General features: G+C 32.5%; 1 protein-coding gene across 1 annotated transcript; it reads right to left on the minus strand.

Annotated features, from left to right (window-relative positions):
• Positions 1–5,772: 5,772 nt before the first annotated feature.
• On the minus strand, positions 5,773–54,526 carry LOC147075542 (lysine-specific histone demethylase 1A-like). Its single transcript, XM_085942344.1, has 6 exons — positions 54,520–54,526; positions 45,786–45,941; positions 20,915–21,148; positions 16,709–16,892; positions 15,311–15,438; positions 5,773–7,552 (listed from the first exon to the last, which is right to left on the minus strand). The coding sequence occupies exons 1-6, from the start codon at positions 54,524–54,526 to the stop codon at positions 7,419–7,421; spliced, it is 843 nt and encodes a 280-aa protein (XP_085798470.1). The 3' UTR covers positions 5,773–7,418.
• Positions 54,527–72,089: the final 17,563 nt, after the last annotated feature.

The raw sequence follows: 72,089 nt of genomic DNA on the forward strand, positions 1-72,089 counted from the left end.
ATGTACATAGATAGGTAATAGAAAAATCTTGAAAAAATCCTCGTGTTATGTACGTACGCAGTGTTTTATTAATTCAATTAATCGTCAGACTCAAGTACGTAGATTCTATTCAATTCAAAAATTTCCAAACAGCCTAGGTATGCAACTGGTGTATTTTAAAATTCCGTAATAGGATTAAAATTTGTATGGATAGTAAGTATCGTAAATGTCAAAGGACACCTACTTGATTCAAAATTTTCAAATAGGTATATTTATGAGGTTTTCACAGCATATCCGATAAAAGCAGTCATTGCTTCAGGTTAGGTATTAATATGTTAAATTATTAAATCTTGTATGTTTCTTAATAAAAAAATAATATTTGATAAAAAAAACCTTAAAACATAAAGACAAGCTCAGCATTTTGATTCTTTTAGTTTCAGAAACTGCAATAATAGTTACAATAAAATATAAATGTATACTTTTGAACCACATTTCTTTTTATAACATTTGAAACTTTCACGGTTGTTTGAAAATGTAATAAATTTTTGGGTTTTTACCGCGTATTCTCCCTCCTTTTTACCTCGACGTTTCGGTCTCGTTGCAGAAGTCATTCTCACGAGATTATTTTGCTTATTTTTTCAGGACCCCCGATGTTGGTGATCGGTGTTTTGAAGGATTCTATATTATTGGAGAACATGTAGCACTATTTATGGAGTATACATAATACTTTATATGTATTGTAAAACGACACCGTCTAGTAATTAGGGCTTGTTTATACGGGCTTAGTACTAATCATTAGTACAAACAGGTCGTATATTAATGCGTATTACCAATTCGACTTGTTTAAACGCGTAGCAAGCACAAATGATTAGTACTAAGCCCGTGTAAATAAGTCCTTATGATGGTCGCTGATATTAACTAAATTTCAATTCGTACCTAAGCATAGATCTTGATTAATTTAGTTGTAATCAGGTATAGTGCGGGTGAATAAATTGGTAAAACATATTGACCGAAATATGATACCAATATCTTTTCAGAATATTTTTAATACCTACTATGTAGTTTTTTGAGGTGTTTCGAATCACGTATGTTAAATAATAATAATAAACCTTAAATGATAAAGGGTAGCTAGTATTAACGTTGGAAATCCCTGAAAGATATGGTAAACTTTACCACAGTAAGGACGTAAAGGGAATTCTTTTACGGCCTCCTGTTGGAATTCATCAAAGCTAATTTCGCAAATAAACTAAAGAATTTCTGCGAGTGACTTCGTATTTATTCCTTCGGGTGTCTTTGCAAATGATATATGTTGCAGTCAGACGAAATGGTATCTACTTACACTCTGCTAATGTTAATTTTCAGCCACGCAACTTTGCTCGTTCCAAAGCTCGCGAGTGTTGGTTTGTCGAAATTAGAGTGATCCACTTCACAATGGATACATGCTCGTGTAATAAATTAATATTATTTTATTAGTGCCAAGGGACAAGTTACTAAATTTATTTCATACGTAAGCTTATACACATGTTAAGTATATTATAAGCGTTGTCAGGTTGATGCGTTTTCCTTGCAACTGGTATTTCAAATAGAGTTTAAATGACGAATGCAAATAATATATAAATGAACGTAAGTATCAGGACAGAATTATAAATTCTGCAATTAAGCAAAAACAAATAATTAAGTGTTTTATATCAACACGATAAAAAATTAGTACAAAAAATCACATTGGAAATCTCAGTTTTATAATTATGCATATTCTCCGATTTTACGAAAATTGGAAAATGAACGGTATTTTTCCGAGAGTTCAATATAAAGGTATTATATTAAATACTAGCAATATCACCCGGCGCTGCCCGGGAGTGGAATGGTTTAATATTTTAAAATAAAAATTCTAAATTTAATACGAAGAGAGCATAGGATTGAATTTAAAAAAAGTAAAAAAATATTAGAGATTTTTAACATAATAATATAGTACGTATATTTTTGTACATTTATTGCATTTAAATATCATAAAAAGTTACATATTTAATTTATTATTTTAAGGCTTTTCTATATAATATAAATATCCAATCCATCATTCCAGGGCTTTTCGATATACAATATTTGTGGTTTTTCCATTTGGTGTCAAAATATATAGATTTTTACTACTCCCCACTCTTGATGCCGCTACATACAATTGTCCGTGAGTGAAGCATTCCGATACTAATAACACAATTATCTGCATCTAACTTTACCATTTGACCTCCGATCGAGCTGAAATAAATGCCAATATGTTTTAAATGTACACATTCTAGCGACATTTTCAATAAAAAATAGGGGTTGCTGCATTAACTTCAGCGTCTCAAGGCCCTGTCCACGGCGGCCTTTTCCGCAAAACCGTAAATCTGAAATTCGAGACCCCGACCACGCACTCCGGCTCGTCGGCCTCCGTCTACTGTCCAAATTTTGTCGAATTATGACTACGCGTGTGGATTTGTATAAAGAAAAACCGAAGGACGGTACAAATATACAAACAGCCAAATATATTCTACAAATTATAGTAGAGAGATTGTATATATTAATTATAAACCAGCCAATTTCTTGATAATACACTTTTTTAATTATTAATTATTTTTAATTATTATTTTATAGAAATCCCGGGATCAGAATTATGGCTCAGGATTGGATTCCCTAGTCGTGAGTAGTCGGTCATTCATCTACATTTGAGATTCATTCGTTTTCATGACGTATTTCTGCCAGATAATCTTCGAAAAAACAAAAATGAAAAATTGAGTGATTCCAAATCCTATTATGTTTAGCTGCAGCTTTATTATATATATAAATTTTACTAACCTGTGTTCTTCTTTTTGCGTCCTTGTCGACAGTAATCCAGACATGTTTATCAAAAAAATAAATAATAAACAATGTTTTGATACATACTTTATTAAAATCACGAACCAAATAAAAAACATACAGCAAAATGTAATTAATACAACACAAATGACACATAATAAATCAAATGAATAAATTCATTTAAAATGAACACATATCTATCATTAAACTGAAAATCTTAAAACTATTATTGAATATTAAAATAATATTAACCAAAACCAAACATACAGTGAAAGTAGAACCTAAAATCGTTACGATGTTATCGAACATTTTCAAAATGTAAATTGAATAATACATTTTGTATATAATACCTAATTAACATACAACAGGTTATAGATCAGTATTTTAGAGTTTTAGGATACGTCAATACACATTGATATTGATTGCATGAAGATACGCTTAAAAGTACATATTAAAAGAAAAAATGTTATACTTAATTATTGAAATAATAAATAGGTGGTGGAAATCTATCAACACCTATTTCAATGATAATTAATAATCTAGTGAGAAACGAGATCGGCTAACAAAATATGGCTAAGACGCTTTTTTATTATTTTACTTTCCCGGTCTCCTTTTTCATTAGTCAAAGAATATTATGTATACAATAATCACAATTCTAAATAGAATTAATCTACCAAGGCAACATCCATATAAGTAGGGATTGCAATACCGAATGAAAATGTCAACACCGGTTTTTCGGTATTTATTATTTAATACCGGTATTAGTTAAACATTAAAAAAACAGAAGAACTTATCAGTAAGTAAATATAGCTATTAAAATCTCTTTAAAACAATATTTTATAGCATAAACCTACCCACATGTTGACATTAAAAAAAATGTATTGTAGAACACCGGTGAATTTTACAGATAATTTCAATACATTGATAATTTAAATTAAAGCTTTTAATTTAAATGCAAATAAGCCCAGCGGGTCTATTGTATACAAAAGGCTGCTTTCGTCCGCTAAAACCGCTAACTAGGGTATGTTTGTATCAAATTATTAACACATATTGTAACAATTATAATTAGCCGGTATTAATTGTTGCAATAAATGATATATTTTAACGGCATGCCCCCTGCCTGTGCTAAAATTTAGAGCATGAGCGATAGAGAGAGAGCGAGAGAGAGACAGTTTCGACTGATTAACTGATTACAATACAATTACAATTATAATATTTCAATATAAAATGTATGTAACAAATACTAACACGTTATCACGTTAGCAGTCGATAGTCGCCTCTTGTATAGAATAGACCCGCAGGTGCACTAAATTGATCATTTGTCACAGATGTTTTCTATTTCGATATAATATGATAATTCATCGCAACAATTATATACATAGGTATATTATGTGATCGATTTTGTTTTATCATTCTTTCACCTCTGTTGGATGCAGTCAATATTTGCATTTTAGCAGCACATAACTTATAATTCATTTTCAAACACGTAAACGAGTGTGCTTTCTCAATAACAAAAATTCCAGTATTTTGGATTTTTAAAACCGGTATTTCGGTATTGATAAATACTGGAATACCGGTTTTTAAATACCGGTATTGCAATCCCTAGATATAAGGAATGGTAGTAGGAATATTCAAGTGCAGTAAGAATTAAAAAAAAATCAAAGTTTTATTTTGTGAACTACAATAAAACTTAACTACAGTCAACGTCACGAAAGCATCAGGAATTAATAACCGGCGACGAATCTAATTTCATTGAATAACTTCCATCATTCCCGTATGGTCGCATATCTTGAACATAATATTTCCTAATTACAGTAAAGTTCAATTGCCAAATCAAATACTACATCAATAAAGGTAGGCACAATTATGGTATAATATACTAGTTATTGCTATGCTGTCATCTCAATATTATATAATAGTGTAGACACACCAATTTTTTGATTCGGTTTGCGAGACCGGATAGAATTATCAATTCCGCGATTAAACAAAAACCATTAAAGATAAGTTGATTGGTTTAGAGAAAAATATATTAAAATAATAAAAATAATATTACTGGTTAGTTAGTGAACTCTCAAGTCAGTAATCCCCTCAACTACAACATTGGCAATATATTCTTAAGTGCTGCCGACGTCTGCATACAGACGCATGATCTACTAAATCAATAATCCTCCGCATAAGACAGTGAGGGAACCACTTAGAGCCGTTTCAGATAGGACACCGGTGTCGCGCTCGCATATAATATAGGAGACATTTGTATTCGAATAAAGGGGCCTTTGTATTATGTTTATGAATGACCCAGAGCTAATGAGTCAACGCATAATTTTACGTTATAAATTAGAACATAAAACTGGCTGCGGTAATAACAACAAGTGTATCGGCGGCTTGAGAATGTAGCGGCCGACGGAAAAGTGTACCGGCCACGCGTTGACTCATTAGCTCTGAGGCGTTCATAAACATAATACAAAAGCCCCTTTATTCGAATACAAATGCCTCCTTATTATATACGAGCGCGACACCGGTGTCCCGTCTGAAACGGCACATACTCCATGTGAATGGCCAACATCAAGCACGCCATGGAACAGAATTGCGAGAACATAATACATGCCGTACTGCTACAGAAATTAGCAGAAAAGCATACTGCAAAGGAACCCACAAAGAAGCAGAAAAAATCGAACGGTGTCGATTATAAAAGAGCTGATTCCAAAGTCAAAAAAGTACTTCTGATAACGATGATGAGGTCTTAGATGAAAGCGATGAAGGCGAAAAAGAAGATTTAAGTGTATAGAAAGAGGGATATAGTGATGTGCTTGATGATGATTGAGTAAATTGATTGTGAAAAAAATTTTAATTAAATTAACCAAAAAAAAAAAATACAACTCACAATTTATAGGACTTAACACAATTGCACTTATTTCTAGGAACATTAATATTATACGAAAATATGATTGATTTTTTTTTAAAGTAGACACCAATTCGTTGTAATATATCTACCGTCCCAATATTGCTATTGCGATAAACGCATGCAAATATAATCACATGTGTAAAATGCAAACGTATTTTCATAGGGATTCCTTCTCAAACTACCATTCGCATACTAATGGACACTGTTACTAGATACAATATCCCAATATTAATTTATAGATACGTTAAAAGAATACGTCAAACACGAAGGTAAATATATAATATGCACCCTAATTGAAAAGTAGTTTCTTATTCTTTTTAACTATGTAGACACAATGATACAAATAAATGAAGGCGTATTTATAATACGCATCCTTATTATAATGTAGATAGGGTTCATTTTACAAAGACAGTTATCTGTTGACGAAAGATTGACATCAGGGTCATTTAAAATGACATTTTAATTCACCAGAAGCTACGTCCAACTATTACGTCAAAGAACAGAACATTTTGAAGGCATGCATTAAATGAAAAACAGTATAATATATTGACGTGTTTTCCTGATATGAAAATTGTCTATACTAATTACAACGACTAGTAAAAAATTACTATATTTTAAACTAAGCATATTGCTTGTTGGCTATCTTATGTACTATAATATGTGTTCAATGTTATTTATTACTATTGATTGTTTTGTTACCAAGTATGTGATGACAATAATAAGAAAAATGAAACAGAATTAAAGCTTTGCACACGTGTGAAAAATAAATCTCAATTTTATACTCCAGCAAATTAGGAAAATAATGACAATAATTACTATTGAATTGTTATGCAAATTAAAAAAAAATAATTTTGTGACATAATCTGTAAAATTAAAACAAAATTTATATTTATATAGTCATCACTTAGATAATATATGGAATTAATATTTTTTTAAATACGTAATTAGGTTTCACATAAGCACATCAAAAACAAATATTGTGAAGCACTTAAAAGTAAGTTTACATAAGTAATTATTAGAAAAAATAAATTTAAGTGTATATTCATTATTAAGTTGCGAGACATCGAAAAATTAACCGTAAATTCTTAAGTGATTTGTTCATTGAAACAGTATACAAATAAAAATGAACTAAACAATACAACATTTTGATACTTAAGTTACGTTAAAAAAAATACACTAATACATAAAGAACTGAGGATTAATAGAGTACAAGCGCATAAATAAGTTAAGTTATTTTAAGAAAATTGGCGATAGAAAAATCTCCATAATTATTTTGAATCTTACTTTGCATAATAATATAATGTATAAAAATGGTGACTTTCGTTAGGCCGTACCTAATATGTTTATTCAGTGTTTCAAGAGATACATTGTAATTAAAATAATAACATTTTCTACAAAAGAATTTATTAAGCAAGTAGGTATTAAAAGTTATGAAAAAAATGCAGTTAGATCCCTTCTTCACGCATAAATATACTGATTTAAAAACTATTCTTAACTTATTCTTAAGTCACGTGTATTCCCAAAATCCTCAGTTCCTCAAATGGCTGTATGGCATTACAAGAATAATACACCAACATAATAACATTAGATCAACTGATATAGGTACTTTTAATTTCTCAAAAAATCAATTGTCAATTGCTCAATATGTCATTTTTTTTCTTGCTAATTATTCGAGATCGGGTTTGTCAGTGCCAGTGGCGTCGCGACGCTAGGGCTTCGGAGGTGATGTAGGCGCCGCGTAAGGGCATCCCAATAGATTGTCTGCGATACGGCCTGCCTCGCGTAGTCCGCTCAGGAAAGCCCCGTGTACTGTCGCTGGGTAATTGCGCATTGTGTGTTCACCTGCATAAGCAACATAAAAAAGAGTTTTAATATACAGTAGAACTTCGATTATCCGGACTAATTGGGGATGAAGATAGTCCGGATAAGGAAAAATCTGGATAAGCGAAAATAAATTATAATTGACAGGGAAAGACAAGTATATTCAGTATGAATAATTTTTATTTGTCTAGATTTATATCTACATATATGTATAATAAATATTTTTTTATTAAAAAAATCAATTATCGATTTTTGTTTAAAGCTTAAAGCAGGTTCAACCGCGTTACTGGAACTTGCTAATGGTTTTTTCAAAATTTTGTTCCATGATTTTTTCAAAGTTGACACATCTAAAGAATTCCAACTATCTGCTGCCATGTAGCAACAATCTTTTAAATTTATTTTCTTGTAGAAGCTGATAACTGTTTCTTCATTATTTTCGTCTGCTAGCAATAATCGTCGAAGCATATTATGTTTTCTATATAAACGTTTGAATGTTTCTATGACACCCTGATCCATCGGTTGTATTAACGACGTGACTCTTTCGTTTTTGTATGAACCACATAAAAATACACTCTTCAACTTCTTTATTTCCTGATTTTTTCATAATTTTCCTCTCTGAGCTTCCATCTTCTGACATTAAACAATTAGTAAACTTGATAATAGTTTCACTGTTTTTTTTTATATCCGAGATAGTGAGGTTCCGACACCATATTTATTAGATAGATAACGTCCCGAATCACCACGTTTCAAAGCATTGATTATATCCAATATGTCTTTTAATGATAATACGACACGTTTTCTTTTTAATGACATATCAGTAATATTAAAAATAATCCGGATAATCGAGGATCTACTGTAGTTATACCTAGCTGAAATACCCGTATTTAGATAGACGTATATCTATTAAAAATAAAAGTGATACAAGTACCTACCTAGAATTTATCTGACAGGAAAAACTGATCGTCTTGGCAACGGAATAACAAATAATTGTATTATGACAACTGAAATTATTTTTTTATGGCCAGTTGTGCGTCTTATTTTTAATTTGGCCTAAATAATTAAAATAACCAATAATTAATTGAATATTGGTGTGATATAGTTATTTAAAAATATATATTAACTTAATAAAGTACACCCAATATTTTAAATGAATGTTAAATACCGACCTACTATATTGTTAATAAATGGATTTACTAACATAATGTTGTTTATTTTTTTGTTAAAATTGCAATGCGATAGAATGAGACAGAAAATTTTCTATCATTTTAACAAGGATAAAAGAGATGCAAAATATTATTTTTTTTTTAAATATATATATATATATATATACCTGGTTACTGTCTCATAATAACTACTTCAAATGAAAACAAAATAATCCTGGTAAACACCTCGCCCCTTAACCTAAATAATGGCATCAAACGATTACACAAAAACGTACAACGAGAATTAACACGGTAGCAAAGTAGGTAAATAATTATAGAAATTTGTCATTTAAGATGGATGTTTTCCTTTAATATACTTCATGATTTAACATTTGTAATACCTATATGTGGTTTGGAAAAAAAAGAGATAATAAAAAAAATTAAATGAGCCCCAATTTTTAATACAATTATGCGGATAAAGTAAACTTATTTGAAATTCTTGATAGTATGTATATAACGTCTAACAACGATTAAAGTTTCTTAATAGTTATTTACTGTGCACTACATCAATTTACAACACATACTAGATATATGTCGAGCACACATAGAGCCCGAAGTTGTCGGAGGACGCTAAAACTGACTCATATGAAATAATACAACACTCTCATAAAAAAGACTTTAAATTCAATTACGAACAATTTATCATCCTTATGCGATATTATTATTGTATTATAGTTATTTTAATATAAGTACCAGTGACGTGAGGTCTATAGATGCTGTAGTTAAGAAGAATCCCCATAAGTAATTGATAAAGTACTATTTATCAACAATATGCATTTATTGTATAGTTTAATATATTTCTTAAATATTTTAGAGCTATCATACCGCAATAACACAACTACATTATTACTTCCACAGCTATAATTGAATTAGTTACAATACACTAAGTAGATATGTATCAGATAATAAGAATAGATTTGAATTGTTATTAATCAGAATCCCTGCAAGTAAACGTCACCGCAAGCCACTGATAGGTACCAATTACCTGTAAAGTTAACACCATTAAAGTAGGCAAGATAACAAAGAGTATTAAGCTTTAAATGCATGATGGCAAAAACTATAACTATTATGCCAGCACACTTTTTCCACTGCAAATAACTGCCAGTATTAAATTAAATTTAATTCATACAGAAACATATAAATAATAATAAAGTTTACTTCTGAAAGGCAACATGATGCAATTAAGGCTTAAGAACTGAATAAAAATATTTTAACATTAGGTACCCCTACTATCTCCATTTAATTACTTAGAGATATTTTCGGTACTGTTCGGTTAAAGCGGATACAGCGGAAAACGCATTTTGAAAATAGCCGATAAACTGGATTATTTGTAAGGTTAACCTAACCAAACCTAACCTAACCTAACCCAACCTAACCTAAACTAACCCAAACTAACAAATAATCCAGTTTATCGGCTATTTTCAAAATGCGTTTTTCGCTGTATCCGCTTTAACCGAACAGTACCATATTTTCTTATAATATTATTATCGCACGTTAAATACAACTCGTAAACGATGTTGGAGGTTTTCATTAAACAAATGTAATTGAAAGATGACTAATCCGAAAATAAATTTCTTTTTGGGACTTAATTATTAATTTGAACATTCCTCTAACTCGAACTCTACAAACATAAAGACAACAATATATTATTATAATATGTACATAGTTCAAATAGATAGTATTTTACGCATTAGATTTCAGTAGGATAAGTTGAACGAATGTAAAGTGCGAGTTTTAATATCACAATAATAATTCTAAAATGTTTATCATAGTACCATTTTAAATAATTTATTTTAATGGGCGATAAAAAAATGAATGCTATTCAAACTACTTAAGGAAACAATAAAACGGTGGGTGAGAACGTGTTAATTTCATAGCTCATTTAATTACATTCTATAATGTGAACATTAATTCGTATAATTTAATATGCCTTTTTTTAATATCAGAAGCCTATTGCAAGACAACTTTGATTTTAATATCTAATGCATTTTTAGACTTCCGCACTTCATATTGCGAAGTCATAAAGATAAAATCTTTGACATTTAAGATATAATATTATATAAAATATGTATAGACTTTTACTTACTGCCCGAAGTGTATTACTGGGTAAATAGATAACAGATGTATTTTGTTCATTCGATATTTTTAACATTCAAAGCAAACAATGTATTGTAAATTAACTATAACATTAATAAATAATGGACTATACAAAACTCAAAAGGTCATAGATATCACAATGAAACAATATTACAAAACATCGCACAAAAATCAAGTACAAGTTAGAGCTCACGCCCATTATGACAGTCAGTTACTGCAACGCGTCATAACGGCCGGTGGGTGGACATAACCGTAAGTAGAGTTGGGTATTTCCCGAGAAAATCTCAATCTCGAGATTCGGGATTTCCAGAAAAGGATTTTCGAGATATCGGTTAATTTAAAAAAAAACCTGTAAAAATCCTAAAATTAGTGTAAAAACAGACAAATTTAAATATGTTTTTTTTTTAAATTATGTAAGAAGACAAACAAAATAGAAGAACGCAAACAAAAATAATTGAAAATATTACTTATTAAAATAGAATTAAAAAAAACACAGACTGTCAATCGCTGCGTCTGACAAACGCGTACACTTTTGAGAAACAAAATTCCCTGATGCTGCAAAAATTGCACTAATTTTGAGTCGACGTTGGCTTAATAATTAACACAATTATTTTGTTAAATGCCCCGATCAGTCTTTCGACGTTTTGTGTTTCTATCCACTTTTTTCATATAGAAAATCGTTTTTTCAATTAATATTTGATAATAAAGAAATCCCGAATCCCGAGAAAAAATTCTCGAGATCCGGGATTTCCCGAAATGTTAAAAATTTCAGTTCTCGAGATTCGGGATGGAAAATCTCGAAAATTTCTCAAGAATTCCCGAAACCCAACTCTAACCGTAAGCAATCTGCGTAGAGAGAATACTGTCTGGGTATGAAGAGGTGATAATCGGGTTAACGCGGCGAAGGGGGGGGTACCGCTGTGTAAATAACAATGTGAGGTAAGTATACACTATGTTGAATCTTTTCCAGATGGAACCTTCATTGATTCCCTAATAAATCACTAGAACAAGCTTTAGATTGACTGAAATACAATTTTTGTATGGATAGAAGAAATAATGGTAGAAAACATGAAAAGTTTTTTTATGAGGATTAGAGGATCTAGAGGCCTCTTGTAGGGTCCTCTTTAAACAAGGATATTTTTTCAAGTAATTTGGATATACAGCACTGCACAGGGGTAAGACGGTACCACTATACGCCAAAAACTTCGGATGATGACCCCAAAAACCAGCCATTGCGAGGTGTTCCAGTGGCTGTCATAATGAACGCGAGCTTTTAGACACGGCAAAGACAAAATATAAATAACGGATATTTTTTATAAAGAATACCAATTTATTATTTCACACAACGGAGTAAATGCACATTTTTCATTAGAACAAAATGTTAAAAATTGTGCGCGGATGTATTTTATTAAAACATCAATTATTGGAACCTGTCTCCGTGGCAATTTGTTAAAAATTGGATTTTTTAGAATCTGTAAAAAAACCATGAACCGTTGCTTGTATTCTCGATAAAATATAACGTCAAATATGCCTTCCACTTTATATCTACAATATTGATTTTACATTCAATAAAGAAATACCTACTCGTAATAGAATTAGTTAATATACTTTAGTACTAACGTACCTACCTGTCTTTGATATCGTAAGTAGGTACTGGTTCGTATCCCAAGTCTTACAAAAATCAAATTCTGTTTTTTCAATACGTGTCATTAGGCTAATACATAACTGCCATCCATCGTAAATATGTTTTAAATATAAAATTCACTGTGAATGTTATATTATTAAGAGTCATCTTATTATATAAATTTCAATTTATTTATTTTTTCAATTTATTTATTTTTTTATTTATTTTTACATATTGTGGACATTACAAATTATAAGTTTAAGACGTTCACAACATGACATAAAAAAGAGATAGATAATATGTTATTAAACAAATATGTACATACAAAAATATTAATTATATAGGTACATGGAAATACACCGGATGAGTTAAGCAGACCCTATTTTAAAAATTTATAAAATAACGTCCACCTATACTCATCCTCACGTAGGCGGAATATATCAACACCCGAAGCAATTTCGTTGAACATAGTTATCGCCCTCCCAATTGGCATTACCAGTGGCAGGTTGGTTCTGCACCTTGGGAGAATAAACAACTGATGTTCTCTATTTCTAAGATAGTTAGAACGGATCCTATCGAATACTTAGGAACGAATGGCCGTATCGAAATTACATTTTTTTGATTATTTTGCAGGCTGTTGTGAAAGAGTAAAAATATTCAGTTTTAAGTACATAAATAATACCTACATATTATTTATAGGTAAAAATAATGCTCTAAAAATATTCTATAAAATTTAATTTAATTTTAATTTTATTAAAGTAGGTAATAAAAAAATGACGTACTTATACAAATTTACGTAGTTGACTCTTATAACAATGCAGGTAGAGTTCATTTTACAACGTTTTTATTAGCTCGTATTCTTGTTTGTCCAGTACAAATCTTGCAATCGATTTTTAACTAACTTCCCGACAAGCTAGACATTTGAAATTTTTAGAAAATATCACAACACGATGCCAATGCATTCTTTTAGCCATCTTTAAGTAGAATTGAATTCATTTTCAGTTAATTCTGTTTTGTATGGAAAGTTATTTCAGAAAAATCCGTAAAAAGTAAAAGACTATTATTGGTTGCTAAGGGGGTGGTCCTAGCAACTAAATTATTAATATATACGTGCGTTACTATAGAAATCAAAATGACATTTCAGTATTCTATATTTGTTTGTTTTTTTGTTTTTTTGTTTTTTATTTACTTCATATCAAGTACAAGTTTGAGCATATTGAGCAATAATTAAACAGAATTAAAAACGTTGTAAGTATATGAAAAGTTCTTTTTATCTTGTAATTATTTTCATTACTATTATATATTTATTACGAATGAATAAGTACCAAAAATATATATATTAACCATACCTACTGGTGGATCAAACTTCAGGAGAGACTTTCGGTCATTTTATTTTTCACACACTTCATACATAATATAATAACAGAATATGATAGTGACATAAGTAACAGCATTGAATATTGGGATTAAAAAAACATAGCTAATGTAGCGACGTAAATTACGGTCTAAAAATAGAATCATCGATTCACTTCGATAAAAAAAAACACACTGCGCCAGATGAAAAACTCAAAAAAGTAGTGCAAGGCTCACACCGAACGCTCTGGTAATTAATTTGCTCGACATTGCAGATTAGCGATGGCGCGATATGCAAATCAACTGATGATGCAACACTGCAACTGAAAATGCAGCCCGTGTCAAAGCGCACTACATTTTTTATTATCACAAAAAACATTTTTCACAAACGTTACATAGACGCCGCGCTTTGACGTCAGTGAAAAAATACATATTTTGTAGTAGATAAATTAAAATCCAGTTTCAATCTTTTACAAGTATATAGATAAGTTATACCTAAATTAAGAGCTCATAATAATAATTTCAATGTGTACATACTCATTTTTTAAATGTGGGTGGTGAATTCAGATAATTTTGTATGCTTATAAAAAGTGCATTGATATAATATATTGTCTTATTGCATTAGAATTTATATGACTACTTTTAATTTAATGAATCTTATATAATTCACTATTTTTTATTCAACGAATAATTCACAAGATAAAATTCAGCATACATAATTTTAAAAACACTTCTGAGAAAATATATTATAACCAATAGAAAAATTCTATTTTGTAAGTTCAAGTAAGTTACAACAAAAAATCTTGTAGTGACCCGTGACGTCGGTAAGTAATTAAAGTAATATCTACTTTGATTTAAAATATAAAAGCCGATCGCCAATAGTAACTCAATTTGGAAAGCGCTTCAGAGAATATTGAGAGCCATTAGTTAAAATTTGTCGCAATTAAGTGACCCTTATAGCATAGTTGTCTATACTCTATGAATGTGCATGGGCACGAAATCTGAGAGATGCAGGTTCAATTCCTGCTGGTTGTCTTACCCTTTTCAAAAAAGATTTCTTCTATTAGTTATAATATATTTTCTCACAAGTGTTTTCAAAATTATTTATGTAAATTTTTTATACTGTCATATTACTTACATCTTTTATATTTCTACAGTGTTAACTGCATCATAACGACCGAATGTCTAAATGTATCGAGAAGATTGTCGCAGTTTTTATTTGGGACACACCATTGCGATGGGACATGCTTCTTCTGCATAGAACTTCGATATTTTCACTGAAAATACGTCCATCTAAGTGGTCATAAAATCTTGTGGAAATTTAGCCAAGGATCTGTAGAACTATATGAAGGTATGTTTTAGAAGACCATTCCCATTAGCATGCTCAAACCGTGCTGTGCTCTTTTTCCATTAACACCACATCCCATCACTTACAATAGTTGCTATTCAAAAGATAATTTTCTTACGTAAAATTAGTTAAGTCACTGTTTAAAAAATACTAACCAGCAAAGAACAGTGTCGGATGTCCAGGCGTAACTTCTACGGGGGCCGCTAGAAGATCATAGTCCGTGCCAGATGAACCAACAGCTACGAACGAGTAAGACCCTCTGGCATATGGATCAGCCCTCCAACTATGAAAAAAGTATAAAGATGACAATAAGTTAACAATTAGTCCTCGTAAAAAATGTTACAAGTAAACAATATCTAATGATCATCTTTGGCGACAAGTGACTGTTGGAGGAAGGTACAAGTTCGACAACAGAAAAGAATAGTGCACATATTGAGAAAATCATCTTATGTAGATATTAGATAATAATAGTAACTACCGAATATTTATATAACTTTTTATGAAGAGAATTACATATTATAAATAATGATACAAGAAATTTCAAAACTTCACTAACACCACAAAATTTGAATGAAGAATAATTAATTGTGTATTTTTAATAAATAATTCCTCAGTAATTACATTAATTAAGAACAAATAAAATATCGGACAGGGATGTTTTTTGACAAGGTAGTGATTAAAAAGTGTCAATTTTAAAAATTAATAATTTGTTTTCGATTACTATAAATGTACTAGGTATTCACATTATACAGTTTTGAATATCCATTATAGTTTAAATCAGAGCTTTTAAAACAGTTTAAAGATATAGGATCGGTTCTGCAATCGATTTCAGCAAAAAAAACTATATTGGGGGTCGGGCCCGGTTGCTAAAATCAATATAAGTAGGTACTTACTTACATACATATAGGTATATATATTTTTTTTACCATGTCCGATCCTAATAAGATTGTATTAATAGATTTCTGTTTTATACGAGAAATGGATGATAGCCACTTGCTCAAATTAGGTCCATACTCTGACTCAAACATACATTGAAAAACAATATGTGTATTTGCCAGACCCAGGATTCGAACCTGGAACTCACGACGTCATAGGCCGACGCTTAAGCCGCGCGGCCATCGTGGGGAATACATAGATACATATTATACCTAGTTGAATTAAAAAGTAAAAGTCTATAGTCTAACTATACCATTATTTTGAGAAAAATAAACGTTAGCAAAACATGTCGTAATGTATAATATATTTCTTTGGAATAACTGAGGCTGGAAGAATAACAATATTACAAAATTAAAAATCAATTTCACCTCTGGAATACCGAAATTATTAAGCGATTCCAGTTTTAAGTCGGAGTTCTCAAGATTCGATACCAAGAATTCTGTTATCGGTTTCCGTTCCAAAATAATTAAGGGCTTCTCTGAGTTTTAGGGTTCAGTTTCGGTTAAATTTCCAGCTCTGGTTAGAATAAATAGATTTTCTTTCAGTTTCAGCAGTGATCACAGTGGTCTGCTTAGGTACTTATTAAAATACAGATCTACTATAGCATAGATACTCACCGAGTAACCACGCATTCCTTGGGCTGTGGCACAGCGCTCTGTCCGAATATCCCCTTCAACACAGCGACGCAGCGTCCGACGATGACGTCATCGGTGACATTTTCCATAATCGCTGCAGCTTCGCCAGCCACCAATGCCAAGAGGACTGGCGCAGAGTATAGATTCCAGAAGAGGAAAAGCTCACCTATAAGAAATTGAATAGTACATATGGCTTGTGACAAATATAATAGATGTATTATTGCTTACTTTAAAGTTAAGTCAATAGATTGGAACGAGTGCAAAAAAGGTTTATTTAAATCATCTATCTTTCAGCAATCACCTTAATATCCACTTATTAATTATTTTTCCCGAATGGAATATTTCAAAATCCAATCTTTAGAAACACGGCGTACTATTTCTGACCTCATTTTTATCTTCAAATTAATTAATAACAATTCAGATTCTTCACAACAACTATCTTACATTAAATTTAAAGTACCAAGAGTCAATATTCACCAATATATAAAAAGGAAGTTTGAAACAAAATGGGGTGCTAAACACTTGACGCAGAGTTATGAAGTAAAAATTAAGAAAACAATACGAAATACACTTCACATGATATTTTTAATTAATTATTTTTCATTGCTCTTGTGCAAGATATTAAAATAGGTAGTAAAATGATAATTTACATAAAGGCGGTGCAAAAACAAAGGCCTCTAATAACTTGAACGGGCTAATTAAAATAATATGTTTGGTTCCGAGTTTTACAAGACCCGGCGATAAGTGTTGGTTTTTTTTTTAATCATGTTTATTGTAAACCTAACATAAAACGTGGGAAAATCTTCAAAGTCGATTTAAATAACTTTATGACGCATTAAAACAACCATCAAAGCTCCAAAGACAACGGAGGAACATAATGAAATCACATGAACAGCTGTTATCGTGTATACATTTTAAGATGTTTAAAAGGGCTTGATCTCCTAATATTTAATTTTTTAAAACTAACATAAAAACACGACAATAACATTCTATATTAGGAACTAAATAAACTATCATCGGAGGTTAGGCCTGAATCGACTTCCAGTAGTTTTATACCAGAAATAAACAAAATTTTAATAATAATAGTGTTAGATATGAGTTAAATGTATTTTATGTTGATTGATTGGCTTTAAGAATTGTAAAATAAAACCAAAAGTCTGCCGAATGTAAGCGTGTGAAAATCTGAGAAGATCACACAGAACCTCAATCAGCGACGGCTTCGGATAAACGAGAAATCCAACGATAAACGGGGGAGATGATGGCATAAAAATTGAGAAGTTTTCCGGATACAGGAAATAAGAAACCTACCTTCAAGTTAATTCAAATCGCCAAACTATCTCTCATCAAGTGGATAATCATTGGGCAAGTACCTAGTTGCAGTAGTATCAGGAAGCACTATACATCCAAGAGCAGATTTAATAACGTTGAAAAATACGTGTCAGTGAATACCTAAGAATTGTGAGGAGTAGTTATAGATAGCTACGAGAGACTTCTATTCAGCAGTGGATCTTGGTTTCCGTTGGTGATGATTATAAAATTAATATCTACTATCGACCGAAGGTACTTGATGGAGTTTGAATTTAAATTCTAATGCATTCAAGTTTTGTACTATTCCATTTGAGTCGTCGTGTACACTCACCAAAGGCAGTCAGTGTATGTTTGCCTTTGGTAAGTGTACACAGCGCCTGAAGATGCCGAAAGGCGAAACCCGGGTGGCAAAAATCAACTTAAATGGAATAGTACAACACGTAAATCCATAACCTAGATGATTCTAAAGACGCGTCGTGCGCTGGTATTCAAAAAAATTGAAACCGAATATACCAATACAACATTTTACAATGTGAATCGGTTTTTTTAAATTAAAATACATAATATGAGAGCATAGATATATAGATCGTATGGGATCCGAATGCTAAAACTGAGAATGTTCGAGTTAACTGAATGTAGAATGAAATATGTAAAGGTTTTATCCAACTCTACAAATGACATATTATTGTCTATGCTAATTTGTAGAGCATAGACAATAATGAGACGGAAAGGTCAGAACACAGAGCGCTTCCAAAGTGTAGTCGTTACGATACACTCGTCTTTTTCTTAAATTATCAAATGTAAAAGTATTATTATAAATCTGTACTAATTGTCAATTCATTGATTAATATACTTTCCTGTTATTCTGCCGTGTAATATCACCAATGTACTTGTGCTTCATATAAAATATAAAACTATATAAATACCCGCATGTGTTTCCTTAATGGAGACTCATATAAAAATATCACATCACACATCCAAACACAACAATCTGGATAGAATATAAGAACGACGGTAGATGACCAAACACATAACAACTACACCCCTTATAAATGGTGACCCCGACGTGAGTCAAGTATAAAAGGTATTTAAATCACAGACTACTACGTGAATTAACCACCACACAAAATCTACCAGTGTATGGCTAATACAGGTATCATTTTTCACGGGCAGTTAAAAAAGTTATTGTGTTTAATGGCTATTTGGAGAATACATCGAACGTAAACTCTAATTTGTACGTCGAAGAAAAAAAATGTAACAATTACGTAACCGCAAATAATAGTTTTCGCGTGCGTAAAAATGCCGTTAAACCATGAATCAACTTGCAAAATCTCCTATCTCGATATTGTGAAAAGCTTGTATGGTTTATTATATGAATGTTTGGAGAGCTTTAATTAAATGATTAGCGTTCATATTTTAACTACACATAGGTACGATTATTAATCAATTATAGAATCTATGTTGTAAAAATTCAAAATATAAATGTATAAAAATGTTTGTAACATAATACATTATATTTTGATACCCGTATTATAAACATAATACGTTGGACAGTCAGTTAGGATGTATTGCAAAATTTCCGTTCAACTTACATGACTAAAAATGTTGCTCATATTTTATAATACACTATGATTTTGCGGTCATGGACAGGTAGCGGAATTCTATTAAAACCAAAACGATTAAAAAACATGTGTTTATAATAAATTTATATATTGTTGTGGGGAGTTGCTTTTTAGTGTAAGTACATACACCATGTCGGCACTACAGCGAGTCACGTACAAAAGACGTATAATTATTTAGATACCATATTAATATAAAAAACGAATGTATGGATATACAAGAAAGAGTTTTGTGTGACTATTACAATATGATGTTCTATTGAGGGTTAACTTGCCAAAGTGTTGATGAAATCCTTCTATAAAGATTATGAATAAATATATTAAACCGGAATGGAACAACTGGGCGCCGCACTGTCGAATGAAATAAATAGACGTTCGTTACGATTTTATACAGAAAGTAGACGAGGAATTGTAATCAGTTTCTATCAACTACTTATTTTTTTCAATTCATTTTGCTCTGGACATACTTAATGCTTGTTAATGCGGATTGAGAACTATCATGCCTAAGGCTTTATATGAAAATAAAAGTACCCTCTTAAATCACTATTTACATGTGCATATTTAAATTATCACAAATTATTAAATAATAATATAATACTTTAAATATAAATATTAAATATATATTTTAAAAGAACCTATAATTCACGAACGTCTATTTATTTTCGAATTCCATTTGATTGCGTGGCGCCCAGTTGTCCCGGCGCCAAATCGTCCTAGACTGAACAAATGTTGCTTATTTGAATGATTTAATCATATGCAAGCCATTTCCCATTGCATGTTCATGCGTAACAAAATTCACACTTATATAAGTATTAATATTTGTCATACAAATCACTATTCAGAAAAAAACAACCAAATAGCACGTAAAATAAATGCGTAACTAAGAAACCTAAGTAAAATGACAAAACAGGAAGATAATCGTTTTATTTGCTGCCAATCTGAAAAATATGAATTGTTGTATAGTTGCCAATTCAACCGTACTAAAATCGTTATGAAATCCTTACTAAATATTGTATAAGAAAAATCCGTATATATGACTTACTAAGTCAGTATTAAAAGCAATTTCCATTTAAAAAAAAATCTAAATATCGTTGACGTCCAAATCGGAATGTCTAGCGATACAAGTTTCACCTTTGCATTTGTATTACAGCGTAGATTTTCATATATTCTTCGAAGATGTAACTAATTCAACTCAAGATAATATAAGCAATACCACGTAGGAAAGTATTAACGTAATATTTAATAACAAGTGATAATTTACCTCGACTAGCTGTTGTAGTACCAACATGCCCGAAGAGATTTGCATTCGGATCCCAGAAGATCTTCTCAAAGCATAACACCACCTTGTTGAGGTTTCCATAGCCGAGCCTGTGAGCTGCTCTCACCTTCCAATCAGGAAGAGGGGGGTTGAACTGCACGCAGTTCTGCTGGACCGATTTAGGAGTTGTCGAGATCTTCAGTACTCCGAGGGGCAGAGTGCAGAGGGCGACGTCAGCTGTAATAAAATTTAAATTCGTGATCATATTTAATTATTCTATCGATTTCCTATAAAATATATCAAAATCGTTGGGTTCAAAAATTGGCGTTACAATTATTTAATCCAAATGGTAAATTTTGATAATCGATTGAATTACACATAAAATACAGCATCCATGATAGACAACTTAATATAATATCTATATAATAACAATATCTACCCCCCCCCCTCATTATTCGTGAATCGTGCGTATAAGAACGTTGTCACTAATAAAACGCCTGCCGCCAGCAGTAATTCATGTTAGTAAAACGATTAGGTAATTACATTGTTTTAAATAATAAATAGTGCAGGATCCCATAGATTTTTCGTATACATAATATGCGGAACGCATTCTGACAATTGAAATAGGTTTTAGGGGTCACAAAGATATATAATGTCGATGTTTATTCATGGAAAATCTCATCTGATCCATTATTGAGCCTATTGATTTCCTACAACTTGGCTATGAGTTACGAGAAAATAATTGTATATATCCAAGACAAATGACGAATGAACCTCTTCCAAATTATTTAGTTAAGCCATGCAAATGTAATTCTAACTGCCGTACATTATCATGTAGTTACATAAATCGGCTTTGGTATGTATATCATTGTGCAAATGTGTAAGTAGTGTTTGTAAAAAATGTGATCATGATACTTAAAGAAGTTTGAACACTTGACTTGTTGTTTCTTTTTTTTTATAAACGTGTAGGTACTTAGTGTGGTTAGTGGTTTTCGTTATTTCATTTATTCATCTACCTATATGTGCAACCTACACTGTTTTTGGATTAACCATAATACTAAAACTAATGACATGCATATATATGGTAAAGAAACCAGTCTGGGTGATTCTATACAAAAATGCTACTAAATAAAATAATTTAAGCCAAGGAGGATCCAAAGAATCGATAATTTTGAACACATTGCACTACCCGCTATTTTTATTTTTTCAAATGGGACGAACCGGTCTACGACCATGCCGATGGCATAGTACAAAATTATTGCATTTTCAATCAATCCCTGATTCGGTCATGGTTTTATTGAAGAACTCAGAACAATTTGTGGTGGGTTATAAGAAAAAAATTAAAACCTCAAAAAAAAAATGACCACTAATATCGCCTGGCAACATCGACATTATATATATTTGTGACCCCTAAATCCTATTCCAATCGTCAGAATACGTTCCGCATATTATGTATACAAAAAGTCTATGGGATCCTGGACTAAAAGTTGACTGCATTTGCTTGGCGGAATTTAAAACATCTCAGATAGCGTAATGATTGAAAATAACTAATGATTCACATTAGTCATAAACGGATCGATAACTTAAACTTAAAAAGGATAATAGATTACTGAATAATGTGAATTTGAGTCCCACTCAATCCGATAAATTTATAAATATCAAATAATGAAACCATAATCATAAATTGAATCATTAATGTTTAAAGGCTCTCGTGATGCAGTGCGTAAGGCGCTTGCCTTCCACCCGAGAGTTCCTGGGTTCGATTCCCGGTCAGGACACAATATATGTATGTGTTTTTCTCAAAGCCTGGGTGTTAGTGATTGTTCAAAATTACTAACAACCACCTTGTACGAAAAAGCAAAGACATGGTTACTAATAATTCTAAAAAAAAAATGTTTAATCTCCAACAAAATGTATCAATAAATTAAAGATAATGTTAAAACCGCGTTTAATTCACGCATAACATTAAAAAAACAGTAAAACTAAATGCATCAAATTTTGTATTTATAAATAAATTATTGACCAGTGAAACATATTCATTCCACATTCATGTGGGTACTAGTAAATTGCCCATAGAAACTATATTTAAAAATATCAGAGATTTTAAAATCGTAAAATAACCAATTGACAGTTTGACAAGAATATCATTAGTAGGTAAGTATGTAAATATTTAAATGATTATCTATGAATTCCAGATAACCGAAGCTATGATTGAAACTTTTTAATAGTTGACACATGCTTCTTGAACAATTAACGTTTAAAATACGTTATTCGGAAAGCTGAAAGCACTCCAACCTACCCTTAGTTTGCGAAAAACATTATTAAATATAATATATCCATCTGAAGACATTTTGTTGTACAAGACAAGGTAGGTGAACCTACAGTGAAATATTAAACATTTATATTACCAAAAATAAGCATGAGATAGTGTATAAAATAACATTGTGTATATACAGATAAAAACGTAATATTAAAATATTTAACAATAGTAATATTTTATAATGATCTGATTGTAAGGTTGGAGTTGTTATGCAACGCTTTGAGAATTCTTATAAATAAACCTATCAATAAAACATTAAAAAAACAAAACATGCAACCACAATGAAAAGGTGTTTTCTACGACCCGTGCACCTCCGCGGGGGTTATCATCCTAAAATAAAAGTAAAGGAATTTTGAAACAAAACACATCCTGTTTGAATAATAAAATACTCTCATCGACTGTATTGTCTTAATTTTTTATATAAAAAAAACGATGAAATGAAAACTTACACTTTCTCAAATAATGGAACTGTTATAGTATAATATTTCTCTTCTCCATATAAAGTCTTTGTAATATCTGTATATTACTCATTCAGACGAGTAGAAAAATGAGGGATGCCAATGCCAATGCCGGAATCCAAAAATACAACGAATTCATATCATATTAATAAAACTTTAATATTAGTTAAACCAAATATTAAGTAGAAACATTAAAAACGAACCCAGCAAAGTCCAAAATTATCGAAAGTCGGTCATTTGTTGGTTTAATCTTCTTGTGTGTGATAAATTAACATTTTGGAAGAAAAAATAAGATTTGATCTAGAAAACTAGAAAATACTTTAATTGGTTATAAATATCACAAAGTCTACTGATAAAAAATAATAATTTACTGTAGTTAGCAAGCATATTACAGTTTTTGAAGAGAGCTTTTTTATCGTTTGCCTAAGAATATAAAGTTGAATTGCTTTTAATAGCTTCAAATGTACTGGCACTGGTACTGGCGACGGCTCGTGAGGATATCGTAATATACGAACATAGAATCTGTGTCTCGAATCTGCAAGGAATGAAATAAATTCAAGACTGTCTTCTGTATGCCAGCATCATATTCTGCGATTCTTCAGAAAAACTGCTCGCCGATGCCCAGAGAGCGTTTTTTTGGGGTGGTGTACCTACTAGGTAAAGGTGCCAAAAGCCGTAAACCGACGAGATGGATTTAGACGCAGGATTTCACGAGAAAACTCATTACATCCGCCACAAGGCTAGATGAAGATAAGAAAAGACGGATAAACCTGGATAGATCGATCGTTCAATACACTACCAAATTATCTATAACAAATAGTACCTACTTAATAATATAAATAAAGAGATAAATTTGTATTATATAAGTACCCAATATCTGATATTGATTTTAAATTTTAAAAATATTTAACAGAAAATCAGCGAAAAAAATATTTTTTTTTACATTGTTGATCGACAAATTTAATCTTCTCTTAATGGCGGTAACGGCTGAATCAGAGATCAGGCCTTGACCTCCTCAATTACTATCCTCTTTAAATCGTGTTTATAACATATTATACCATCAACTTAACATAGTATTTAATTCAAAACTATTTCCAATCCGCAAATTTTAAAAGCAATAAAGTTAATTTTATTTGTTTAAAATTTGACGGAAAAAAGTCTACAATATCTAAATTATGAGATTATTACACGTCATAAAGTATTATATTTAGGATATGTATAATGTATTAAAATTTAAAAAATACATATAAATGTAATATACGTTTATTGAACATCTCGTTGGCGACTATCATTCAATGAACGCTATAGCTTTATAGTGCAAGAAATTTAAATGTCATTGCAACATAATATTTAAAAAAAGAAGGGCAATGATGTAGATAACTGCCAATTTATATTACTTTATGTTATACACTGAATCTAGCCGAGGCTATCATCACCATCGGTACCACAAACCAATGCGGATATTGACCGCTTCCAGGATGTGTCTCCAATCCTTTCATTCTGTAACTTCTTACACTAATTTAGCTCCAGGGATACTGCCTTTTTCTACACATTCTAACTATCGCCGTGTACGTCGTGTCTCCAATCCTTTCATTCTGTAACTTCTTACACTAATTTAGCTCCAGGGATACTGCCTTTTTCTACACATTCTAACTATCGCCGTGTACGTCATCCGGGCCTCCTTTTCCTTTTTGGTCTGATGAAGAGGAGTCTCTGTGATGGTTGGGTGTCTTTCAGACGTGGCCTGCCCAATACAGTCACCCGATTTTCACATGTGGGACGACACGACTCTCTAACTTGTCTAGGACGATTCGGTACCGGGACAACTAGGCGCCACGCAATCGAATGAAATTAGAAAATAAATAGACGGTCGTGAATTATAGGTAGGTTTTAAAATATATATTTAATATTATTATTTTTATTTAAATTATTATTATATTATTATTAAATTTAATACATGCTGATCATTTAAATATGCACACATCAATGCACATTACGTTTATTTCCAGCGAGAAGAGGGTTCTTTTATTTTTATATAAAGCCTAAAGCATGATAATTCTCAATCCGCAATAAAAAACAATATATTAGGAGTAAAATCAATTTAAACTAATAAGTAGTAGATAGAAACTGATTAAAATTCCTCGTCTACTTTCTGTATTAAATCGTAACGAACGTCTATTTATTTCATTAGACAGTGTGGCGCCCTATTGTCCTGGTGCCCAATTGTCACAGTCCCCTCTATAACGATGGACTAAACTCTCTCATATCAATAAAAAGTTATAGGAAAACGGAAGGTTCACTGTGTATTTACTCTAGTTACGAAATGAGAAAAGACATATCAATAATCAGCACTCACACGCTAAAATCTGCTCAAAAATAATAACGAATATTATTTGCAAAGATGTGGAGATAAGATGTTATGTATTTTTAATTCGTCCGCAGTCCGGATTGGCGTCGCATAGTAATTTTATTTCGAGAGTAATTTAAATCAATGAATATTAAACAGACATGGGATTCAAGAATAATAAAGTGGGAATAAAATTTATACCACGAGAATAATAGGTATACATCAGCTTGATCGTAAATCAATTGATTTATATCATGATCGAACGACATCTACCCGATGAACCAAGAAACGATAATATTCCGTAGATGGAAGGATGTGATGATAACCATCAGCCGTGTTGCCATTATAACAAGGATTTTTAAAAATCTCCTGTTTGAGATATAGATTAATTAAAATACAATATTCCAAAAATAGGAATAGATGGAATTTCATTAGTTTTTGAATACCCATTTATTTTTTCATTGAAAATCAAAATAAACATTGTGATAAAAATAGCCCTCGATGAAGTTCTTCCAAATTAAAATTTAATACAATAAAAAATATTTAGAATAATGTACCTACTTGGCCAAATATTACGGTTAACATGAAAATACCAAGAATGGAACAATTCAGCGTCAATGACTGTAGGTACGCTGGACAACTGGATGAGGAGACAACCCAGGGAACTCAGAAATAATGGGAACTGAAATACATAACGGGTAAGGCGATAGCAGGTAACCGACTCGAGTAAGGAAGAATCCGTATTAAACTTACACGCGTGTCAAGAATACGTTTTACGTCGGATACTGAAAACTGCTCTCGGTTTGTACATTTACGCTCAGTTAATGTTGGTGTATTACACACACTATTGCACGGGCACTCACACATTCAAAAGCCTGCATCAACATGCGGCGTATTGAATATAGCCTATCGGTATTCTATTTATTATCTGTTCTGTGAGACAACCGTACTGTTATGTCCCTCAGGGAGAAAGGCAAAGGAAACCTGTAGCTTGGGTTGACTGGAACCTGGTCGATGGTAGAAGATGGTCGGGAAACAATAAGCTTTCACGAAAGTTAAAACATTAAAGTTTATCCAACGGAAATGAGAGTACACATACAGCGGACAAGATATACGCGTTACAAAGAATTAAAAATAATAGACGAAGGGCGCGACGTGCGTGCCCTTTTATATACATTTTTGGTGATATCATTTTAATTAGTTTATTGACGTCTTGTGTGTGACATCCGACATAGCTCCAGAGTGCAATGACCATCTGATACCCTGCATTTGTGTTTATCAAGTTAGAATATTCTGTAGGTACTGCAACACAATTACATGGCTATTGTTTATTAACATAAGCAATAGTTATGTATTATGTATATATTAACATATGCAAAGTTTGGTAGGTATAACGTACTCTGAAACTTGGGAGGTTGTATAACAGTACGACGGACAACTGCGAACTGCTTCGATTATCTACCATCAAAATTGTGGACCCTCGGCCACTACGCAATATAATAATTAATCATTCGGTCTATATACATATTAAAGGTATATACTAATATAGTATAGGTAAATTACGAAATTTGGGGGATATTGATACTTACGTGTCTAACGATTATTATGTCAATGCAATTTAGTGCGCGATTGGTTTGTGAAGACACACTATCTATCACTATGCTTTATTATAAGTACATATTTTAAGATAGATTTATTTATTCACTTTCAGGTCACAACGAAGGTATGGATTTCGTACATTTCAACAATTGAAACTACACCAGATATTAATTAAACCACATACATTAAATTTCATTATAAAAATAATTAAGTACAAGATAAAAAGAACTTTTTATATACCACGTTTTTAAATTTTCTGTTGAATCATATAAACTTGACAATTCTATGTATTAATAATTTAGGACAAATAAGACAATTGTCAACAAATCATTTTTTTGCTATTTTGCAACAAACAAACACATATAGAATACTGAAATGTCATTTTGATTTCCATAGTAACGCACGTATATATTAATAATTTAGTTGCTAGGACCACCCCCTTAGCAACTAACAATAGTGGATTGGATTACGGATTTCTTCCAAAATAAATTTTCATACAAAACAGAATTTACTGAAAATGAATTCAATTCTACTTAAAGATGGCTAAAAGATAAATATTAAAAGAATGCATTGGCATCGTGTTCTGATATATTCTAAAAGTTTCAAATGTCTAGCTAGTCGGGAAGTTAGTTAAAAATCGATTGCAAGATTTGTACTGAATAAACAACCACCGGACAAACAAGAATACGAGCTAAGAAAAACGTGGTAATAACCACCGAAGCTTAGAGTCTACTGGAAACCATATCCCTAATATTGCATCTTGCATCCATTCACGTAGGGTCCGAGTAGATCTATTTTATAGCCATTTAGAGATAAAATGAGACAGTCGAAGAAAAATCACAGTTTGATAACTAATCTTTGTACGTCTTTAATTATTTGTACTCATTTCAAATGGCCGAATTTGCAAGATGTTATTGCTAACCATAATTATTTATTATATTACGCACATGATATTTATCCCACATTCCTAGAAACCGAGTCATTGAAAAGTCTGAACCCCCCCCCCCCTTCGAAGCTCTGACAGGTTTTAATGCACCCTTTTTTTTTTCATATATCATACGATAAACTGTCATTGAGTGTTATATAGCAACAAGTATGTTTCCAGAATTATATATGATTAATTGATTGTGGTGGCGCAGGTATGTTTGGACACCCATTAAAGCATTTATAGATGTCGCCTTACAAAAATTTAACTTATTTAATAATCCCCCATAAGTTATGTGACAAAGATTTTTTTATACTGTAAATATTTTTTTTACATTCGGTTGACACTAATTTCTGAAAAATACGTTCTAAATTAAAAAAAAAAAAAAAGATTGTGAAACTCCTTGTTCGAGTTAATAGTCTTATCTGCTTCATAGAAAACACAACTGTGGGTCTATTCTATGCTTATCGACCGCTAAAGTGATAAAGTGAAAAATATTATCAAACTTAGGGTAGGTTTGTATCAAAATATTAGCACTTATTGTAACAATTACACGAAGCCGGTTTTTATTGTTGCAATAAGTGCTATATTTTAACAGCACCTGTCTTGCTGCTGTTAAAATATCGCACTTATTGCAACAATAAAAACCGGCTTCGTGTAATTGTTACAATAAGTGCTAATATTTTGATACAAACCTACCCTAAGTTTGATACTATTTATCAATTTAGTGTTCGATAAGTATAGAATAGACCCACTGGTGCGTATTTTACTCAATTGTGTTGTGCGGTAGTCTTTGCTTTTTATCAAACACCTTCCAATAAACAAAATGAGTGTATTTTTGAAAGTGTTGATAAATCTATTTAAAGGATTTTGTGGTTAGTTATTAAATGTATTTAAATTATTTTCCCTGTATTTATTACCACTTGTTTGCATAAAATTATATCGGTACATTAATAGATTTCTGTGCGCGTCGCAGCTTCTTTTCAATTTTATTTCATATGTAGATTAACGTTGACTTCTTGATCTCGGATTTTAAATTCACGAACACCATTGTACAAAAACAAATGATTGAAAAGAAACGAGATAAAATTGAAATTTGATCTATTCACCAATAGCTGGAATAGACTCGTAATTAAATATTAAATCATCACGTTCAGTAGCGAAAAGACACATAAGACATCGTGAAATGTTTTTTTTATACAAATTTATATAAAAATATGACTAAGATTTCAAGCATTTCTTTTAAATTAATCATGGCTTATCAGATCGTATATTATTAAGTATGCAAATTTATAATCAAGTAATAGATATTGTGAAACATAAACGAGGTATTTGGTAATAAATACAAACAACACATTTTTAATCTTAACCAACCTTACAACTTACAAGATAATTTAAAAAAAAAAGTGAAAAATAAATTTTAATTTGAGTTTACAAAAAAACTTTTATTTTTATTGATATTGACAAATATTTTTACATCCACCTAATAATACAAAGAATTTTTCAATATTTAATTGTTAGGAGACGAAAATATATAAACATGCAATAAAATTAGTCTTTCACGTAAGTAATAATATAATGATTGATACCTATTTACTGTCGATAGCCAAGCCTTTGTGATATATCCATGCAAGCATATTCATAAATTTAATGAGAAATATTACATACTTAACTAATTAGACAGCAACATTTACTGGCTTTATGTGTAACGTAATGAAATTTTTTAAAACCTAAGTTGTATCGGTAAATATCTAAATATTCTAAATGAAACATCTCAGAATAGAGGAAGATATAATACGCTTTTTAAGATGTCATTTATGACGATAGGTATTCATGATATATACATACAAACGCATTTTGTGGATTGTCTTAGTGTTTCATGACCAATAAACTGGATAGCACACACGCATTCAGGCTATTTTTCTATGTAAGGAGCATGCCTCTCTCGATACAATGAAATGTATAGGAGAAAAAAATTATCATATTTATCAAATGAACTCATCTAAATAGTCCTCAAGCGACTAATTATCGGAAGCTATAAAGCGCCCAATTTCATTGTGAGAACATATTACACTGGGCGACTGAACTTCATAAAAATCTAACTCGATGACTAAAAAATCAACGTATGAATATATATAAGTACCTACATAGTTGTGTGATATAGGTAAATGGATGTAAATTAAAAGTGAAATCTGACGCAGAGCATATATTTTTGTATTTTTTCATAGTACAGTAAAGTTGTACTAACTAAAGATTAATACAGGTAAGGCAATTAAATATGCATAAGTAAGTATAGAGTTGAAACAAAGATATTATACTTCTACAATGTACTCTTGTGGTCTAACTAACACCATCAAGATGAAGTTAAATATGAGAATTTATGGCAGAGTTGTGATTGAAATTTCTCGTCTCGAGTATTCTCGAAAAATAACAAAAAGGTTGATTTTCATTTCACAAGTTATCGTTTCTCAAAAAATACATATAATAGCTACCTAGGTTGGTGTGACATTAAATCTAGTATTTTTCGACAACGCAAACATTAATTCTTCATGCTGGAGTACCTTTATCAAGGTATTGATAGTCCGATTACATACAGTTTGAAGCCTGAATACCCGAAAAAGCTCTAAACTTTGATTTTGGACGGAATTTCTGTTCTCTTTCGAAGAGAAGAGAGTGGAAAATAGATGTGAACTTCGTAGCTTTTTAAAAAGGAAGTTCATAAATAGATAAGAAAATATATATATAAAAAAAATAGATAACATAAAAATACAGTGCGCCGGTTAGACGGAAGCGACTTGCCTGCGCGGTATAAAAATACGAAACACTTTTACAGCGCCTTTCGGTTTACGCGTACAGTTTTCCCGTCCATACACACGGGCTTACCGATACAAACCGATTTGCGCAGGTAAGCCTGTAGTAAAGCATGAGCGTCTAGCCGGTAATTACTAAATAAGATATCAGTATGGTTTATATATTGATTTTTAGATACGCAGTGCTTAACAATTGGCCGGTAATACTATATTGTACTTAACTACGATTAATTTAGAAAAAGAAAGATTCGATCACATAATTAGTGGTGTGCAAAAGGTGTATGTTGGACATAACTCGCAAGGATAACAAACGAAATGATTGGATAAGGGAAATACAAGGCCATAAGATGAAATAGAGAGTATACAGGTTTTATTGTTTTTTTTTAAATTATTATTTTTATAAATTATGATTATAAATAAATTTAAAAAAAATAATAAATTGTATTCTGTTATCGTTGTATACGAATACCTTAATTGTCATCGCCTGTGATATTTTATTAATATTATGCTGTGTGCTCAGTTTTAGTCTTGTATTTTATATATTAATATTTTCTTCATAGGTGTAAGCGTCGTTTATAAATAAATTAATAAAGTGGCCGACATCCACTTCTCTTAAAAACAAAAATCTGTGAATTTTCATGGAGGCCCATATGCTCCGCCTAGGATCGAACAAAGTATGAACTGCAGGAGTGCATACAGAAGACATTTATAATAAAAATAAGAAGCATATCTGTATTCAGTGTATTCTTAGTATACTCGTACTATCTGTCGTGTTTGTTCATCACCTGCAAATGTTGTAAGTACCGGATTTCCTGTATCGCCGCCCACAAACTATAACAGAGTCGTCCAGTGTAATACGGGCATATTGGGTCGATCTACTTTATAACGGCTATCGTTTACGCGCGAACAAAAAAACACTCGCGTAGACAACGGACCCGATTGAAAAAAAAGGTCCAAAAGGTCCAAAGGGTTGGACACGAAGAAGAGGAGAGAAAGACCTTTGTAGCCCTCGGGGGGGTACTTTGATTAACGAGGCCGAACAGGGCGTCAATTTAAAATAAAGCTACCACGCTCTTGAGACAGAGAGACTCATTGCCGAGTTGAGATAATATCTCTATATTGTAAAGATCTGGATCATTATAGGACTTGATTTATATATATTTTGATAAAACATGGTCTATTTTAACATGAAAAAAATATGAATTGAAACAATTTATTAGTAAAAAGGTTTGATAGTCTCAATATTTTTTATTTGAAAACAGTCAGTATTTTTGATTAGATAGTAGGTAACAACTAAGATTGCCATTAGATTGCAATTCCCGACCATGTCCGATACTGATAGGATCATATAGGCCTCCACAGAGTGGAGGTTTGTATTGACAGATTTTGTTTTTTACGAGAAATGGATGTCAGCCACTTGCTCAACCTGTTAGTTCCATACCCTGACACACACAAATTGAAAAACAATATGTGTACTTGCCAGACCCAGGGTTCGAACCTGGGACCCACGGCTTTATAGTCCAACGCTTAAGCCGCGCGGCCACCGTGGGTGTCAAGAGTTGATTTTGCAAGATTGCAATTAGATGGCCATAATTGGCATGTTATTTAAATGTGGTAATTAATTAGTCTATACTATAAGCCTAGTCTATACAAAATAGATATATCCGTAAACGAATAATAATCATTGTAAAATAACTATTCAACTAATAAAAACATTTCAATATGTTGTACCTATCCATGTTTGAACAAAAACATGTGCCGATGTTTTCTTCTTCGTGACCAGGGATCTCATGACTGAGAATCGTGACCTGGATGATTAAACCATCTTACAGTCTTCTCCACAGCTCGGTTCCATTCCTATCGGTATTCATTGGGCTTGTGTCAGGGAAACAGATGTGGCACTCGTAATTTGGTAGTCTATCTAGACTCTATAGGAAACTCTTTTTTGGCCACTCTGACCAATTTCCGTGAGCTTCTCCAGATTATCATCCTTCCTACGAGTTACATTAGCAAATAATTGGAGAGTCTAACTCGAATCTGGAATTCGTTGATTATGGAATCATGTGTTCGTTTGACCATCCATGAGACTCTCAGTACCGCATTTAAAATGCGCCTTGTCTTTCTCGGATTCATATAAAGGAATGTTATTTCGGTTAAAGCGCGCAATTTTGTACGATGAGAACTGACCATACTACATAATATAATTTCATAGCTATTTCGCAGGCGTGAATTTGTATTGGGTTTCAAACAAATATTTGTACACGTACATTTCAGTAAATGCAAAAGTTTACAAACAATTGTATAATCTGTTTAGGTACGGACAATTTATATAACCCAGCAGCTGGCTAACTTGGCATAATGGATGATTTATGTAATATCGCACGTACGTAGATCAGTGATTCCCAACTTTTTTGGTTGGATTATTTTAAATCTCAAGATAACGTTCTACGGATAAAACATTATTGTTTTAGAAATTTAGTGTAAAAAATGATATTTTTTTATTCGTAATACCAATCAACAGGCGATCAATTTGGATATAAGAGGAAGGAAGAATTACGAACACGGCTTGCACTATTCGACAATTCTCGAGAAATAATCAGAAAATGTAATCTCCAATATCGAACAATTAATTTTTCGAGAATTCAAGAAATTGTTACAAGGCAAAAATAAGTTAAAACGGAAAAAGAAATTTGCCGACCGGAAATGGATGTTTTTTAAATTCGCCGAAGAAAACTGTTTTTGGCAAGAAAAGCTAAAAAGGATTCGAATATAATCTCAAACGGATTCGGCCGGCAGAAAATTTAGGTCGGATGATTAAAAAAAGAAATATATTATTTTTCAATAATTCTCGAATTTTCCAGAAATAAAGAAACAATTCTCAGATCGCAAAAGACAAAAATCCAGAATTTCGAGAAACGAAAAAGTTGAGAAATCACCAACTCTACATAAAATATGATAAAAAATGCCTCGTGAATAAATTATGCAAAGTGTATAATAATATAGGTATAAAGATAGTTATGTAAACAAAAAATACTAGTTATATATAAATATCGATAGATGGCAGATATCAAAAGAAAGAAATGCCATATATTAATCAGTATCTTTACATTAATTTTATTTTGAGATAAAACACACAAAAACTTCTTTGATGGGAAGATCTATAATATTGCTATCATATTATTATGATTTTAAAGATCATGACTGGTTACATGAAAGTAATCGTTCCTAGCCAATATTGGTCCAGATTAAATTTCATATTTGTTTTTATGGAATAAATAGCGCATATTAAAAAGATTGGGTCACGAGAGAAAGAAAAAAATATAATTGCAGACCGAAATATACCTACGGGAAAAAATCATACTCCAGTGAAAACGGTAAATTTTACGCAAGTCGAAAAATTCCGACGGGCAGCATTGCCTCGTTATCGTAATGCGTTTAGCACGAATCTCAAAAAAATAAAATTGCACACCGCACCACTACACTTCGCAGGCCGTTTGGCCGTGCCCCAAACTGGCGAACGTGGTCTGAAAAAATTGCACCAAGATTTATTGTTTTTCGTCAATCTCAGATACATACATTGTACATACGGGTGCGACGTAACGGACATTGATTGAAAGTTTTCGTCAATGATCACCATCATCTTCTCAGCCACAGTCGATTCACTACTGGGTGAAGGATTCTTCTACTAATGGCGATGACTACTTACCTTTTGGACGAAGGTAAACGATTTTAACAATCAATTCAGCGTAAATCGAAAAAGTCATAATTTACCTATACCTAATATAGGTAGTTTATTTTAGTATAAAAAAGGATCATTCTTAAATTCTTAAAGGGCATAATTCGTCAATCCAATGTTCATACAAATATTAGTTACGATTGCAGAACCAATAATTTCATAGTATTTAAAGATGTCGCTAGTTCTAATCTAATTCTAATTCTAGAAATATTTTTCACAAGTCAAGGAAAACGTGAAATAATTGTTTGATATCGAGTTTTGGCCACTGGGTTTCACTTATGCCGGTACTAAGTCTTTTGTTGCCATGTACCTACTTCCAATATTTATTTCGATGTATAGGGCTCTATCGGATGTCATTGAATGATGTAATTTGTCGAGCGACGATGACCTATTTTTTGAGGGATATAGTCGGTCCAACGTCACTTCGATGTCTTGACGTATTGCATTATGTCTGAGACTTGTTGCTTCCTTACATATTTTCTTCGGTCATATCCGCCTCTTAGATGGAAGAACACATTGTAAAAATATTTTAGGCCGAAGTGATAGTAGGAAATTACTCTCGAATATTGTATTTAGACGTGCAAAATGCACTCCACCCAATCTTTGACTTCTGGACATTTTTGTCAGAAATCCTTTATCTACATACCTTTGTTGTTCAAAATATACACAGCTTTTGACATGTGTGAGCAATGTTTTAAATATAATGATTTTCAGTCCACAAAGCAGTAGGTATATGAAATAGAGACATTTATCTTCAAACCTATTAAGTAAGTTGTGGTTCGAAAATAATATTTACTTAAAAAGGGGGGTAATAATTTTCTTCAACACACAGTATTTCTTTCATAAAGATTTTTTCTAGTAAGTACCTAGTTGAATATTTTTTTGAGTTGTTATCTAATTATCTAAGTTCAAAAAATAATGTTACATTCGCAAATCTTGTGATTTATTCGTTGAATAAAAAAAATTCAAATGCCGATTGTCAAAATTAACGTAAAAATGTAGAGCGCTACAAAAATATAAAAACTACTAGTTAATTTATCCGTAATTAGATAGGATGCACATGTCGTAATTAGTAGATCACGTTGGCGCGAATACAGTAAACACGGGTTCAAGTTTCGCTAGGGGTCGTAATTTAAAAAAATGTTCTATTAATTGTATATGTATCTGAGGTTTGCAGTGATTATTAACAATTAGATAATGGGTCCCAGGTTAGAATCCTGGCTCTGGCAAATACAAATATTGTTTTTCAATCTGTGTTTGGAGTTAGAGTATGGACCTAATAGGTTGAGCAGGTGGCTAACATCATTTTCTCGTAAAAACAAAAACCCGCTAGTACGAACTTTCACTTTGTGGAGACCCATATAATCATATTAGGATTGGAAACGATCAAAAGAAAAAAGAAGAATATTATTCAATATAATTTAAAAATTATTAGGATTGGTTCCATCCGCATCGAGAAGAAATTATTAAATTAAGCTCATAATTATTGATTGTTGTGAATGTCTAATTGAAGCGGACGAAATGGGTCCTGCTCGTTATTCACTTATATAGAATATTATTGTAATACTTACGTTAGTGTTATTTTAATTAACATAATGTATTTACATCATGAAGTGATGTGCAATAATAATGTAATGTATAAAAATTGGTATTTAAAAAACGTGAAAGAGTGCCTTTATATTACTATTAATATTCAATATTAGTGAAACTATAGAAAACAAACAACAAAAAAATAACCGCAAGTCTATTTTGATAATAATGCGAGTTACTGCTAATTCGCTTTATGAGGGTAGAACAACGGTTATAACAACAATTATTTCATATTGGACGCGTGCGGCTTGACATTGTCAAAACCAAAAGATGACAGTGAAAAATCATTTTTACTAGAGGTCTATGGAAGCCTTTACTCATGAAAACTCGACTGACATTAATCTAGTATAAAATATTTATAGCGCTTTTTCAAAAACATTGCATTAATTACATCTTCAAAAACAGCAAGTAGGTAAGTATAGAATATTGTTGTTTTAAATTATTACAAATTAGTAATGGATAATTAGATAAATACTGAAACGCCTACATCAATCTCTACTTACTTGCTTTATTCAGAAATAAATTAAATATTTAAGTAAATATTATTATTAGTGATGAGCTTTATTTACATCGTGAGTCAATACTTAACCATCATCCCAATATTATACCTGCAGCAACTTTTTAAAGGATGAATTCAACCAATAAAAAAACTTGTGCCAATTATAAAGCTATTCGCTAACATCCAAAATTTTATAAGCGGCGATGTCAGACGATCAATTAAATTTGGTTTACCTCGATAAAACAATAAAATTAAGAATGCAGTATAGGACTTTGTTTGCTTTGTGGCTTACTTAGAGGCAAAAAGAATTATGCCTTAAGACAAAGAAATAGTAGGTATACCTCCATTTTAAATATATTACTTTTTATGACAGTGGTGGAGAGTTGGATGAAGGTAAACATTGTGTAACCGTAAAAAGTAGTCTGCAATTAGACGGTCATACTTACTATAATAACAATGACATATGAAATTGATAACATTTCAAAAGCTCACTGACGAATTTTACTTTTAATATTTTAATGGACGATATTTTTTTCTAATAATAAAATCGTAAGTGAATTTTTCGATTTTCGCCATAAAACGTCATATTGCACATAATTACAATAGTAGAATTAGTAAGTAGGCCAGTCGACTTGAAAATAATATTTATAATAGCAAAGATGAGCCTAGTGGTGTGCTTCCAAGGTCAACTATTTGTAGTTGGTTCCTGTTGTAAGTCAAATAACTTAAATTAAATCTACGATTAACTAAATAGGATGACAGAAATGCATCCTATTAAATTTAATTTAGTCAAAGTACTTAGTTATCACAGCGTATAATCCTGGATAACATGTGAGTACCTATCTGCTTTTGCAACCGAAACTTTTGGTAACAATTCGTATTTTTAATTTATTATTTATGTTTGTCGATAATTCAATTAATTCTTCTTGAAACTTCAGTTCTAATTATTAACCTATCACCACAGTACTTCACCCCGAGCTAACAAAGTACGAATGACCAGAGATCGTAAGTAAATAAATACGCATCATATGATGTAGGTATACACAAATCACATTAACTCGAAAGGACATAATATATGAAAATATATTTTCATTTTAGCAAGACGTCACCACCTGGTTTCCTACATATTACTTTTAAATTACCCTAGTATATTTTACCCACATGAAAAATAATCAAAATAATCCATAGATTCCATTGAAATTACATTGTTTAATGGCGATAAATTGAACATAATATTATTATGGTGCCTATATTAACTGACTTTTCGGAAGGATTGCCCTTTCACTAGTACTCGTCAAATCAATATTCTGAGGTAGGTAAGTGAGAAAGTAGATATTTTACCACGTTTTTCTTAGCTCGTATTCTTGTTTGTCAGGTGGTTGTTTAACCAGTACAAATCTTGCAATCGATTTTTAACTAACGTCCCGACTAGCTAGACATTTTAAACTTTAATAATATATCAGGACACGATGCCAATGCATTCTTTTAATACTTTTAGCCATCTTTAAGTGGAATTGAATTAATTTTCAGTTAATTCTGTTTTGTATGAAAAGTTATTTCGGAAGAAATCCGTAACCCAATCACACTATAATTGGTTGCCAAGGGGGTGGTCCTAGCAACTAAATTATTAATATATACGTGGGATACTATGGCAATCAAAATGACATATCAGTATTCTATATTTGTTTGTTGCAAAATAGCAAAAAAATGATTTGTTGACAATGGCCTTATTTGGCCTAAATTATTAATACATAGAATTGTCAAGTTTATATGATTCAATAGAAAATTTAAAAGTGGTATATAAAAAGTTCTTTTTATCTTGTAATTATTTATCTTTATAATGAAATTTAATGTATGTGGTCTAATTAATATCTGGTGTACTTTCAATTGTTGAAATGTACGAAATCCATACCTTCGTTGTGACCTGAAAGTGAATAAATAAATCAACCCATCCTTGCTCGTCTCATACCCTTGAACATGCACATGAAGAATAGATAACAATTATTCTTCCGAAAAATGTTACTTACAATATGCATCTTAACATAGTGTAGGTATAATGTTTACCTACTGTCTATGAACGGATATGGAAAAGATAAGAAACCAAAACCATGTAAGTAGGTGCCTACCTGCCATAGAAAATTTTGTTGATAAAATACAGGCATATTTTGAAATTGATTATAATTACAGCTTTGAACAAATACAAAATTCAGCCTGACCAGTAGAGACTATTTAACTAAAGTTTTCCGATATTAAAGTTATATGCATAATATATTATTTATATTATACCAGTGATTAGCTTCGATCAAATATTGATTATTAAAATTTGAACTTTGTAATTAAATTAAATCAGCATAAATACGTCCATAAAAGGCACTAAGGGAATAGCCGCACAGAATAGAGTATGTTTCGCTTCTATCGACTTTAAGGTCCATGTATATTAGTAGGTACATATAAAAATTTAATATAGTGACGTCAAAAACAATCCTTTTTGAACATACATAATTTTCAAAACACTTCTGAGAAAACCGCAGGAATCGAACCTGTATCTTTCGGGGATTGCGCACACGCACATTGAAGACAATGCTAAATGAGTAAGTAATACTTAATTGCGACAAATTTTAACTAATGGTTTTTAACATTCTCCGAAGCGTTTTCTAAATTGAGCTACTATTGGCGATCGGCTTTTGTATTTTAAATTAAAGTAGGTATTACTTTCTTTACTAACCGACTTCACGGATCACTCCCACAGCTATTTCCAAAAAATAAAAAGAAGAAGGAGGTTTAACCCAAAACACGATCTCTTTCTGCCATGACTCGAGAGATGTAAACGTTCATTTTTTTTTAAATATGGTTATCTTACGATCGTTCTAAAAATGGGTTTATATTAATTATTGTTTTCAAAACATTTATAAAAAAATAATTAATAGTTAATATTTTTACTTGAAATCATGATATAAGAATCTTATTTATATTTTGTATTGTTATGTAATTGAGGTACTATTTTCTAATCTCCAATCGAATCGCTGTACAAATCAGACTGTACATAGCTCACTTCTGAATGGCGTGTCATTAAAGGAGGCGGGCATGCCGTAATTTCGGCTGTTGAGAGGAACTCAGCGTCCGGTTTTCATAGACTATAAATTGCCAAATTAATTGGGGGTTTCGCGATACGATTTTGTTTCAAACAGAAATAAAGCAATATGTTAAGACGCGTCATCTTTAAATTTAGAACGCCGCTGTTTTATAAATAAACTGCGCAAATAAATCGGGTGTTGCCAGTATAGAGTATTCACCACAATGTAATGTTACTATAAATAAATATAGTTTATATTTAATGAATTTGGATAAGCATCACAAAAAAATATAATATATATTATGTCTTATAACCTTTATAATAAAACAAGCTTATAAGAAAAAAAACCTTTCTACCTACACGTAGGGGCTGAGAATTAAAAGAGCACAAGTAACATATGGGTAACTAAGAAATAATTTTTCGCATTAGTGCATTTTTCATATTATCACATAAATACCTACTTATTTATGCGTGAAAGAGGTTTTTAATTCCAACATATCTATACCTAACAGCATTGTATGAAACGTTTTAAGCATTTTATGCCTAACATAGGAATACTATTGGATAGGTATGGTGTATAAAATGATGTTGATATTTTCATAACAACGTATCTAATTTTAATATTTTCGCCTGACGTGTTCATATATTATAGTGTAATGAGTAATATAAGTAAAGCAATAAAAAATGCCCAAATTTTGAGAAAATCACATAAATATTTTGTGACCTTGCTGGGAATTGAACCCGGAGACCCGGATGAAAGGCCTTATGCACTGGGCTGGGTTTCTCTTATATTACTAATTAAACCACTGTTTCACTATTCACTACACTACTGTCATTGGGCCTCGTGACCTATTGTAGTGTTAAAAGAATAAATATGTAAATATAATATAATACTTATATACTGATACATATTATATATTAAGCTTTCATAACTTCCAAAAAATATGAATATGATAGACAATAAAATACACCAATGGTCAAGGAGACAGACAAGAAGGGTACGCGATGTGATAGAGGTGGCCAAGCTGATGAAATGTTAATGGGTCCGATACGGCACCCAACGAGAGGAATGAAGGGTAGTAAACGTCTACAGAGTTGCACTTTAATCTGCTGGATTGACGAACGCATCAAGTACTCCGGAAGTAGGTACTTCGCAGCAAATGACTAGGAACCAAGAAAAGTGAAAGCTAGGAAAAAAGCTTCATTTAAAATCGGATCAATCCCGGGTGATGATGATGGTTATCGTCATATATTAATAATTTTCTTCACCCACTATGTCAGTATCGACATGGCAATAATGTTATGACGTTGAAGCACTTTGGTTTATTTCCGAATTTAGCAACATCAAATTCATAAGCGATAAAACACCAGCTAATTAATGCTAATTGTGATCGTAATCCATACGTCTAGGTAAATTTGGTCTAGCTAAATTTGAACTAAATATATACCCGTCATCATCATCATCATCATCAGCCTGAATCTATCCACTGCTGGATGAAGGCCTCTTCAAGTTGCTTCCACTTCTCTCGGTCCTGTGCATTGCGTTGCCACGTACTTCCGCAGAACTTTATCATTTCATCGATCCAGCGGCCTCTAGGTCTACCTTGTGGACGTTTTGTACTTCTTGGATACCACTGGATGACTAGATTTGTTCAACGATTGTCTCTTCTTCGAGCTATGTGTCCAGCCCATCTCCATTTAAGGCTTTTAATAAACTCTATTACATCGCAAACCCTTGTCTGCTTCCTTATCCACTCATTCCTCTTTTTGTCCTTTCGCGTTATGCCCAGCATGCACCTCTCCATACCACGTTGTGCTACTCTAAGTTTCTGGATCTCTCTTTTACTTAGGGTCCATGTTTCACACGCATATGTCATCACGGGAAGCACACACTGGTTGAACACTTTGCGCTTTAGGCACAGTGGAAGGTCACTTTTGAAGACATTATTCAGGCGGCCAAAAGCACTCCAGCCTAGCTTTACTCTGCGAACAATTTCATCAAATATACATCCATCTATAGATACTTGTTGTCCCAGATAGATGTAGCTTTTCACCTGTTCGAGCTGAGTGCCATTGATGAGGATCTCTTTTTGGCCTGCAAAGCAGTTGAACATGACTTTCGTCTTTGTTACATTTATTTTCAAACCTACTTTGTTGCTTACTTCAGCGAGTTCCTGCATTCTGCTTTGGAGGTCTTCTGAGTCTTGCGAGAAAATTACTATGTCATCGGCAAAGCGCAGATGACTCAGGTATTCTCCATTTATGGGGATCCCTTTGTCATTCCAGTCAAGTTGCCTGAATAAGTCTTCAAGGGTAGCTGTAAATAGTTTAGGTGAGATTGTATCACCTTGTCGGACTCCTTTGCTGATAGGAAATCTGCGCGATGGTTTATGGAGATTTACAGATGCTGTTGCGCTACTGTATATATTATTGAAAATATTTATATAGCGTCCAGGGATTCCTTGTTTTCTGAGTGCGTCGAGTATTGAACATTTCTTTATCGAATCAAACGCCTTCTCATAGTCTATAAAACCCATGCATAGTGGCAGTTTGTATTCCTGGTACCGCTCTATGATTTCTCTGACGACTTGGATATGGTCCATAGTGCTGTATCCTCCTCTAAATCCGGCTTGTTCTCTCGGTTGGTTCTCGTCTAGTACATTTTGCAGACGGTTTGAGAGAATTTTTGTGAACGTCTTGTAGAGAATAGGGAGTAGACTTATTGGACGATAATTTGCTAGGTCTTCTCTGTCACCTTTTTTGTGAAGAATGACAATGCTGGCATTTTTCCATACCTCTGGGACATCCTCTTTGCATATGCAGGCTGTGAACAATTGTGCAAGTACTTCATTTGCATCCTTTCCTGCTTTTTTGAGGATATCTATCGTTAAACCGTCTTCCCCGGGGGCTTTCCCACTTTTCATGTAATTTAAAGCATGGGTTACTTCCCAGGATGTAATTTCGGGAGTATGGTCTTCCGAATTTCCATTTCTCTGAAGATCTAAGTCTATAGTCGTATTGTCAGTGTCATCACTGTAGAGATCGCTGTAGAACTCTTCAACTCGGCTTAACAAGTGTTCCCAATTTCTGACGATAGAACCATCTTTTGCTTTTAGTGCTGTGATTTGACGTTTTCCTATCGACAAGCATTGCTTGTTTTTGTTTAAACTTCTGCCTGCTTTCACAATTGCTTGTATGAGGTTTACATTGAATTTACGAAGGTCTTCTCTAATCTTCCTTCGGAGGGTTTTGCAAAGTGATGAAAACTCCATATCGTTTTGCGCCTGTCTATCGCTCTTGGTTTTCCTTCTCTGCTCCATAAGATTCAATGTTGCCTTCGAAAGCTTGGTGGAAGGTGTAACTTCTGAGCTTTTTACGCCTGTTTTTTCTGCACATTGTAGAATAATATTCGTTATATCCTCCGCGTTGGATAGGGAAACGGTTTCGTTCTCATCTAAGAAAGCCGATAGTGCATTTTTGAGTTCATTTTGGAATTCAGTATTGTTCTGCATGTATACGCGAGCATTTGACTTCTTCTGCAGTTTGGATCTTTCTGATTTGACGTTCAATCTTATCTTACATCTCACCATCCGGTGATCACTGCCGGTGTTAAACTGATTGATCACCTTACAGTTTAAAAATGTATATTTTCTGTCAGCGAGGATGTAATCGATTTCGCTGGTCCTTCCTGTCGGGCTTCTCCACGTCCATTTACGTGTAGGTTTATGTTGAAAAAAGGAATTCATGATGTGAAGATTGTTGGTTTCAGCAAACTCCACAAGCATGTCTCCTCTACCAACCCTTGAGCCATGTCCGAAATGTCCGACCGCTACGTCATCTCTTTGGTATGATCCAATACGTGCATTGAAATCTCCCATTATGATGTTGAAGTGGCATTTACTTTTATTTTTCAAGGATGTTATTTCCTCGTAAAACTCTTCCACTTTTTCATCAGGATAGCTCTGTGTCGGAGCATATACTTGCAAAATCTGAATGCGGTACCTAGCATTGATTTTAAGTATCACGCTTGCGACCCTGTCAGAAATGCAGTTGAACTCGACTATGCGGTCCCTCCAGGCTTTCAAAATTACTACGCAAAGCCACCCATGTCAAAATATATTGGAAGTAGCTAACTACCTACTGAAAATTATCTACCTACGTCTTACGAATTATTTCAATAAGGAAAATACCGCGGTCAGACAGTCTTCGACTATTACTGCTCTCGGTCGGTTTCTAAGAATTTGACTAGCACCGAGGAATTTGTTTTGAGTAGGACAATGGCTAATTTCAATAATAACAAAGTTTTGATTATAACAAAACATAAATGTATTCTCAATAATATTAGGCGATCGCGAAACAAGAAGACGAGTTATTGCTAGAGATTCAATTATTTTTGTGGAGGAAGTAATTTCTAAAAATTTTAATCCATATACATCTAAATCTAATTCATGACGTAAGATCAATGAAATAATATTATAGAAATATACTACCTATAGGTACGAGTACTAACCGTGAATCATATTTGGATCGAATTGCGTGTTTGGTCTGTTCATCGGGAGGCAGCTGTTCCTCACCGACCTTCGACTTGATTCAATATTACGAGTTTTTCTGGATTTTTATCGTCTCTGCGGGCTATATAACTAAAAATGAAAAGCCTGGGGATGACAAACTGATGAGAGTTTGTCTCGCATCTAGAGTTCGGTGATTTTGAAGTCGTTGCTACTTTGCATCATACACGCTCTAAAGTCTGTTTTCGCGGGAATTGGACAACTGGGCGCCGTACTGCTGAATGGAATAATGTAGACGTTCGTTACAATTTTATATAGAAAGTAGACGAGGAATTTTAATCAGTTTCTATCTAATACTTAGTAGTTGTACTTCATTAAAAATAAAAGAACTCTCTTCTCGTTGGAACTTAAACATATGCACAAATAAATCATTATTTACGTCTGCATATTTAAATTCTCACCAAATATTAAATATTAATATAATAATTTAAATATAAATAATAATATTGAATATATATTTTTTTTAAATACGTACCTATAATTCACGAACGTCTATTTATTTTTTGAATTTAATTCGATTGCGTGGCGCCCAGTTGTTCCGGCGCCGAATCGTCCTAGACCCGTATTCGCGTAGAATTTCTACAAATTTATTTACTATTATTGAATTCATTAATACTTTTATTTATATATTAGATTTTTTGAGTTTGAGGTGACATAGGCCATCAGTCACAGTGGCATATTTCATCGAGAAACTGTCTCTGTAACCGTGGATACAGTTTCGATCCCACGTCTTGAAAAAATACATGTATGATCCGAAGCACAGTGGTTTGTGCGAATGGTCAACAACTATTATCCGTAAAAAAAAAACTATCCCCCTACACTCTGTAGCGGGTTATATGCCCTTCCTAGGAAGGAAGATTGTAATAATACAATGAAATACATACAAATACTAATCTCCGAATATAGGTAGGTACTATTATAGACATATACCTAAATAATGCCAATTTACCTTTGAAAGTAACTGGAGACGCTGCCGGATTTCTCGAGCTGGAGGTGACCACTTCGACTCCATCCGAGGAGTAGTGAACCTGCGTCGCTGCTGTACTCAGGCGGATGTCCAGACCTTCAGAGAGAGCGACTGGCACACATGAATAGCCATTACGCACTGTAACAAAGAAACACAAATCATTAGTCGAATATCAATGATAGTGACATATACAACCAATGGATAATTAATTGACAACCGGACTGTGCATAATATTATGTCCCTATGTGCAGCGAAACTCCGGCCCAGTGTGGACACAACTTTTATTGGTTTTCGCGGACTATTCATGGAAAATACGAATAGACTGCAGATGATACATATTAGTACTGGGATACATTTTTTTTACCATTTTTATGGTTATTTATTTACTGGAGTAGCTTATTGAAGGATATGAGTATGGAACTAAAATTTTACACCAACAGAACAGATTAATAAGATAGACAATTGAAAGCCAGTTGCCATGAATACGGGTTATTACTTTCAAAACTCAAAAAACGTGTGTTCTTAAATACCAATATTAAATGCGCGTTTTGTTAACGCGACAACGTGTACATTATGATACAAATACATAACTGCAAATTACATATATTATGTTATTAATAGATACCTGCTATAGACCGAAGGTACTTGATGGAATTTGAATTTAAATTTTAATTGATTTGAGTTTTATATTACACCATTTGAGTCGTTTTTAGCGACACGGGATTTCGCCTTTCGGCATCTTCAGGCACTATGCACACCAAAAGGCAAATATACGCTGACAACGTTCGTTGCCAAAAGGCGAAACCCGGGTCGCAAAAAATGACTCAAATAGAATAGTACAAATCTTAAATCCATTCAAATACTAATATGGATTCTTTAATTCTTTAACACGTGTTTAAATGTACTCCCATATTTATCCCATATTTATCCATTGATATACTACTAGATGAGCAGTTCCCATACAAGTGTCATTTTAAAAGTGTACCACAAAAGATATTATGAATATCGTCTTATAATATTTCCTTGTAGGTATAATGCGTTAAGACCGATAACATGGATTCCCGAATTTCACCCGTATTGCCCTGGCTGTAAAACTAAATTTGCGTTCTTGGAATAGTGAACGTAAGGGTGGCTGCAACGCAAAGCAGACAGAGCAAGTCGTCATGCGCTGACTATTAGTTAGAGTAAGATGCAAGCTAGATCGGGCTTACCCAGTAAGTTTTAACAAAGGCCGACTCGCTGAAAATCGGGCGTCATTTTAAGAAGCATATGATTCATCCAGTAGTATATCAATGTATTTATCCCATATTTAAGTTTTACAACTGATTATAGACGCAATATCATGAATTATAAGTACCTATTCAATTTTAAAATAAGGTAGTGTAATCTGTATTATACGTTATTTATGTTTAAAAAAAAACACACACAACTAATATTTTGATAAATCTATCCATACTATAAATCATAACCCATGTACGATATTTACACCAAGATAACTTTATTTATACTTACTTACCAATATGTTGATGGATTTTTACCGATTTTGGAATTAGTTTGTTCAAACCCTTAGAAAGACTGCGAAACTTACTTTGAAAGCAAACATCATAATATGTACGAGGGTGGGTCAATAAGTCCTTAGAAAAGCCGACAGGTGGCGCGACTAGTACTGTAAGCGGTTTGTTTTCATGCAGCGGCACTACCGATTCAGTATGCTGCGAAGTTTCAATCAGATTGGTCGGGTTGTTGTGTGTTTCTCGTACATTCAAAAAAAAAATTTGCTTGTGGAAAATGGAAAAATGGAAAATGGAGAAAATTGAGTTTAGAGCTGTTATTAAACATTTTAATATAAAAGGGTTAACAGCAAAGGAAATAAAAAATGAGTTGGATTTAGTTCACGGCATATCTGCTCCTTCACTTGCAACTATTTATAACTGGTTAAATGAATTTAAACGTGGTCGTACATCAACAAAGGATGAACCACGCTCAGGACGTCCTGTAGAGGTGACTACACCAGAAATGATCAATAAAATCCACGATATGGTGTTAAGTGACCGAAGATTAAAGTTGAGTGAGATAATTGAGGTTACAGGGATCTCAAAAGGTAGCGTCATTTCTATTTTACATGACAAATTGGGCATGAAAAAAATTTCTGCAAGATGGGTGCCGCGTTTGCTCACATTCGACAATAAACGCAATAGGGTGGTGGCCTCTAAAGCCCTATTGTCGCTCATGCAACGCAATCCGGATGAATTTTTTCGTCGCTTTGTGAAAAAGGGAAAACAATAACAGGGGATTATTATGCATCTTTATTGGACCAGCTAAAAAACGAAATTGAAGAAAAACGGCCTCATTTAAACAGGAAAAAAATCCTCTTTCATCAGGACAATGCCCGTGTTCACACATGTTTACGATCAATGGCTAAAATTGAAGAATTGAAGTTCGAATTGGTCGACCACCCACCGTATTCGCCAGATTTAGCCTCCAGTGACTTTTTCCTTTTCCCAAACTTAAAAAAATGGCTAAGTGGACAACGTTTTTTTTCAAATGAAGAAGTCATCGATCGGACAAATGCTTATTTTGAGGACCTTCCGAAAACTTTTTTTTCTGACGGTTTAAAAAAAATTGAGAAACGTCTAACCAAGTGTATTGAGCTCCAAGGAGATTATGTTGAGAAATAAAAAAAAAATACAAAAATAAAAACTGTTTTAATGCTTTTTTCTAAGGAATTATTGACCCACCCTCGTATTTTACCACGAGCATGAAACAAACTGAAAAATGTGTCATTTACATTACATAATATTATGTAAGTTCTTCCATCGTTTGGCTTAATAATTTTTACAATGCATGTATCGCTCATGAAAATTGAAAAACACATAATAATATATTTACCTCTAGCACACAGAAGAAGCACAACAGTATTTAACTAAATTTTATATTTATATTGGAATCCTAATATAAACTAATATAACTTATATTAGATAAGGCAGGTGTGGTATTGAAAAATATTTAAACATCTCACACAACGATATAGGTACCGTAGTGTCCAAATACATATACAAACAACGCACTAAAATATTATCATCTTCAATTTATTATTATGATTTCCAGCTGCGATCGGGATTCATAATGTTATTAATATTATTGAATCTCGTATCTACATCACATTACATATATTGAATAAATAAATTGCTATATTATGGATGATATTAAAACCTATACAAAATATAACGCCCATATCAGAACATAATATGAGAAAAAACTACCAATGTCTATTGTATCAGTTTTTAGTATATTACCGGTCACTGACTCAATAAAACAATCGCAAAGGTACACCATCATACGAGTTCCCATTAAAACTCCCATATTGATTTTTTTTTTAAATTATACTTAATCATTGAAAAGTATACATCAGTTTTGAAAAAAAAAGATGTCATTGAGCTTTTTTTTGACTATGTCCGATTCTAATAAGGGGTTCCACAGGGTGGAGGTTTGTATTCATAGATCTGTCTCTACGAGAAATGTATGTGAGTCACTAACTGCTTAATCTATTAGGTCCACACTCGTCCACACTCTGACTCCAAACACACATTGAAAAACAATCCATTCCTGCCCATTTCTGTCCTCTACTCCTACTATCTTATCTCCAATCTTGCACTGTTGTCAATCATAATGATAATCACATAATAATACATTGGCATCACATTGGCTTATTCATTACGCCCATCTTGTTTTGCTGATGTTCTACAATCTAGGGAAAAATTTGGAGTGTCGAATTTTGAACAAAAGGTTGGCCAAACGATTATTCGATTATTAGTATTTATTTATTTAAGAATACAAAACATTGTGGACATAACAAATCTAAATGCAAGGCGTACACAACATGAGATTTACATTATAACAAATATTACCCTCGCAAGAGAGAAGAAGAGAATATAGAATATAACAATAATAATAACAGAAAAACAAATTAAATCAAAATATACATAAGTACAATTTAATACAGAAAAATAAAATTTTGAAAACAAGAAAACATACAATTTTACACAGAAAAATTAAGTTACAAAAACAAAATGCAAAGTACATCACTGAAAATGTCTATGTCTTTAGGGAGCGCATTTACTAATCTTGCACCCCTCGCTAATGGTGCCTGATAGGCTTGACACGGTACCGTAGGAAACGGTTCCGATCCAGAATAAATCATGGCTGCGACCACGTAGGTAATTGGCAGGCCGATGTAAATTCAAATTTATTAGGACACCAGGATTGGAAACCATCCCTCGCGCTAACAATCAAAAGTGTTTCAGGAGCGAAAGAGACCGACGAGATTCAGAGAGTGAAAAGTAAGCATGCCTTATAGAACGGCAGTCGGAAAATAATCATTTGACGAATTATTGAAATGTCTTAAAATAAAGACATCGAAGAAATTTCTTCTGGACGCGTTTTAAAAGTAATTGAGTTAGTTTAGTAAGTAAGTTCTAAAGTATTATTACATTGACTCTACAATCACATGTGAATCTTGGCCGACTAACGAAAATATTTCTCAACGGTTTTTCTTTCTTTCGAGAATTGGTTATTAGCCATTTTCTCAACGTATTAAGTCCATACTCTGACTCCAAGGGCACATTGAAAAACTACACGTGAATTTGTCAGAACGAGGATTCATACCCGAGATCCACGACTTTGTAAGCGGGCACGGTGACACTGAACTGTTTTATTCACACACAAACACACGTAACAAATGACGATGCATGAGTGTGTACAGGACTCTCAGATGAAACGGAGTCTACATCACAAATAACGTAATAAAACAAAATGAACAGATATTGAAGCTTGGAAAATAATTTAGTTTTGATGCGCTCTACAGGTGTTGCGCCTTAGATCATAACATGGAATAATTTACGCGCCTATAAAAGACATCAGTGTACAATTTTTCTCATTTTGAGAATTAAATTATCTCGCATACTTTATCGTTTTTATTACAACTGGTACAATAAAACGAACCAATAACCGTCAAAGGCTCTGTTATGAATGTTATGATTTCTAAGCTACACATTTTTCCGAGGAGATAATAATAAATAATCGAGATATTTAAATTTAAAAATTAGCATTTTCGAACGAAGTATACTTACGTAGCAATAAAAAATGGACTACTTAATTCATAATTGCAATATTTTTTTAATATTATAAGTTAAAGATAGCGGAAAATTAATAAAATAACATATTTTATAAAAAAAAATAATCCGCGATAAAAAAGCCATTTAAATTAAGACAACTCTTTAAAAATATAATGATAAGACATAAATACAATAAAAGAGACATAATTTGCCAGGTAAACTTGTGATTTAATTCATTTTATTTATGTAATACCTCATTAACAGAGGTCGGCAATATTGCCGATCAAAGGAGGCCGTGTCCTTAGTTTCTTTATACATGATGTTTGCATTTCATTTGCATTGGCAACGGAATGCAGTGCTATTTTTCTAGAAAATAAATATCAAGTCTCCAAAATTCTCCAACTTCCTACGTTTCATAATACTAATAAACTACTGTATCCATTTTCTCACTCCTTACCCGCACTATAATATGAGCGAACGCTTATATGTTTCTGAAATCGGTTAAATGTACCTAAATTGTACGTAAAATGTTTCACCGTGGCACAGTTCGCCGTGATCTTTTTTATCGGAAATAGATGACTGTATACTATACGGTCTCCAATTTAATTAGATTAAATATGAACATTAATTTAATTTCCATAGCTGATTTTGGCAAAATTCATAAATTCAAGAATGAAAACCTAACCTAACCAAATAAATAATCCAGTTTATTGGATATTTTCAAAATTTGATTGCTGCTGGCTTCCTGTAAAGTGTAAGCCGACAAGAGCCGTGTTTTATTTAAACATGAATTTTATGTCAGTACTATACGGCCCAAAGAGGTTGGACGGTCTTTAATATACGGCAATATATTTCAGATACAACATTTCACGGTGAAGTGTGATACGACGAACTACATACGTACAAATTTCCGGACACGTCTGAAATCACCCGAACACCACATTCAATTATTGTGCGACCACTAATTTTTGCGTTTAGCAAGAGATCGTCAAGGTGTACAATTTGTGAGTGTTACTTCTTTGGCTTTCATCTGTGAAAACTAAAGATGATGTTGACGAAATGTATTTATTTATGATAAAACAACGTCCACAATTTTCATGGGAAAGTATGTAATTCCTTAATATAAAGCCGTTATACCGTTTTTACCGATATTATTAAAAAAAAAATATTTGTTTTATACCACAGACTATTTAATGCGTCCCTTTTTGTACATAATAAGGTCATATAAAAAATCTGAATAACATAAACCATAAAAAATGTTCAAAATTGAATGCGTTTTATTTAAAAGATGTCCACATCTGTAAACAGTCATTTGTCACCAGATTCAAAATGTCCGCGATCTAATCTGATGCTAAGCCAAACCATTCATTAAAATGGGCATCGGGCACCAGAAAAAACACAAATTCCGATACCCGGGCGTCAACACTGCGAGGCCTTCGAAATTTATATTATTGCGTGATATTTTAATAGCGATAAAGGGATACTTTAATTTCATTACGTTTTGAAAATTGATCATTAAAAGGTCTTTCGTGTCTTTCACACGTGAAACATGGCAGATACCGTGATAGAAACACGGGCATACACACATACACATTAGAATCTATATATACGAATATCGATTGGGTACCTACGTAAGCGGTAAAAAATACTATTTTGGGTCGGAGTGCAGTTTTATTATGGTTTCTAGCGACAAAATACGAATGATGCAATTTAATAGATTTATTACTTACTACAATTTATAATATGCATTTCAATTTACATTTCATAGTGTTTTAAATAATCTATATATACATAGATCATGGCCCACACATCGGAAAACGGGCCCCCTACCTATCTCTAAGTTTAATCGTTTAATGGCGTGTGACGCACAACATAAGCGTTTTCAAAATTGTGTTAGAGGTATAAGCAAGGGCCTTCGGTTTATTTTTAGTGATTTTATGTAGGTTTAATACATCTAGGTACTTGAATTATGGAGTTGTAGAGTATCAACACAAAACAATCAAATTGCATCTAACAACCTCACCCCCTGAGCCCGGGCCCCTAGGCTAGAACCCTATCAGCTCCATTGTGGGGGCCATGATATAATACGAGGGTGGGTCAATAAGTCCTTAGAAAAGCCGACAGGTGGCGCGACTAGTACTGTAAGCGGTTTGTTTTCATGCAGCGGCACTACCGATTCAGTATGCTGCGAAGTTTCAATCAGATTGGTCGGGTTGTTGTGTGTTTCTCGTACATTTAAAAAAAAAATTTGCTTGTGGAAAATGGAAAAATGGAAAATGGAGAAAATTGAGGTTAGAGCTGTTATTAAACATTTTAATATAAAAGGGTTAACAGCAAAGGAAATAAAAAATGAGTTGGATTTAGTTCACGGCATATCTGCTCCTTCACTTGCAACTATTTATAACTGGTTAAATGAATTTAAACGTGGTCGTACATCAACAAAGGATGAACCACGCTCAGGACGTCCTGTAGAGGTGACTACACCAGAAATGATCAATAAAATTCACGATATGGTGTTAAGTGACCGAAGATTAAAGTTGAGTGAGATAATTGAGGTTACAGGGATTTCAAAAGGTAGCGTCATTTCTATTTTACATGACAAATTGGGCATGAAAAATATTTCTGCAAGATGGGTGCCGCGTTTGCTCACAGTCGACAATAAACGCAATAGGGTGGTGGCCTCTAAATCCCTGTTGTCGCTCATGCAACGCAATCCGGATGAATTTTTTCGTCGCTTTGTGACTGTAGATGAAACATGGATACACCACTATACTCCCGAGACGAAAGAACAGTCAAAGCAGTGGATTGCGAAGGCAAACCATGTCCAAAGAAGGCGAAAACCGTAAAATCAGCTGGTAAGGTTATGGCTACTGTATTTTGGGATGCACGTGAAATTATTTTCATTGACTATTTGGAAAAAGGAAAAAAAATAACAGGGGATTATTATGCATCTTTATTGGACCAGCTAAAAAACAAAATTGAAGAAAAACGGCCTCATTTAAACAGGAAAAAAATCCTCTTTCATCAGGACAATGCCCGTGTTCACACATGTTTACGATCAATGGCTAAAATTGAAGAATTGAAGTTCGAATTGGTCGACCACCCACCGTATTCGCCAGATTTAGCCCCCAGTGACTTTTTCCTTTTCCCAAACTTAAAAAAATGGCTAAGTGGACAACGTTTTTTTTCAAATGAAGAAGTCATCGATCGGACAAATGCTTATTTTGAGGACCTTCCGAAAACTTATTTTTCTGACGGTTTAAAAAATATTGAGAAACGTCTAACCAAGTGTATTGAGCTCCAAGGAGACTATGTTGAGAAATAAAAAAAAAATACAAAAATAAAAACTGTTTTAATGCTTTTTTCTAAGGAATTATTGACCCACCCTCGTATCTAAAAATATTAAAAATAAAAAAGAATAAGAAACTAACAATTTATTTTTCTGTAAATTCTGAAACTATAATAGAACAACTTAACCTTAAAATTGCGCAGATTTCGATTTGGTCTACTGTGCACGAATTACAGAAGGTAAATTTAAACATTATTACCATTTTTATTAGCGACTGCTCTTACATGAATCCTATTGCATCATATTCTCTCACCCGGCATCGTTCTAACTACGTCATATTTTCTGACATTATGGATAATTACATGCTAACATTATTTGATGACATATACAACATAGTATTTGACCTAATTTTAAATAAAAAGTTATGTGAAATATGGAAACATAATAAAAGCAAAGATTTTAGGATAATTTTACAAAATTATAAATCTATTTGAGATATACTAATTTGAATGAAATATGTATAAGTTAGTGGCATTCGACGTGTTAACGTCGAATTATAAAGAAACGTGAAAATATAACACGTCGATACTAAGTAAAAAAAAATGTATTCAATTATTCAAAGTGTGAATTAATGTGATAAATTTGTTTATCGAAATTATTCGATATCCATTTGAGATATGAATCCGGCTGCCGATAGATATTTGAGGAATTCCGTTTAGACCGTAGGTAACAAAAATAATATATTTTATAACTGTGTGATATAATGGCAACGGTAGGTGGCCATAATAAAAAGAGCCTGTGCCACATTTACCTACTATGCAAAGTAGGCTGTATTTTTTTAATCCTCAAAGCCTTGTTTTATTATTGTTTATGGACCTGGGTGTATCCCCCGACTTAAACGTCTCTATTAAAAAATGTGGTCACTACTAAAATAATATTAAGTCTAAAAACTTAAAATAATCACTCATAAAAATATTCGCGATGCTTATTCGGCGAGAGGTCAGTGACGTAGATATAAATATTAGACCCCAATGCAAAAGTTACGCAAAATCCTCCCCCCTCCCAGTGTTTCTAAATAATATGAGATGTCATTATTAGGTGGAAACTATACGGCATCAGAAAGCATCCATTCATAATGAATAAATACACAAGCTTATAGATGTTTATTTGTAGATATGATATGACTAAAACAAGCGAATGAGACGAATTTTGTACGATATAATAGGTATATTAGCGAATTTCAAAATACCGTACTTTTATTGAATACTCGATCACAGGACATTAAAAATAAATGAATGTAGTGATACTGTCATTACTATAATGTATAGTAATTAAATTATATGTTAACGACAATGTCCTAAAATAATGTAGAACAATAGAAAAGACCTACCAAATAGCAGTCTCACACCACACCACATTTGCTCAGTCATGGTCAGTACCGCAAAATTACTATGACAATAAATGTATCAATTGATTTTATGGATATTTATTTGGAATAATTACAGCATGCGCCGCATCCACATCAACTACATATATGCACCGTACACGCCAATGGTGTTTATGTACTTTTGTAAAATATCAATGTGTTTCGCTCACTTGGTTGGCTTTTTCAAGTATGGGAACCGAAAATTATAAATCAAAAAATCAATCCCGAAATCCCGGGATTATGTTTATCAATCCCGGAGTACAATTTGGAGATGATGCTGGTTAGTTTTTAAAATTCCATTAAACCCTGACTAAAAAACCAAACCATAATAGTTTAGGTATGCTACGGGCAATCTGACAAAAATAGTGCACACTTTTTCAGTTATACTTATTTCTTTTCGTATAATTAAGATCACATACTTATATTACAGATGGTGTTTTTTAATTCATTAAGGCCTGTCTAAATTAAACCATAATCGATAAAAAATATTCTTCTATCTATCAAATATCTAAAAATGTGCATAATTTCAGATATTTTATAAATAAATGAACATTTTTTTACTATTATCTACTATGGCTTGGCTTATGCAGGGTTTAATTGAATTAAAAAAAAATAACAATCCCTATTTACACATTGTGGTCTTAGTTCAATTAATTAGAATTTAAAACAAATACGTTTGAACGACAAAGTTTAGTGTGCACTATTTATGTCAGCCTACCTCTACCCTTCACTACTGTGTTATAATAATGCTATTACATCGCTTATACTTCCAATTGAACCAATATTTATTATTTTTAAAACAACTGCTGACACAGTTTCATGAGAAAACATATGAATTACAAGTTTGATTTTCATATCTCCCATTATTTATATATATATATATATATATATATATATATATATATATATATATATATATTATAATGTATTAAATAATCTACAGATATAACAGTATGGAAAAGAAATACTTCACTTAAAAAAAATTACATAGTAAGCAGTAGTAAGTATTCTAAAATTAAATAATAGATAATAAAAAATAATAAAAAATGGTAATAAATTAGAAAGAATTAACTATTGCCGACAAACCCACCTATTTTACGTAGAAAAAAATATTTGCAAAAGTTTACGAGTTTATATTACCAACTATAACTGTGTTTTAACAGTTAACATAGAAATCAAATTTACGATTAAGTAAAAAAAAATATGATATAATCAACCATCAGTCTTCTCTCCACGAGAAATTCACAAGCAGTTAATAAGATTAATATTTATTGTTTTTACCTTCTTTAACGATAGCTTGATGAATTTTCCGGTGATAAATTGAAACCCGAAACCCTCCAAAGCCATGTGTAAACAAAACTCGCCGAGTATTATGTAGGTAGTAGTGATGCTCAACTAGCGGGCCGAGGTTCATAGGTGTGCTGTAAATAGTGTGCTTGTGTGCCGTTAATTTAATAACTGTGTGCTATATAATATCATGGAGCTTGGTTCCATTATACATCCTTTATACATTTCCTTGATACATCGGCGTGCAATAAAAATGTGAGTGAAAAACTAAAGCTAACGAAAACTATAAGAGGGGGGTCATTCACGCCTGGCGAAACACCATGAGATTTTTTTAGATCGTCATCTTTTCTGTCGGCCATATGACTGCACAATTGGATAGTACGGTGTAGGACAGAGAGTCGGTCATCCAGGAGACATCGACCACAAACGCGACATTTCAAATTCGTCTAGTTCCTAGATTTCTTTTGCGTTCTTGTATCGGATGCATATACCTAAATTGAGCAGACAAGAAAGACATTTTTGTCGCTTTGGTTAATGTTTTTCCAACTTTGTGACAGTCACGCAACATGTTAATAAGAGAGAAATGCGAAAGCCAGTCGCCATGAACCAAAACTTTGTAACCAATTTCGGTGTATTATTTAAAATCGGTCAGGGCATGAAAAAAGTAATAAAACGCCCGCCAAGTATCTTTAACTATTACCAATATTGAATGCGCGTTTCGTTTACGTGATAAATTTTAGTGCATATGACACAGATGTGACCGTTGGAATTAACATTAGATATTTAACACGTATTTAAATCTAACCCATGTTTCATCACACTCGTGAATTATTATACCTTCTATCTAGAAAGCAACTCAGTTACCTTACTTTTGTATTCCCTGGTGACAGTTTAGATTTAGATTTAGAGCTAAATTTTTTTGATAATTAAATTTAAAAACAAAATAAAAGTGTCTTTCTGAAGTTTAATCCGGAAAAAATTCATGGTTAACGAAGTAACTTAAACGTTATAAAAATTGAAATATATTAGAACTGACCATTTAGCGACAGTAATGAATATTACTTTTATTAATTACATATTAACTTACTCGACGATTACTTATAGGTTTTTTTCTAGATGCATCCAGTAGGTAGTAAACATATTCTCTCGCGGTGTGCAAAAAAAGCGGTAGGTAGTCACACGGATACCGTGAAGTGCAAAGGTTTGGAATCGCTGTTATAGAGGAGCGCTGCGAGCGGTGTGTCAGAACATATTGGCCCCGTTCGTAAATCTCGTCGTTTTTTAATTGCGGTATGCACTGGACGTGTAAGTCCGCGGTACAAAAGCGGCCATAATAAATAACCGAATCAAAATGCGTGCGATCACTCTCCACAGTTTCTACTAACTTCACAAAGGTGTTGTGCTCACACGCTCAACGGAATCCTCATTTTCAGGAATGTTACGGAATAGCTCTAAAATGGAATTGCAGTTTACCGAATTTTTTCACACAACACATAATGACACTGAGCTAACTATATAAAATAGTTTTAGGTACTCGTAGATAAGTAAGATAAGTATTGTAAATTTCTCCACCAAACAATGCTTGCGACTTTCCAAACGGCTATATTATAAGTTTCAAAAGACTGTTCGGTATGCTGTTTAATTAATTGTGTTTGGCAGTCGTCGTAGCTATTTTTAATAAATGTGATAAAAAAATTATAATTTTTAAAAAGGATTTTATGTAATATTATAAATCCATGTGCAAGCATGTTTCATCCATCGATTTCTGAATTTAAATGTGGATAGACGAACTGCAAAGGTTGACATCTGAGTTAATGCCCAAATGCAGTAAAAAAAAATGAAAAAATGGTCGAAAAATTCACATTTTTTTAGTCCATTTCTGAATGTACGATTTATTTATACAGTCAGTTTGATAGCAAACAAGTGTATAAATATTTGGCACGAAGTAGCGATAGATGTCTGCTCATTTTTTGACGATACCGTAGTGGAATGGATATCTCCGTAGAGAGTTTGTCACATTTTAACTAAACTAATGACAAATTTCCTCGCCAGTTTATAAATGAGTCTTCTATTTCCAAAAGCTGTTTATCACATACAGTACCCACAAATAGAATGCCGACATGTCCAGTATCTTTATTATTGAATTAGCGTTTACGTTTATGAAATATGTAGTAACAATACCACTAAATGAGTAACACACTTTAATATGCATGTTTTGTTGTCAAAAACAAAACAATATAACGATAATATTCGTCAGCATTTCCTCAATCATAACTAGATCAGTAGGGTTTCCTATGATTGGTAATTGCGACAATATGTCTTGTAATATATGTACCTACTGCATTTGTATAAATTGGAAGGACAATGCAGGAATCCTCACTCAACTCATCGAGTCCGTCAAGAGCCTTCCACTCGACTTATTCAACCATCATTCCACTCGAATCAAGTCTTTCAGTCCATAACTTTGCGGCATTTGAGAAATTTGCAGCGTCGTATGGGGAGCGGGATAGTCCCGACTCTTCTGTAGACTCATCCATTTCAATTCGTGACACTCAGTATGCGGGTACACAAAGCGCTTAACGTCAGCGGACAGCAGAGCCAGTCCAAAAACAAACATTTTCTTTCTTAACTTTCTTCTTTAAGCACTACGGTGCATGGTTGCAGCATCGGTCCCGTGCGGCTCCGTCTCGGGACGGAATGAGCACTTAAAATAACTTCTTTCAGACACGCTTAAAGCATCATAGAAAGCGCCCGTGCATATCTACAGTTGTGCATATATGACGGGTGGTGGTGGGCACTTTAACGTAGTTCATTAATATAATCAATCTCTTGATCACATCGATCTCACCAGTACAACATTACCCGTGATTATAATCTCAAGTTATCAACCTTATTATTGTATTCAGTGTATTCTTGTAACGATCAATAAACTCTCCTCCAAACATCCACGCAACAACGACCTTTTCTCTCCTCCACATAATCTACCACCAAAAATGCAAAAAGAAATTACGAAATACTATCAAAAAATAAATAAAAGAAACCGTCATCAACACGTACGCTTGCAACACAAAGACGTCAATTATGATAAATTATTATTAAAATTGGATAAGTTTTTGATAGTAGAGGCATTAATTATTATTAAAATCTAAAACTCGTAGTCCTTTGCTTTGGTACATTTGTTTTAGTTTGCATCGTATCACTGACTGATATGCAACGATGATACGGTACGCGGATATGCAAAAAGTGCACGCCGGCAATACGTGTCGCAGGAACGGTCAACCGTTCAACGATTTTGACCTGATAATGTAAAAAGGTCAAAATTTTACAATTGGAATAAACAAACACAAGTAAAGGGCGCAATAAAATAATAAATTTCATTAAATAATAAAGACGATAAAGTTTTGAGTTTATAGTCAATAAAAAATCGATACAAAAAAAGTTGAAAGCCACGGAAAATGTTGAGGTATAAAATGATACAATAAAACGCGGCCGTTCGAACATTTTATTATAATACACTATAAATCATAATACATATGTATTTTATATAGCTTTCACACCAAACAGCATACTTTTAATGAATATTAACCATCCATTATATATATATATCGTGGGGACGCTGCCAAAAGTTGGTAAGTCGATAATTTAGGTATTTAGAGTTAACAACGGATTGTGTCTTAAAAAATCAAGGTCATCCGATATATAGAACATTCATATAAATCACTAAGAAATTAGCACTATACCTGATTTTACTGCAATAACTACATAACATGATATCGAGACTTTTGGCAAGACGCAACTACTAACCACAGTCACCGGTTGTGATCACACGCTTCGGATGTCCTATATTGCTTGCATGTGACGTCCTCACACACTGCATAGCGTACGAGTCGCAGTCCACAGCTATCCAATGTGACTGACCGCCGCTAATATTACGCCTACTGCATTACCGCGCCACGTTGCTTCCATAACAGACCCCGCAATTTTCGGTGCACATACTATATGACACTTTGAATCTAGCGATGAACACCTCCCCTGCACCTGTAACCATTAGTATGGTCACCTACGAGTTGTTGCAACCTGGCGTATCATGTGATTTAATAGTACTGTATTATATAACATTAAATAACACATAGGTACCTAGTTTGACACTTGCGTGCGACCTATGCTCATCTACGACGGTGAGACGTGCCGTCAACTGTCAAAAGTATAAGCGAATCGGCATTCGAGTTTTAAAAATCGATATCTCAGTAAAATCTGGGAGGTACACTGGTACGATCGCCCCACAACACCCGAGGAACATTCAGTTCATGGTGACAGATGTGATCACAAAATGGCGCGCCACGTAACTGAGAGATGTAATACTACGGTTTTTGTCACAAGAAATAATATTAGAATATTGGGTCCTACATAATATTTTGTGAATCAATTTATTTACTTTTACCACTGTGATAACAAAAATTGGTTTAATACATATTAAGAAAGTCAGGATTTTTTTTCGTATTACCTAATCGTAAATATTTTGTGTATGTATGTTTCAATTATAATAAGTTGTTGCATAAACATCCATAGAGTAGGTAACCACGTATTAAAAATATAATGCGAACATTTTTGGTATAGTTCCACCGATATAATTAATATAATTATAGATGAATAAGGTCAGGGGGAGCATAAATCGTATCAGATTAAATTAATACTTTTATTTAAATAATTAATATTCTATTTTAATAGTGACATTTTTCAAATTAGTCGATTTTTGTTACTTTCGACTAGAATCTTAGTAGGTACATTTAGTGATATATAATTTTTACTTGTGTATGTTTAAATTACACTGCCCGCTCCTTTAACGGCCCACATGCTCAGCGTACGTCAAAATGGAGCTTTTATGCTATTTTCAAAGCACGATCCTAGACATTCCTTAAACGTTGTAGACAATCTATTTACATAATTTTGAAGCCTTATTATCCTTTATATTTATTTTAAATATGTTCATGAAACATGTTCATTACACATGTTCAAGCACGCGCGTTAACATGATCTTACTACCTACTTTATTTATCGTTTGTCAATTTATGGCTACGGCCGTATGTTGTAGCTTAGTCACTGGGAAATGCCAATAGAAATGGCGTATTTCAAAAAAATACTACCTTATTCTTAGGTCAATAATTATTATAAAGCAAACATTATTCGTAGAATTTTTATCACATGTAAATGGTCAAAGACATAGCTTATAATCAGTATCTTTAAATGTATATTTAAATGTGTAAATCTTGCCCATTTTTTGAATAATAAAATGCCTAATTCTTGTCAAATTTGGGATCACAGAGATTATCAATATAATTTTTTATTGTAAATATTTCACTATAAATTTTACTAATAGTTTTATAAATGCTTTTAAAAATTAATAAATATAAAAAATCTTAACACCACTTCACATGGACGTACTGAAATATGACTATATTCTAAAATATTAGAGCGAGAGGTTTAAAATAATACTATTTTATGTAATAAAAATACTTTATGTAGTCATCAAATGTTTAAAATAAATATAAAGGATAATAAGGCTTCAAAATTATGTAAATAGATAATCTAAAACGTTTAAGGAATGTCCAGGATCATGCTTTGAAAATATCATAAAAGCTCTATTTTGACGTACGCTGAGCATGTCCCCCCTTAAGTAAACGTTTTTAAATTAGTGGCATTTTTCTTATATAAGTATCTAAAAATCATTCATCGAATTCCTCTCCGGCTGCAAAAATAGCCTGATAAAATAACTCAAATATTATTATGGACATTAAAATGAGAATATCGAGAAAACCCTTTGATATTATAGGTTTTCCGAGAAAATGCATTTCATACTCTTCGCCGACTGCTAGAGAAAAAAGATGATTTAGTGACGGAGTCATAAACATTGAAAATTCTACAGCCTGTTTCCAGTGGCATGTGTACTCTATATGATTCATAGCAATCGGGAACTTTACCCGCGAGGTGCAAGAAAGAAGGGATTTTGAGATTAACTATTGCCAAAGCTGTAAATCAACTGTCGGCGGATGACGCTGCTGCCAATGTGAAAATATGATGCACGCCAATGATTTCTGTGTGGTCATTTCAGAAGTGTGACCGATGACCTATGTATGGCTTATGGCGTAGAATGTAGATAATATGAATAAATAATAAAGGGCTTCTCTCCAAGTCTCCAACCACATTGAGATATGGGGATAAAACTAACTACGCAAATTTTATAATTTTTGAGGAAGGGACACTACCTATAAGTTTTCTCTTTTAATATTTGTTTAATTATTTCTGTAAGTGAGAGCTAGGCTACCATATCACAAGAAAATAGCACATTTGAAGATTTGTATTGCCCTTAATTTATGATTACGGCTTATCTTAATAATTCTTTTACGAAATACAGGTTCCTGTTGCGAATAGACTTAAACTATGAGTTAGGCCTGGCAGATATGTTGATTTAGGTAGGTAGGTGCACATTCTATACATTCCTCTTTTCAACAAAATTCGGAAACACTCTGCCTCTGAGGTATCGATATTGTATCAATATAAATAAAGTATTGTACTTACTGTACTTTTGAGATATCTCAACCATTACTAATAGCAACGTTGTTTGGTCAGAATATTACAATTTTCATTTCACATAATATTATGTAGCTAACCATTTTGATGCCAACCGTCTCAAATAATAATATTTATAATATAATAAATAATAACAAATAATAATATCAAAAAAGTCATTAAAACATTATTAAAAAAAATATATACTTATGAACTTATATGATTTACAATAGGTTTTTATACCTCTTCTTTTTCATTGAGTAAGTAACATAAAAAACCATTAAAAGCTTAAATTATAAAAAAACAATAAAGTACTTAATCAGTAAAAAATGAAAGTTTAAACTACACGTGAAAGGGATTCAAAAACTAAATATTTGAAAGGTAATTCGTAGACAATGAGAAAAAAACATAAAATACGTAGGTACACTGAGTAGCAGTGTTGTCTTTTTTTCTATGCTGATTTATAGTACAAGAACATTTTTCGTCTTGAATTCTTTAAAATTATATTATTTAGTATATTTGGCGTAAATTATAGTATTTAACATTTTTCGCGGAATTAAAATTATAGGAGTATACTATAATTATAGTACGGTTGGCATCACTGCTGAGTAGACGCAAAACGTATTAGTATAATTTTGCTCGCCGTTGTCAGTAATGGACATAGCCGATATATACCTACCTACTGGGAACCATTGCCCGTACCGTTAAATATTGGTAGGAACCGTAAAAAGCCTTGTTTATAAAACGACAAATCCTTGAGACCAAGCAGTCAATTGTATTTTTTTTATACACTGCATACGAAAACAAGTCCTTATGAAGTAGATTACAATTTTGACTTCAATAATTGCTATAATATAACCGTTATTGTAGAATGTTTGTTTTATGATGGTGTACATGGGACATAGATATTATTGAAAATAATATATTATGTTGTTACTGCTGTTATTCAAGAAGCAGGTGTCCGTAATGCCGGCCCGCGACTTTAGCGCCACCTCTCGCGTCGTCGCGTGACCTGCGCCCGCCCAAAAATGCGCGGGAAAGAGCCTCCGCCAATCGGACGGCCTGTTCATCGATGCGATAACTTTATGCGAACGGACCACCCTCGCCATGATCATGGTGGACTATTGCACACAATAATTTGAATAATAGCACTAATTAGCTAATTATAATAAAGTTATGATGATTTTATATATTTTGTTGGAATAGGTGCATTCTATAAAATTACGATTTTTTTTAAATTATACTAAGTACCTATGTTTTATTCAAAAGAATAATACAACAAGATTTAAAGATGAAAATTAACATTAAATTACCATTTTTTATTTGGTACCGAATACGCACGAGATTTATAAATTTGTAATTCTTATTATTTAATAGATTTTTTTTTAAATCGTATGATTAATCCACCTCTGATTTATATATTTATGCGAATTAAATCTAATATCCGTTTTGTCTAGTGCGTGTGTTAAAGTTAACAATAAATCACTGCACTTTTTCACAATAGAATTCATGGCTTATTATAAGTAATATAAGGAATATTAACAAAACTTTCGTGAGGCATTTTGATATGAAATAATAAAGAAACATTAAACAAGGTGAAGCGTCTTCATTTTGTAACCATCAATTACATACGGCAAATATTAGGCATGCAATTTTTTACAAAAGGCGAAAGCAGGTACACAACTGAATTGTGTACCTACCTATAATTGTAATATACATATAATTTACGTATTGGACTTTAAAATAAAGAATCAAAGACGTCGTGTTAGTATTATTAAATTAATATCCAATAATTACAAGATAAAAAGAACTTTTTATATACAACGTTTTTAAATTTTCTGTAGAATTATTATGCTCAATATGCTCAAACTTGTTCTTGATAAGAAGTAAATAAAAAACAAACAAACAAACAAATATAGAATACTGAAATGTCATTTTGACATTTCATTTTGATTTTCATAGTAACGCACGTATATATTAATATTTTATTTATTATTTAGTTATATGATTAATATAATATTACATTATTATTTAGTTGCTAGGACCACCCTCTTAGCAACCAATAATGGTCTTTTACTTTTTACGGATTTTTCTGAAATAACTTTCCATACAAAACAGAATTAACTGAAAATGAATTCAATTCTGCTTAAAGATGGCTAAAAAGTATTGAAAGAATGCCTTGGCATCGTGTTTTGATATATTATAAAAGTTTCAAATGTCTATCTAATCGGGAAGTTAGTTAAAAATCGATTGCAAGATTTGTACTGGACAAACAACCACCGGACAAACAATAACACGAGCTAATAAAAACGTTGTAAAAAATAAGAAAGCAATAAAAAAAAATATAGAATAATTGTAACTATGTAACTGTGTGATATTCGGTATGATCAATTTACAAGAAGCCTAATATAGATACATTAAATGCCAAAATGTAATATTTGTAAACAGATCCGTACCTAAATTTAAATAAAAAAATCTGTTTGTAGAGTTAGATGTGATCAACATATTATGCAGATGCAGCCGATGAAAAGAAATATCGTAGTGGCATAAATACCGGTGATTCCGTTTCTGTTTCATTGTCAAACGGCTAAGCCTGTCATACATAGATCATATAGACAAAAAGCAGGAATCTTTATGCTAAAGACTTGTTAGAGTTTCCTTAAAACGACGACGCAAGTGGGCTGCCGGCGAGAAGGCAGTCGTACTAAACAATGGAAAGAGAAGCACATTAATACTTGGATAGAACCAACAGAGAAATTTTCAAAGCAGCGAGGACTGCATTTGGATACTTGGAGGGATTGAATATGCTGGGAGTCGTGTAAGTTTCAAGATTAATTCGATAGAGTGTGGCAACTCAACTAGCGAGGACACCTAATCTGGGTGTGACGGATATGTCTTCATATCTGCATAAAGTGTAACGAGGAGGACTTGCTGAAAATGAACTGTGATGCAATAGTATAAGTAATAATATAAGTATCAAGTATTAATTAAAAACCAAAACATTGTTATGTTTTAAGTGAAACTGATTTCAAGAATCGAAAATCTCATGATGTGCTTATCGATAATTGAGAAGACAAAATAGGCAACAAAATAACTAGAAAATATACATATACCTACATATAGACTATATCTAATGAATGCAATTAAGCAATGGGGTAAACAGCAGAAGGTTTTGTTTGGTATGCAATCTTATAAGTGGGGTAATTTAGAGGATTTTTTTGGGAACATCTCAAGACAAAAAGACGTAATAATTAGAATTTGGTCGACAAACTTCGTTTAAAGAATATGCCACAACGACGAAACAAATACTCTATAAATATCTACTTACACTTACATTCTCTAATGATTAAGTTTTACTAAAATAATAGCGAAAGGCTTATCAACAAAACAATATAGGTATTTATATTAAATAATTAAATACAATTAATTTAAATGCTTCATGGACGCCTCTGTATCAAGGAAACGGGGTGGAGCCAAAACGGTATCTTGCAAGAATTAAAGAGAACGCTTTGGTAATTTCGACATTTTATATGGGTAGTATTATCCCTTCGTGACCAACCTGCCATATTGTGTGACGAGCGGTGAAGGTAAAGTAACAAAAAAATAAAAAGCTTCTTTATACTAATTTAAATAATATTATTTTTCTACAGTGCGTGTTAATTTAAAATATTACCAATCCGTACATATAAATCATTAACACTTTGGTTTAACGGCCCACATGCTCGTCGTAGGTCAAAATTGAGTTTTTATTGTATTTTCAAACCATGATCCTGGACACTCCTTAAACGTTGTACATAATCTATTTATATAATTTTGAAGCCTTATTATCCTTTATATTTATTTTAAACATTTGATGACTGCATAAAGTATTTTTGTTACATAAAATAGTATTCTTTTAAACCTCTCGCTCTAATGTTTTAGAATATAGTCATATTTCGGTACATGAATGTGCAGTGGTGTTAAGATATTTTACATTTATTAATTTTTAATCGCATTTATAAAACCATTAGTATAATTTATGACGAGATAATTTTAGTAAAATATTTACGATAAAAAATTATATTGATAATCTCTGTGATCCCAAATTTGACAAGAATTAGGCATTTTATTATTCAAAAAATCGGCAAGATTAACACAATTGAAGATGATTCTAAAGATACTTATTATAAGCTATATCTTTGACACTACCTACCTACTTACCTAACACTACCTCATTCTTAGGTCAATAATTATTATAAAGCAATCATTATTCGTAGGATGTTTATCACACTTGAATGGTCAAAGACATAGCTTATAATGAGTATCTTCAGAATTATCTTCAAATGTGTTAATCTTGCCGATTTTTTGAATAATAAAATGCCTAATTCTTGTCAAATTTGGGATCACAGAGATTATCAATATAATTTTTTATCGTAAATATTTTACTAAAATTATCTGGTCATAAATTATACTAATGGTTTTATAAATGCGTTTAAAAATTAATAAATGTAAAAAATCTTAACACCACTGCACACTCATGTACCGAAATTTGACTATATTCTAAAACATTAGAGCGAGAGGTTTAAAAGAATACTATTTTATGTAACAAAAATATTTTATTCAGTCATCAAATGTTTAAAATAAATATAAAGGATAATAAGGCTTCAAAATTATATAAATAGATTATCTACAACGTTTAAGAAGTGTCCAGGATCATGGTTTGAAAATACAATAAAAATTCAATTTTGACCTACGACGAGCATGTACCCCCTTAAGCTTTTTAGATAAACGTAGGAAATGAAATCGTGAAGACCAACAGTGAAGAGTTGTAGGTGCATACACCATATTATATTAAACTGCTGCAGCTCATGTGATAATGATATAATATGTACACCGTGTATCATCATAAACATGCAGTGGCAAACCCATGTGAAAAGCATTACGTGAGAAAATCACGGTTTTGTTTGATCGATAGTATGAAAAACGATACGTTCGAGTTAGGTACTTGACTTGCAACCTGTAGACTGCAGGAAACCGAAGAAAATTGAAGAACCCAACGCTCGATTTGAGCTTTAGCCAAATATTCTTCTTTTTACACATTAATATCGTGAAAATCCAATGACATTATTAATGGGCGACGCACTCAATACAGTAGCTAGCAAGTAAATTCGCATGTATAGGTAGACGTCACGCAATTTCCATTATGCGATATCACACATCGGGAATTTATAGCAATATGACCTTTATTGTAATGGCGTGAGAGCAGTGTTTCTAATGTCAATATTCATTTGAGCGAACCCGTTCGAACCGAACCATTCGGCAGACCCAACAAAAAGCATCGGGAATTTATAGCAATATCACCTTTATTGTAATGGCGTTAGAACAGATTATGCCATTCGGCAGACCCGACAATAAAGTGAGTGTCATTTTTTTTCCAGATGATTCGTCCGTATTAATGTCATTGTGAAAATCTAATAAAAAGGTAGGTACTAAGTGCAATGTCTATTGTGTATATTATGTGTACCGGTATCTCAATTTTACTGATTGAAAAACTGGAATTTAGGATAGGTACCAACAAAAATTGACTACCTGGTACTAGTAGTAAAAACATTGTAAAATAATGTATCAATTTATTGAATCTTGTAATAACATAAATCTCAAAGAACATAAATTCTTCAGGTACGATAGCAAATAAAATAGTACGCAATATTTTAATGAGAATTATAAAAGCTTTTAATGTACCTACTTACCAAAGAATTTTAACCCGCATAATACACAATAATATACATGTATGTATTACTTCAATTAAATTCATCTTAAAATAATTGAAATATATAATGTATTTATGTATGTACATTAGTATTATTTTTTATGCGACGTATGATTTGTTCTAGCTACCGTCAAAGCATGTTATTGAAAATTCTTTGTTGGCCTTTCCCGACCTAAGTAGATTTGTATACTACTAAGGCAATAGCAGTTTAAAAGGTAGGAAACAGCAATATTTGTGAAACATTTAAATTATTTATAAATAATTTATTAAATAAATGATGAATAACTACATAAAGTTTCATAAAGAAAATCATAATAAAAATCTTGGACTGTTTGAGATTAAGATTTTTCAGCCACTTAATGTACATGGAGTTACGGTCTTTTAGTTGTAGGAATATAAGATTTATAGTAGACTCAAAAGGTGAATTGACTATATAAGATATCATACAAGCACAAGGTAACTATAAAATTTGTAGGCACTTATCTCATTTTCCGCGAAATTGTATATAGGTACGACACACCGGGAGTGACATATTACAAATTTTGATTTGAGGGTGTTTTAGATTTCCGTCAACAGATATATCCCAAAATATTTTGGACGAGCGATTATTCGGTATTCAATACAATATATAAGAGTTACCCTAAGTAAAAGAGAGAAAAAAGAGATCCAGAAACTTAGAGTAGCACAACGTGGTATGGAGAGGTGCATGCTGGGCATAACGCGAAATGACAAGAAGAGGAATGAGTGAATAAGGAAGCGGACAAGGGTTTGCGATGTAATAGAGTTTATTAAAAGCCTTAAATGGAGATGGGCTGGACACATAGCTCGAAGAAGAGACAATCGTTGGACAAATCTAGTCATCCAGTGGTATCCAAGAAGTACAAAAAGTCCGCAAGGTAGACTTAGAGGCCGCTGGATCGATGAAATGATAAAGTTCTGCGGAAGTACGTGGCAACGCAATGCACAGGACCGAGAGAAGTGGAAGCAGCTTGAAGAGGCCTTCATCAAGCAGTGGATAGATTCAGGCTGATGATGATGATATAAGAGTTATCGTAGACCGTTCTGAATATGAGGTTGTAGCGCGAAACAGTTGCCAATATAAATAGGTTGTATCGATGACAAATTAAAACTTTTAATTTGTAAAATATTATTTAATCTATAAATATGTTACGTCACTCATTAAAACCCATAAAGGGGTTAAAATAAGTTAAACCGCTCGCCTATGCGTAAAGTAACTCGTATGTATACCTACGTAAATATCTACATAGAATACTCGGTGACGTTATAAGTGTTCCCCTAAGCCTGAATTCCTTCAAGATTTCACAATAATTAATGAGCCTCGTAGGTATTCAAAGGAATTAAATGGAAAGTAAATTTTAATAGGTCTTGGCACGCCGGAATTATTTTAATTGCGCGATGTTAGGGAGTGAGCTCCGGCACTGTCCAAACTGCTCTCGCATGCACTTCGCTTCTCACCATGAACACCCTTTGATTAAATAAACATCAAGGCGTATTTATGCAAGGCGAGCAGTTAACTATGAGTAATAGGATCAATAGTGTCTGCAATCCTGCCAGTTCCTTTCATCTTGATGTAGTGTCAATGGTGAAACAGGGGCGGCTATCGTGGTGCACTGCGTAAGGCGTAGCCTTCCATCCGAGAGCTCAGGGTATGACCCCGGTGAGGACACAATATATTTATGTGATTTTCTCAACACCCGGGTATTTGTGGTTGTTCAAAATTACTACCAACCTCCTTGTGTGAAAAAGCAAGACCATGGTTATTAATAATTTAAAAAAAAAAGGTGTTACAGGATAAGCGCTCATAAAAACAACGTAAAAATTCAGCACGCCAGATTTTGTAAATTGTAAGTTAGGTACTTACTTACATGTAACTTGTGAAAGGGAAATTGGCCGAAATATGCGTCTGGCAAATTAACATGTTGTTTCATTCAATGTGTATCTGATTCAAACTGCGAGGAAATGACATGGCGATTTCAAATTACGTATCAATAATATATAATTTCACATTTCTAAATACGGTGTGTATCTTGATAAAAAATAATGAATTCAATTATTGTACTATTTCTTTTCAAATACCTATATAATTGTCTCAAAAATACATTTTTGATGTACCTACGTGATATTGTTGCTTTAATTTAATAAAACGCAATTTTTTTTTGTAGTACCTACTTATTCCACTTTTAATCAATAGATTAGGACCGGTTTCGTACGCCTCAGAGGAGAATTTTCAACTGAATGAGTTCAATGAATGAATGAAATATAATGAATTCATTCCATTGAAAATGTCCCTCTGAGGCGGACGAAACCGGTCCTATTCTATTGATTAAAAGTGGAATAAGTACTACAAAAAAATTGCGTTTTATTAAATTAAAACAACAATACAATGCAGTTCCACCATGAATTGACAGTTAACAAATTAATAAAAAAGTACCTATATGAATTTCCCATGTTACATCGGTAGATAAATATATACATAATTTGTATTTAATGAATAGATTACCAGAAATCATCAAATGATATTTGTGATCGATCTTGAGATATACAGTCTCGGTCATATACGTTTACGCGTGACCTACCCCTAACACAATTACGTAATTCGCGGCATGAACAAAATGTCCCAACATTATTTTCATAATGCTTGAGACTTTCACGGTTGTCATCGCAATCGGTTTTTACCTACATAAGCAGCACAAAGCACAAGTCAGCGTACATATCGGAAATCTTTTTTTTATATTCTTTCATCGGCGGTCTAAGGCGTAAAACCCACTTAACGGAGCGAGTGGGGCTCTCGCGCAAAATTTCACAAGTGGCGTGTAAATCATCGAAAATACAA

This window comes from Rhyacophila brunnea, unplaced genomic scaffold (assembly GCF_057557595.1).
Source record: "Rhyacophila brunnea isolate RB1 unplaced genomic scaffold, BYU_Rbru_1.0 scaffold_14, whole genome shotgun sequence".
NCBI classification, from domain to species: domain Eukaryota; kingdom Metazoa; phylum Arthropoda; class Insecta; order Trichoptera; family Rhyacophilidae; genus Rhyacophila; species Rhyacophila brunnea.

What these genes read in the sequence shown, in the direction of transcription:
- LOC147075542 (XM_085942344.1), bottom strand. An exon ending in GTCTCCAGTTACTTTCAAAG is followed by an intron (nt 21,149 to 45,785) that starts GTAAATTGGCAT and finishes ATTTTATTACAG; the next exon opens with CTGACGTCGCCCTCTGCACT. An exon ending in AAGGAATGCGTGGTTACTCG is followed by an intron (nt 15,439 to 16,708) that starts GTGAGTATCTAT and finishes CTTTTTTCATAG; the next exon opens with TTGGAGGGCTGATCCATATG.